Source organism: Vigna angularis, chromosome 1 (assembly GCF_016808095.1).
Source record: "Vigna angularis cultivar LongXiaoDou No.4 chromosome 1, ASM1680809v1, whole genome shotgun sequence".
NCBI classification, from domain to species: domain Eukaryota; kingdom Viridiplantae; phylum Streptophyta; class Magnoliopsida; order Fabales; family Fabaceae; genus Vigna; species Vigna angularis.
The window spans coordinates 52,263,462-52,335,550 of NC_068970.1; the positions used below are offsets into that span (position 1 = coordinate 52,263,462).

At 33.8% G+C, this 72,089-nt stretch overlaps 4 protein-coding genes across 5 annotated transcripts; 2 read left to right on the forward strand and 2 right to left on the reverse strand.

Moving 5' to 3' along the window:
- Positions 1 to 19,206: 19,206 nt before the first annotated feature.
- LOC128195239 (uncharacterized) lies at positions 19,207 to 22,736 on the forward strand. The gene is made up of 3 exons (XM_052872475.1): positions 19,207 to 21,922; positions 22,076 to 22,534; positions 22,672 to 22,736. Exons 1-3 carry the CDS (start codon positions 19,207 to 19,209, stop codon positions 22,734 to 22,736), a joined length of 3,240 nt encoding a protein of 1,079 aa, XP_052728435.1.
- Positions 22,737 to 34,210: 11,474 nt separating this feature from the next.
- Positions 34,211 to 38,899, reverse strand: LOC108330942 (external alternative NAD(P)H-ubiquinone oxidoreductase B2, mitochondrial). The gene is made up of 10 exons (XM_017565546.2): positions 38,679 to 38,899; positions 37,750 to 38,005; positions 36,863 to 37,063; positions 36,413 to 36,663; positions 35,986 to 36,208; positions 35,742 to 35,846; positions 35,071 to 35,343; positions 34,859 to 34,980; positions 34,597 to 34,716; positions 34,211 to 34,480 (listed from the first exon to the last, which is right to left on the reverse strand). The coding sequence occupies exons 1-10, from the start codon at positions 38,768 to 38,770 to the stop codon at positions 34,393 to 34,395; spliced, it is 1,731 nt and encodes a 576-aa protein (XP_017421035.1). The 5' UTR covers positions 38,771 to 38,899; the 3' UTR covers positions 34,211 to 34,392.
- Positions 38,900 to 50,596: 11,697 nt separating this feature from the next.
- Positions 50,597 to 54,378, forward strand: LOC108332815 (probable RNA 3'-terminal phosphate cyclase-like protein). 2 transcript variants are annotated; one of them, XM_017568118.2, is made up of 9 exons: positions 50,597 to 50,766; positions 50,843 to 50,950; positions 51,385 to 51,462; positions 52,049 to 52,266; positions 52,378 to 52,530; positions 52,641 to 52,819; positions 52,892 to 53,067; positions 53,190 to 53,406; positions 53,801 to 54,378. In XM_017568118.2, exons 4-9 carry the CDS (start codon positions 52,062 to 52,064, stop codon positions 54,008 to 54,010), a joined length of 1,140 nt encoding a protein of 379 aa, XP_017423607.1. In that variant the 5' UTR covers positions 50,597 to 50,766; positions 50,843 to 50,950; positions 51,385 to 51,462; positions 52,049 to 52,061; the 3' UTR covers positions 54,011 to 54,378. The 2 variants fall into 2 exon arrangements, with proteins under 2 accessions (XP_017423607.1, XP_052727541.1); XM_052871581.1 differs by lacking the exon at positions 51,385 to 51,462 and having other exon boundaries at positions 50,606 to 50,766.
- A 12,258-nt stretch (positions 54,379 to 66,636) lies between these two features.
- On the reverse strand, positions 66,637 to 68,023 carry LOC108338850 (uncharacterized). The gene has a single exon (XM_017575900.2). The coding sequence runs from the start codon at positions 67,808 to 67,810 to the stop codon at positions 66,926 to 66,928; it is 885 nt and encodes a 294-aa protein (XP_017431389.1). The 5' UTR covers positions 67,811 to 68,023; the 3' UTR covers positions 66,637 to 66,925.
- Positions 68,024 to 72,089: the final 4,066 nt, after the last annotated feature.

Here is a 72,089-nt window from a genome sequence, read left to right on the forward strand (position 1 = left end):
GATTAACCTTTTTCACTAAAATATTGTTTCAGATTATAAACAAATTATACAAATAATAAGAAACAAAAAACACCTTCCTTCACACACGATGGAAGAACCCTGCTCAATCAACTTGAAGAGAACCGCTTCGACTTTAGATGCACTAAACACGAGCTTCTCCTATTCATAAGACTTTATTTAAGCACTCTACGATTTGAGAACTTCTTCAAAACAAATTTGTATTCTCAAAATGGCTTACTTTCCTTTTCACACACAGAGAGTTTCCCTTAGGCACACAACTTTAATGCTCTCAAGTGAAAAGTTTTTTTCTAAGAGTTGTGGAGAACTCTATTTATAAGCCAAGGTTCGTGTAGGGTCAAATATTGAAAAGACATCTCCCAACTTCTAGTGATAATCGATTATCAAAAGTGATAATCGATTTTCAAGCTGTTATGAATGTGATAATCGATTATCCTTAGTGATAATCGATTATTGCTGAACCTTGGACAATATTAAACTTGATGTGATAATCGATTATCCCCTGTGATTATCGATTATTTGCACGAGCAACCATTTTCTATTTTAGCATGTGATAATCAATTATGTCTTGAGATAATTGATTATTGCCGCAACATAGCTATTAGATATATTATATATTTATCTTTATCTTTAATTAGTTTGTTATTATTTTTTATTTGTGTTTTGGGCTTAATCCATATTTCTTCTATTATAAATAAATGAACCTATGTGTGTATTCAACACAAGAGAGATTAATCTCACATATAGTTTTCACTATATTTAACTTGGTATGAGAGCGGGTCGATCCCACTTTGGTTTCTATCTCGCTGGTGCCATTGTCTGCCACTGTCTGCCGCCGTCCACCATCGGCTGCCGTCTCCGGCCACAGTCGTCGGCCACTGTCACTGGCCATCATCGTCGGTCGCCATCGCCAACTGTCAATCGACGATCGTCCATATCCTTGGAACTTAGAAGTGGAATGAGTACCTTTTCTGCATACAAATTGCATCGATCTCTATATGGCCTCAAGCAATCACCACGTGCTTGGTTTGGAAAGTTTGACTCCATTATTCAAAAATTTGGCTAAAACACAGTGAAGCAGACCATTTGGTTTTTTATTGTCATTCTTCTCTTGGGAAATGTGTTTACTTAATAGTATATGTTGATGATATTGTCATTACAAGAAATGATATTGTTGGAATATCTGAACTAAAAGAGTACTTGTGTAGACATTTTCAAACCAAGGATCTTGGAAGTCTCAAATACTTCTTAGGCATTGAAGTAGTGAAATCAAAAGATGGAGTTGTAATCTCCCAAAGGAAGTATGTTGTTGATATATTACAAGAAATAGACATGATTGATTGCAAACAGGTAGACAGTCCCATGGACCCAAACCATAAATTAAGGACAAAAGAATGTGAATTATTCTCCCATCTAGAGAGGTATAGGAGGCTGGTTGGAAAACGGATTTATCTCACTATTACAAGGCCAGACCTATCCTTTGTAGTTGAAGTTGTTAGTCAGTTCATGCAGGCTCCATGTGTTGACCATTGGAACGCTCTCATTCACATTCTAAGGTATATAAAAAAGGCTCCCGAGCAATGATTTTTATATGAAGATAAAGGAAACATTCAGGTCTTTGGGTATTGTGATGCAAATTGGGTAGATTCGTCTATTGATAGACGGTCCACTATACGATATTGTTTTTCTGGGAGGAAACATTATTTCATGGAAAAGTAAGAAACATAATGTAGTAGTTCGATAACAGCCGAAGCCGAGTATAAGGCGATGGCGTCACTCACATGTGAACTTATATGGGTGAAACAATTCCTTCAATAGCTTAACTTTTGTGACATCCATACGATGAAGATGTATTGCGATAATCAAACTGCTCTCCACATTGAATCAAATCTTGTGTTTCACGAGAGGACTAAACATATAGAAATTGATTGTCATTTTGTATGTGAAAAGTTGTTGACTAAAGAAATATGTACTAAGTTGGTTGGGTCAAACGATCAACTCGCAGACGTTTTGACCAAGTCATTAAGGGGTCCTCAGATTGACCATATGTGTGTATTCAACACAAAAGGGATTAATCTCACATATAGTTTTCACTATATTTAACTATAACTATACTAAAAAGGAGTTTTCAATTATTTTTATGATGTACAAGTGAAAGAAAAAGCCTAATACAAGGTTTTCTATAAAAATGCTTTAACTATGTAAGTAAATAATTCTTCAAGACTTCAAGTGCATCATCATCAAAATCTCTTCAAAGCATCAATGTTTCTCATTGGTAACAATCTCCCTCTTTTTGATGATGATCAAAAACTTGTTGAAGGCTTGTGATATGTCATGTTCTTAAAGATCTTGTTCTTAATTGACAACTAAGGGGAAAATAGTAATTAATCCAAAATAGAGATAAATAAAAAGATATCTAACAAACTTATATATCTTCCCCTCAAATAGGTACCTGTTATCACAAGATTATCACATAAGATGTCAATCAAAAATTTCTTCCCCTTTTTTATCATAATAAAAAAATCATCTAATTTTTATGCAACCCCTAAATTAGTTAAATTAAAAAGAATTTAGGTCCCTTAAAATTATTACTCCCCCTATACCCCTTAAAATAAAAAAAACACATTCTTAAATTTTTTTTTTTACGTTTTAACTTAATAATCAACTATCACTTTTGATAATTGATTATTTGCGAGCCAAATTGTCAAAATTAAAATTTTGAGACCATGATAATCGATTATGGTCCCTGGTAATTGATTATGGTCCCTGGTAATCGATTATTGCACGTTAATTTTCAAAACCGCAAATTTGGGCCAAATTTCCATTTTAAGACATATCTAACATTCATATATTATTTCAAAACTCTTAAAAATTACCAAGATACCATAGAGCTTTCTTTTCCTTTTGAAAATTTAACCTGCAAAACAAAAAAATAGAGTTTTGGTCCCTAAAATTTTATTTGGGTCCTTTAAGGTTATATGCAAGTTACTTTATAAAAGGAATCCAAAAACATATTTTCCATTAGGAACATCAAAATGTTTGATTCTACATTTGTTAGAAGTGTGCCCCTTTTTCATACAGTAAAAACATGTGACACCATTTGAATTTCTATAAACGAAAATTCCTTTTTCAACCCATACCATACGAGTTCTTTTAATTTGGTTCGTACTTTTAAGAACATTTTTATTTTTATAAACTCTTTTAACAGGTATAGACATTTCAACATTATTATTTCTTGTTGTCACTTCAAGCAGATTTTCAAGAATATCAATATCAAGCATGTGACTTTTACATGAAAGACATTCAACAGTTCAACATTTCTAAATTGCAGAAGTTTCAGAACTAGAACAACTTACTTGGCTTGTAGTGTCATTAATATTAGCTGTCAAACACAAGTTTGCTTCTTCAACATAATCACTTGAACTAGAGGTGCTTGATGCATTATCCTCCCAAGCAATGTAAGCTCTTTTCTTCTTTTCTTCACCATTTTTTATGTTTGGACAATCCGCATTAACGTGCCCTTTTTCTCCGCAACCATAACACTTGTAATTTGAAAAAGATCTTCGTTTCTTCTTTCGATCCTTTTTAATTTGTTCCTTGCCTCTAGATTTCATGAACTTGTTGAATTTTCTAAACATGTGAATCATATTTTCATCATCTGAGTCTCCATTTTTAGATTCCTAATCCTTTTCTAAACTCTTACTTTATTAAAGTTCAGATTTGACGACCAATGTTTTCTTCTTTCCTTGGTCTTCCTGAGCACTTAGTTTATTAACCTCAAGCTCATGCTCTCTCAACTTTCCAAAAATCACAGTCATAGACAGAGACGTCAAGTCCTGAGACTCAGTTATCGCATTAACCTTTGGTTGCCACGTCCTATTCAATGATTTCATAATTTTAACATTTAATTCGTTAGTGTCAAATTTTTTACCTAAACCAAAAAGATGGTTGACGATATGTGTGAAGCGTTTTTGCACATCAATGATGGTTTCACCCTGTTGCATCTTGAACATATCATACTCCTGTATCAGGGTGTTCTTCCTAGCACACTTCACATTGTCAGTTCCTTCATGGGTTACTTGAAGAACTTTCCACATCTCCTACGCTGTCTTAAACACTGAGATTCTATAGAATTCATTAAGTACAACAACAGAAGATATAATATTGCGAGCTTTAAAATCAAATTGAGCTCTTTTATTTTCTTTAGCAGTCTAATTTAAATATGGTTTTTCTTTGTTCAATACCATGAAGTTCTCATTGGAATGTAAGGACCATTTTCAACCGTTTCCCAGATGTCTCTATCAAAAGACCCCATAAAAATTTCTATTCTAACTTTTCAGAAGGCATAATTATCACCCGTAAAAAGTAGTGGTTTGTTGATGGAAGCACCCTTAGGATAAACTTGGTTATGATCGACCATTTTCAAAAATTTTGAAAAAATATCAAAGCAAACTATGATACCAATTGTTGAGATTGATATCGTGTAGCAGAACGTTTTAAAGAGTGTGTTAAGGTCAATAACCAAGAGGGGAGGAGTGAATTGGTTTTTTTAAAAATAATGATTTTCTTTAAGAACTTTTATCAAACAGTTTATGTGCTAAAGTTATAGAGTCAAAGAAAATCAACAATCACTATAAACAATGATTAACCTTTTTCACTAAAATATTGTTTCAGATTACAAACAGATTATACAAATAATAAGAAACCGAAAACACCTTCCTTCGACACACAATGGAAGAACCCTGCTCAATCAACTTGAAGGGAACCGCTTTGACTTTAGATGCACTAAACACAAGTTTCTCCTATTCACAAGACTTGATTTGAGCACTCTAAGATTTATGAACTTCCTCAGAACAAATATGTATTCTCAAAATGGCTTAGTTCCGTTTTCACAGAGAGAGTTTCCCTTAGGCACACAACTCTAATACTCTCAAGTGAAAAGTTTTTTTTCTAAGAGTTGTGGACAATTCTATTTATAAGCCAAAGTTCGTGTAGGATCAAAAACTGAAAAGACATCTCCCAACTGTTAGTGATAATCGATTATTGAAAGTGATAATCGATTATTTCAGGTCGTTATGGGTTTTGAAAAAAAATGTGATAATCGATTATCCTTAGTGGTAATCAATTATTGCCGAACCCTGGACAATATTAAACTTACAGTGATAATCGATTATCCCCTGTGATAATCGATTATTTGCGCGAGTAACCCTTTTCTATTTTAGCATGTGATAATCGATTATGCCTTGAGATGATCGATTATTGCAGCAACATAGTTATACTAGAAAGCAATTTTCAAGTCTTCTTCTGATGTACAAGTCAAAGCAAAAGCCTAGTACAAGGTTTTCTGTAAAAAGGCTTTAACTATGTATGTAAATAATTCTTCAAGACTTCAAGTGCATCATCATCAAAATCTCTACAAAGCATCAATGTTTCTCATTGGTAACACCCAACACAAACATGATATAAACCCTATCGTGTATACACAAACCCTTAGCCAACAATAAAAACATATAATCATAATCAAGTGCACATGTATCAAAACAAGGATTTCCATGCAAGAAAATCGATAATATATAGCATACAACAAACAATAAGAACAAGGTAAGTTTCCCCATACATTAACCAATACTAGGATTTTATCTACAATCCCAAAACACCACAAATCTTCCTTTGCATTAAGGTTTTCTACAACTCCTTTTCTTCTCTCCAAGAAAACATCTCTTCATCTCTCTTTTTCATGTTAGCTTTTAGGGTTCTAAGGTTTCTAAAAAAATCTCTCTTTCTTTCTTCTATTCTCTATTTTTATTTTTTCCTAAAACCTCTATTTTTCTCAGGTTTTACAATCCCCACATGTAAAATTATCATTCGGCGAATGTACCAATAGACCCATATCCAGATCCATTCAGGTAAGGGCCTATGGTTAAATAAATATTCTTATAAACACAACCATAATCGAGATTTTTATTTTACTTTTCGCGTTAATCATCGTTTTGACCACTATCTGACTTTGAACATTTACTTTAACTTTGGAGAATATTTTGCAAGCACAACACCAATTTATTTTGTAGATGACGAGTACGAGGAGGATGAATGAAAGTTAAAGGACGAAAATCGAATAGAAATAGTGTGTGAAGTGGAAGACTCGTACGTATTTAAGTACAATTTGTATACATACAAGTATACAAATTTCTTTGAAGCCAAACAAGTGAGATGAGATGAATCTCTATTAAGCGACATTGATTTGGTGTAACACATGCAGTTGTGATGAATATGAGAAAAAGGAAAATGAAATTCGTTTTGGATATATATATATTCTCATCCACCTTAATCTCCAACGCATACCGAAGAAGAAAAATAGTAAAACTTAGAAACATGGCCAGCTGAACTTGAAAAAGGTTGACGTCATGTATCGAAATATAAAAGATTAGGGTACTGAAAGTTGAATATTCTTCCATTAAAGAAAGAAAAAGGGTAGTGAAGAACTGTGGCATATGCAATGTGAGTTCATGTGGGTGTGGTGGGGACTTCCCTCTCAATTGGATCCCCCATTGAATTAGGTAGGGTTAGGTTAAGAAAGCACATGCGCCCAACCTTCTTCCGAATTCTAGGTTCTTTCCCCATGGAAACATCCATATCATAATTCATATATGTATTTATTTAGGGTAAATTTTTAGTGCTGTCAGCGATCTCGAAGCTAAAATCATTAGCACTTACTCATCACTTAACCAAATGCTATCTCTGCTCATTTTGCAAGTTGAACCTCCACCATTATGGTGGTCAATATACTGCTATATCAAATCATTCTTCTGACTTGTTCTAAGGATTATTTAATTCATTGAAGCACTATAGGCAACAACGCAAGTGGTGACAAAAAAGCCTGTGTTCTCTTCATTGAGGGATTGGAATTGGCATCATGTTTTGTTGTTATCATGTGTAGGTTTGGGAGAGAGAAATAGGTAACAATGGAATAACATCTTCACCAACACAACGGGATAAGGTTGAAAACTAATTGAGTTGTTATGGCAAGTCTAATTCCAAATCACTAATGTTTGTTTGCAATCTTGGTGGTTGGAGAGTCTCCAATGCTTTTTGAGTTTGGTGTAAAAGATAAGGTATGAAAGGGTTTATTGGATCAATTTCTTGACCTTAGCCATAAACACCAATAAGCTTGAAAACAGTAGCACGTACAAATTATTGAAAAGTAAAGGATATGGTTCACTTTCAATTGAATGGACCCCTACCCATTTGTTCCCCAAAGCTTAAGAACCCCATGTTCTTATACTTCTGCCCAACTATCCCTCTTTCTTTCAATCCATATCATATCCAATCTCTCTCTGTTGCCTAAAATGTGATTTAGTTTCAGGGATAACACGTGGACATTCCTCCATCTCCACCTTTGTAATTGCTGTTCATTCACACGTCTACTTTCTCTGCTCTTTTTTCAATTTCAAAAGCCCAGTTGCATAATAACAAATATGTTGTGTGCAATTATGTGACAGTGCTTATGGGAAGAATGTCTTAATCATTACTAGAAATTTATTTAAGGTATAAAACAATAACTACCAAAGTTCTGGTTTGGTGAATCTTGTGTCACTGGTTGCTTGAGGTTTATCTGACAATCTGAAGTCATCTTAAGGAAAAGAGTGAAATATTTGGAAGGTTTTGTATGAAAAATGCTGTGTGTGCGTGTCTCTGGTTTTTAGCCTATGTAGCCAGCCATGTAGCCTCTAAGATTTTATGTTTGATTTGACGTGAAATTTCAAAATACATGCGTTGGAAACTCAATCCAAACACACGTGTTTTCCAAAACTGTTCATTTCACATTTAAATTTGGCAGATACCAAATAATTACTACTTTTGTCTTTCTTCTTTTTTTTAAAGAAAAATAGTGTGAATTCATTCCCTAATGGGTTTTTTAGGGGCTGAAGTATTTTTCGTTGAAAGTGACACTGTAAAACTCTTATTTTGAATATTTTTTTAGTATAATTACATATTTTACTTAAATTTGAAATTCTTACATAAAGTCATACAAGTTAATTTATACACATGATAATTTGATTTAATATATTTAAAAAACAAGAAAGTTGTGAAGGCATATAGTTTTCAAAGTTTAATGTTGTGTTCGCTGCGGATGGCACTGTTTGCGCCAATTTGCGAGTGATGAATCAAAAAAATTTTGTGTTCGCTTCAGTTGATTAGCTCGGATGGAAATGAAGTGATTTGCGGGATTCATCCACTGTTCATTCACCCGCACATCTGAAGAGATTTGGAGGAATGATGATGAAATAGTCTGAATTGTCCCTGTTCTAATAATTTTATTACAATTGAATACACCCACAATTGATCTGGAGAAGCCGTAATCGGTTACAAGAATGGTGTAACCGGTTACAGCTGCATGACTAGGGGCATTTTGGTAATCTTTAATTTCTACCAATTAAACTAATTTTTAAAATCTATCACATCAATCAAATCCTACACTAATTCTCACAAACTTTACTTCCAAATTCACTCTCAATTATCCACAAATCCACTCAAAAATACAACTAAAAAATTACCTTCAAATCCACTCAAATCCATTCAAATCATCTCCCCCAAATCATCTCTCCCAAATACACCCAAAAGAACAAAGCCTAAGTCATTTTAAATCAGAAGCTTTTGAGTTGTTCAGACTTTTGGATAATCTTTCTATTAATAAGGTTGTAGATTGAACAACAATTTATATACCTATGAATATATTAAGATATAAAAATGTATGAAATTCTGGAAAGATGATTTAGGTTACAAGATGGAAGCCTTTTATCTTATCCTATAATAGTTTCGAGAGTATCGGGAATTTGTTACAATTTAAGTATTAATTAGTCAAAAATCTACTTTAAGAGGTTTTCACCCACATTCCAAATCAAAAGTTTTATTCTCTGTGTTTAATTGAGGTTGGTCAATATTTGATATAGTCTCAAATTGATCGATACCTGGACATTCTTTAAGGTTGCGACAGTATACAACCCTTAGCCTAAAACTCAGTATAAAGATATTCGTCCACATTCCAAACCAAAAACTTCATCTCCTATATTTAGATGTTATACAAGATTATCACGATACAACTTTATATTATCTTATGTATTTCTAAAAGCAATTATATATATATATATATATATATATATATATATATATATATATATATATATATATATAAGAAAGTAGTTCGCATTATACGATTTAATTTTTGTTTATTCTATAGTATTTAGGCAGTAAAATGACTTATTAATATTTATTAATTTCTGATTTTAATATTCAAATTATAATTTATGTTTAATTTTTTTATATACAAAATTAAATTGCATAACATCTCTTACGTTTAGTGCTGTCAAAATGGATCAATCGGCTCGACCCAACCTAACCCACCACAGATTGATCATTTAGTGGTCTACTCAACCTGACTCACTCATTAACAAGTCTAAAAAATTTGAACTTGACCCGACTCACTCATAAAGGTTGGCTCACTAATTGACATAATTACAAGTTTTTTTTCTTCAATAAAAAAGACATTTTCTAATTGAAATCTAAATAAATTTCAATACAAATGATGTTAATAATATAACTTCAAAATAACAAATTGGGAGGGTTGATGAGCTGATCTGACTCACTGCAGGTTCAACTCGGGTGAGTTGGATTGGTTCAACTCGAGTGAGTCAGATTCTTAGTGGATCAGTCTTAAAATTGACTCGTATCAAATTATTTTTTTTTAAACCCCATTCAGTTTGAAACTATGATGAATTAATTGACTCACAGGTTCGAACTCGTTTTAACAACACTACTTGCGTTAATTATTTAGATACTAAAATACCTCATATTAAGAAAAGAAAATTATATTAATAAATATTGTAAAAGAAGTTTTTCTCAACGGTTAAAAGTTTCATTTAATGACATATAAACAATATTCTTAGAAATATAATTAAAAAATGGTTTAATGGTGTCATACATGGAAGAAAACCACGTTATTATCTAACTATTATCATAAGGTACATTACAATACAACATTATATGCCAGGATGACTTTCCTATTGTAAGATATTGAAAAGAGGATCTAAATTTGTAAACTTCCTCTTGCTACATCGTTAGATTAGACCACAACGATTAAAAAATCATTACTTAAAAGAAGAATAAATCATAGTCTTTTATTGTTGGTTATATATTGAATTTTATTTGTTTTTAAGACAAAATATACACTAAAAAGTTGTTTATTTGTTTTAAGCAATGAGTTAGAAGATGTAGATATTTATAGACAATAGTTGTTAAAACGTGGATAATTTTACTAGTTTAAAAATTACTTTTTATATTAATTATATAAGACATATTACGTGAACTTATGTAAATTCAACTTATATAAAAAGTTTGAGATATTTTATATTATTTATTGAACAACTTATATACAATTTTTGTGATTTATAAAAGAAGAAAAAAAAACTTATAGGAACATTGGTCGTCATGAACAGAAAAATGGTGGTATTGACGTCCTTTATGCGAGTTTTGTCGTCTATTAAATTTTATCTTTAATGTTTGTCAAAATACTGACGTCAAATTAAGATACGTCAATTTAATGTCGAAAGAAAAAAAGGACGTTGATTGATTTCGAAAAACATGTATTCCAGACGTCTTTAAACGCTTCTGAGAAGGCCTGTAGAATATGCAATGGAGGGTGTTTAGTCTTTCCTCCATTTGGAGGTCCAACTTCCTGAACACCTCATAACTTAAGGATTTTGTATTTTTTGTTTAGAGCCAAAGTAGTCTTTATGCCAATAATTCCTTAAACGCCACCTACACGACCTTCAATGGAGAACGAAAACATGAAATGAATTCATAAACACAAACAAAATTGTAACATTCACTTGCGGAAACACATACATTTATGGTAAATAACACAAAATTGACTTTTATTCTTCCTTGCATTCGTGAACGAAGCAGTTGGTTTACTCGGGATGATGGAGTTTCAACTCGCATAAAGGACGTCAATACTAAACGAAAATACAATATAAATCGATCAAAACTAACAAAATATCCGAACAAAGGCAAGAGAAACACTTTCACAAGAGGTAAGTGAAAAAAAACTAAGATTTCTTCTTCCTTGCACGTCTTTGAAAATGCAGATTCAAGCATAAATGAAAGCGTGAAGAAACAATGTGTGTGGGTTATGTTAATAAATTTTACAATTGTCTATCGAACATTTTAATGAATTCACCAAATTTGAAAGATATATAATGTCCAAAAAGTAAAACTCCAACGTTAATTGACGTCGAAATTTTACCATCAAGATGTCTAATTGCTTCCTTGACAGCCCAAGATAATTTCTGTGCAGGTTGAAATGATTCATGCAACTATATAATGTCCAAGGATTTACTTTCCAACCTTAATTGATGTCAAAATCTAACAATTCTGACGTTAATTAATGAATCTAACAATTCCAACCTTAATTGATGTCATCCTTGAAGATGGTGTCAAATCTATCTTGTGGACCATTATTGGATCCATCATGAAGCATGGATTGAAGAGTAGTGTAGAAATTTAGATCGTTGTATTCGGCTATGTAGTGTAGGTTTATTTAAGATTTGTATTAAGGGTTAAGTAGCATAGGATTTTTCTTAAGTTAGACATCCAAAACAAGTGGAAAGTATGTGTCATGTGTCATGCTTCCATTGGAGAGGATTTACTTTTTAAAAGGGGTCACATGACACCCTAGGAGTGGAGAGGATTTCTTTTTGGTAGTGGTCACATGTCCCTCTACCATTGGAGAGGATTTTCTTTTAGTAGTGCCACATGACACTCTTGGAAAAGAGAGGATTGTGTTTTGTAAGTGGCCACATGTCCTCCCATCATTAGAGAGGATTTGTGGACACTTTTCCACTCCTTAGAAGACCTCATTTTTTGCCAATGAGAACAAAGGTGGGAGATCATGCTTTTAGGGTTAGAAGGAGACACCTTTGGCCTACAAATAGAGGTGTCTCCACCATTGTATTTCATATTGGATTATTGTAATGTTATGCTGTCAAATTATGACCATACACTTCCTAGATCAAGACTAGAGCAACCCTAGAGGCCTCTTTAGTCACCTTCCTCCTTGAGTTAGTCTCATCTCTTGGAGCCATCAAAGACCACTTCACCATCACTATATACACCAAAACCGTGAGCATATCACCTTGTCCAGCCTTAGCTACGTAACCTTAGACCTTCTCTCACTCTATTGTTGCATTCATCATCAAAGGAAACACTCTCTCCAAGCATATCTCCTAGTTTGATCAAACCTATATAAGGAGGTTGCTATCATTTTGTTTAGGTAACAATTTTTTTAAATTGTCTAAATTAAAAAATGGTGTAGTATATATATATCCTTCAATTTTTATTATTAGTTATTGTAGAGAGGGAAAATGTTGTTTAAAGTTAAGTTTATGATTTTTTTTTAATTTAAACAAACTTTTAAGTTATTGTCTAAGCTAAAAAGTTGTGTATTTATATATATTTATCGACTAATATTTTCTTAAGATAAATTTTTTAATTTTATTATTAATTATTGTTGATAAAAAAATTGTGTGCATATTGATTATTGAATACTCATTCACTTTGAACGAGAGTTCTTTTAAAACTAATTCTCTTTTTCTTAAGTGTTATATATCCTACATGCATTACTTCATAATTCTAAAACCACAAATAATGAACCATGACATATAATAAAATACTCCAACACCAAAAAAATGAAAATATATATATATATATATATATATATATATATATACATATATATATATATATATATACATATATATATATATACATATATATATACATATATATATATATATATATATATATATATATACATACATATATATATATATACATACATATATATATATACATACATATATATATATACATATATATAATAAATTTAACATAATAAAAAGTCAATTACAACTTAAATTCATTAAAATCCTAAACTTATTCGAAATATTTGACAAAGAAAATTGACTGTAAATCAATCTAAAAATGTAGATATAATAAATATTAAGCAATTAAACATAGTGGCTAAATATCATTTAGTCACATATTATGAAAACAATATATTTTGTAAATAATTTAATGTTCGAAAATTCTTCAAACCAACTACAGTTTTGTTTTTCTCCGCTGAGACCAATTATAGTGATATAGAAGATTGAGTTCATGACAAAAGACGGAAATTGAAAAGCTACAAGTATTGATTAAATTTGAAAATTTTGATGTTCAACGCTTTATATTATTAAGATTAGTATTGCATTTGAGTGCACACCGTGGCCATGAGCTAAACTTGTTGATGCCCCAAGAAAAACAAAAAATGTTGGCATTGTTTTCTGGATGAGTCTAATTAATTGTCTTATTGGTTATTTCATAGCACATGGGATGTTCAATATCATTGTTGTGCATCCAGTGTTTCTGACATAAAATATCTATAAATCAATGGAAATACCCATCCTCATCAATCACTTTTAAGACTCAAATAATGCCATCAAATTAAACATGCTTAGAAATTATAATTTTATAATATTAGAAACACTTTATTAGGAAGTTAATTATTGAAGATTGTGATACATTATTTTATGTTGTAGTTGTTTGCTATTATTTTACAAATCTAGTGACTCTATATCATGATGGAGAAATTTTGGGCTGATCCGTTGCATCCCTTATCGGCATGGATTCATGCCATTGGGCTGCTGCACTATTCTCCATTGACACCTTTTTCTCCCAAATCAAACCACACATAATATATTACCCCCTAATGTATATTTGGCTTTTTTCTTTCCTTTTTCAATCACTAAACCCAACAAATAGGTTAGCACAACCAGTTTTTAAAAATTATCCAACTTTTGCGATTTTGGTTACTAAAATTATGATCTGTGATGAGCATGATATTTGTGAATGACAAGACCCCATTTATGAAGGTGAATTATTTTGAAAATTGGGGTTAAATTAGGAGTGGATTTATGTATGAAGATAGCACAACATATTTCATGGTTTACGGGAGATGTATCCTTTGTCGGCAACGCCATAATTTCTTTTGTTGGCACCTTTAAGGATCACAGAACTATATTGTTCTCTATCTTATCATCGATGCACCAACCACACAATCTACCATTACCACCCACTTTACTACGTAGGAACCAACTTTTTATTTATGTTTTACCATGCACTGTTCATGTGTAGCTTCACCATTTTTACATCATCCATTCGACATCACGTCAAAGCTTTTCAGTTCCCAGAATTTTCACGGATATTATTATTTGTGACATTATGTAAATCATTTTTAATAAAATTGACGAGAATTTGATTAAAAAACACTGATATCATCACTCGATAAATAATTTTCACGGATATTATTATTTGTTACATTATGTATGTGAAAATTTTGTACAGCTAACTTCTTCCTAATAATATAGGACAGGATCACGAATCAGAGTCCTGAAGAATCTCGTCAGATTTTATGAATTTTCTGATTATTTTTGAAATCAATAGCTTGAGTTTTTTTCTGGATATGTTTTATTTGTTTTCACGTTAATTTGAGGACTGTAAACGAATATTTAAAAAATAGTTTTAAAGTACAAATTTTTACAATCAACACATTGTAATGCTGTCGTCGACTAAATTTATGGATTTATTATTATTAGATTATATAATGTTTTTATATAACTATATTATTCATTGACAAATTTTTACGAATATATATTTGTTTTATAAATAGGACCATGACATGAAAACGAATGGGATGGAATAGGGTAGTGTGATTATGATGAATATTTTTCTTTTTATATTAAACACCTTTGAATTGACTTTCATGCCATAACTTTGAACAACTTCTACTATAAAAATGTTGAATTGGGGAAAAACTATTTTTAGTAATGTAATTTTGTTTTATTGATTTTTAAATATTAAAAAATATATTTAATATTTTGATAACAAAAGGTCAATATACAAAATAATTATAAGGATTATTAGTTGGAAGGAGGATTTGGAATTATTGAAAGATTTTTAGATGGAGATAAAAATGGAGGAATAATATGGTCAAAAAAGGGTCTTCGAAGATCAAATTTAAATTGTACGAGATTTGGTTAAAATTTTATAATTCTTGTAAAGCAGTATTAATTAGTAATTTTTAATGGATGCAAAGAAAAGATTATGTTTGATGAAGTCCAATCTAAACTTGAACCTAAGTAATTTTTTTGCGTTCCAAAAATAGATGAAAAAAATACATCACAATAGCCAAATAAAAAAAATTACAAGAAAAAATACTGCATAAAATAAGACTTCGATAATCTTTTCTCATTTTCTTAAATTAAAATCTACTGCTAACAGAATTTGATTGAAAATTTTGGGAAAAAACTTGAAATAATCTTAGAAGAACCAAGTACTTGAAATAAAATTCTAAAGAGACAAAATTATATATAAAAGTTTACTTTGAAATATTTAGAGAAAAAGAAAAGTTTTGAAAAACCATGACCCTTAAAAAAAGATCAACCAATGATTCCAACCACACTTTATTTTGTCTTAAGAAGTAGTTTAAGTATGTGATATATTGTTCCTTAATCAAAGCTATGCAATAAGTAAGTTGAAATTAAAAGTTCTTTCTTATCCCACCTGCTTGTGGACATATTTGTGTTCCCAGTAAAACAATAACAAGTATTTCCCTTTATCATGACAAAAGCATGACCACACCAACAAATATACAAAATAGAAAGCACACAAAATTGTAATAGTACATCTTTTATATATATATATATATTATTAAATAAATTTAAAATTTGGAACTGAATTTTTGTTCATTTTAAATCCACAGATGGAAATTCAATTACGGTATAAAATATATCATGTTAATTATTAGGAGACGTAATTTATGAAAAAAAAAACATTATTTTTATGGTATAATTTTTTTTAGTGATCTTCTTATTTATTAGTGGAGAAAAATTCATTAAAATCTGTTATGATGAGATAAAATTTGATAAATTAATTTATAGAGAGGGTGTATATTGTATGACATTGAAGATTAAATTAAATGAATTAAATTGAGTCCAGATTTTCTGTTGAGTTTTTTGGTATTATTATTTGATGAACATGGAAAATACAATTATATTAGTATATTATTTTTTTAATATATTTTAAAACATTAAAATGAGTGTTAATTAGTATACTTTGAAGATACTGTGTGAGACCCCTAATAATTAGCAGTAGTAATTTCTGTCACATCACCATTAGTGCACTCCATTTCCACACTCAGTCATTTAAAACCCACTCACCAATCCCATACACCACTCTGATCTGCACTGGAAAACGCCCCACGTCGCACGCTCAGGGCTTTAAAAGTGCACCAAACACTGCATGCACGCACACCACGTGTCACGAGAGAAGTTTCCAAATCAGAAATGGTTGGGCAGGTGTCATCAGATGAGACGCTCGTCCGCGGGGCGTGGAAACTAACAAAACTTTAGTTTTTCGAAATTTTCTCTCACTTGCATGCACTCATCCTCTACCTCTGAACCTAAACTCCCATTTCTCTCCAACTTCTCTCTAAAACCTCCCAACTTCTCTCTACTGTAACTCACCAAGCTTTTCTCCGATCATGTTTCAGCACCGTAGGAACGTCCGCTGAACCGAGAGCTACTCAGTGGACCGAACAGTTTCAAGAACGGAAATTGGCAAGTTCTCCTTCAGTAGCTCGTCCTTAGGTTTTCTAGAAACCGAGTTGTTGGCTGCATGCGTGTGTATGGTCTAAAGGATTCATTTTCTGTGGATCAGATTGGTTGTGAGAAGAGTCAAGAGACGTTGAGGGTAGGAGACCGTTAGCTGGACGAACCAAAAGACTCATATTAGGACGTTTCCTTCATTGATCCGGGTAAGGGAAGCTTATTAAATTTAATTCGTATGCTTTTGTTTGTGTTGTATGGATGTTCTGAGAGTTGCGTGAAGCATGATCTGTGATATTTGATTTTGATGTATGATTATAAGTATGAGTTGATATATGGAGAATATGAAATGTACTATGATATGAGTATTTGAAAATGTGAAATATGTATATGCTGAGAAATGAATGAATGCAAGTGAAACTCTGAATATAAACTCCCATATGATAACTTACGTTCGACATTAAACGGTTCTTGACCGTTTGGTGTTCTAGTAAAACTTCTTTGAATTGGAATACTTTCATTTGGAAAGAATTCTGGTTGAGGATGAGCTGTGTCGGTCTTTTACTTAGAACTCATAACGAGTAGTGTCGATCTTATACCTATCATTCGTACTGAGTAGTGCTCAGTCTTACACCAAGCGCTCATACTCTTTTCTTGTAAAATCTCTAGATGAATATAGTGTTGGTCTAACTTTAATAATGTTCTCTACCGTGCTCAGTCGTTTACTAGCATTGGTGTTCTGTCTGTGAACTATAGCAATTGGTCCCTCCGACAAGTTGGCCAACCTTGATATTCCGCGAACCGGACCTCAGGTCGACCATCCGTGTCGACCGACCATGTTGATAACCCTTATGAATACAGGCCGACCATCTGTGTCGACCGACCATGTTGATAACCCTTGTGAATACAGGCCGACCATCTGTGTCGACCTACTGTGTCGATCACCCTTATGACTACAGATCACCCATCTGTGTCGACCTACTGTGTCGATCACCCTTATGACTACAGATCATCCATCTGTGTCGACCTACTGTGTCGATCACCCTTATGACTACAGATCATCCATCTGTGTCGACCTACTGTGTCGATCACCCTTGTGACTACAGATCATCCATCTGTGTCGACCTACTGTGTCGATCACCCTTATGACTACAGATCATCCATCTGTGTCGACCTACTGTGTCGATCACCCTTGTGACTACAGATCATCCCTCTGTGTCGACCTACTGTGTCGATCATCCTTGTGACTACAGATCATCCATCTGTGTCGACCGACAGTGTCGAGTAACCTTGATTAATACATGTCGTCCATCTATTTGGTAATTGGTTCTATTCTGTTTTGGAATGGAGTAAGTTCTTCGGTTTTGTTCTCCACGGTTGTCCTCATTATGAAGGGGGCTGAACGTTCGTCTCTTTTAAGAAAGTGGAACATGGAATGAAAATGTAATTAAGAGGATGAATTAAGATGTGTGAACACTATATTACATGATTATATGATTATGGAATTTGGACGAGCGTTCCAGGGTGGAACGTCTCATAATGTTGGATATTAAATTGGTAAAGTATGACTGTGGCTATTGCTAATGCTGGCTTGGTCCATCCTGATATTCCGTGATACTCATCTTCATGTAGAGGAGAGTAGTTCATGTGTGGGAATGGCAGGAGGTCCTTAGTCCATAAGTTAACATGGGCGACGTAAGAACGGACTAACCTCGAGTGGCAGCTATTGAGGGTCTCCCAGTTACTACACCACTTGGGTGCAAGGACGCCTGTAGCTACACAGATTCATACAGTCCGGACGGTCAGTCTAGTATTAGGAATTGAATGGAGTTAAGGGATTGATTTAATTATATGTTGTAAAATATTTGATATGTTTGATGTATTGTGAAATTAATGATTTTACTTGAATTAAATTCAATAAGCTTACCCTGTGTTCTCTTCCTTGCGTTGTCGATCGTCTCTGTACGTCCGTCCTGTCCTTGCAATGATCATCCGTGTGGATGTGAGCAGACGGTGGAGTGTCACTTGAAGAAATGCTAGAAGAAGAAAATTTGGAGGACGCGACTCTGGTGGACGTTGAAGTTAAAGCCGAGCCCTAGATCGCTCGCTCGTGTATTTTAGTTTCGCTAAGTTTATTTTGTGGACGTTCGGTTATAGTTTTGTAAGGTCGTTCGTCCCTGAACTCTTGTATGTTTTTAACGTTAGTTATTTTCGGTATATTTTGGCCGTTCGACATTTAACGCTCGTTCGGTTTTCCTGTAAGACTGCACTGTTTATTTGCTTAATGTAATAAATTCTGATTATGGTAATTACTATATTTTGGGATGTTACATTAGTGGTATCAGAGCAGTTTTGTTCTCTTAAAGGACGCTGTAGGTTATGAGTGCACTGTGTTTTGCTGTGTGCTTAATAAGTGTTTAAATGAGTTATTTTATCTCGACTCTTTACACGTAACTGACGTTCGTTTTTCTCTGTGTCCAGAGAACGAATGGCACCTAGACTCCCTCCTCCGCCTCAACCTACTGAACCGGATGCGTCTAACAACGCTAGGTTGTTGGAAACGTTGATCGACCGACTGCAGCAACAGAATACGACCTTGATGGAGCAGAATGCAACTCTGATGCAGCAGAATCAGAATGCCATGCAGAGTTTGGAGGCTTCACGTGCCAACTCGGAAACGACTCAGCGTCAGTTGATGGAAATCCTGGCGGCAACCAGAGGAACGTCGGGAGCTTCCTCTTCCAACGCTGCCCAGCCTGCTGCTGAGTGGAGTTTGGAGAGTTTTCTCCAGCATCATCCGGCTAAGTTTAATGGTAAGGGCCTCCCTGACGAGGCAGACCAGTGGCTCAGGGACATGGAAAAGATTTTCAACGCCAAGAGATGTCCGGATGAAAACAGGTTGGCGTACGCGGAATATTTATTGACTGGAGAGGCGAACCACTGGTGGGCGAGCGCGAGGGCTATCTTGGCGGATGCGCACCAACCGATCACTTGGGAAGTCTTCAGAAGCAAGTTTTACGAAGAATACTTCCCCGACAGCGTCCGTTTTGCCAAGGAGGTTGAACTTCTGCAACTCGTCCAAGGTGGAATGTCCGTTTCTGAGTATACGAACAAGTTCAAACACTTGGTTCGTTTCAATACGATGGCCACCAGTGGAGAGTGGCAGTGCAGGAAGTTTGAGAACGGACTGCGGAGCGACTTGAAGGTTTTAATCTCCAGCCTTTGTATACGAACGTTTCCTGCCATGGTCGAGAAAGCCAAAGTGTTGGAGAAGAATATGACGGAAGCTGAAAGACAGAAGAAACAGCAACAAGTGAGTAGGGGACCTATAGTGTCCCGGGGAGGTACCGTTCCGAGAAGGACACCTTACACTCGTCCTAGTCAGCCATCTAGCACGAGCAGTTCTCAAGCTTTAGTTCCTGCTGGACAAGCTGGGCAGTACGGGAACGTTACTTGTTTCCAGTGTGGAGGACCACACTACCGTTCGTCATGTCCTCAGTTGGTGGGAGGAAAATACTGTAACCGGTGTGGACGAAATGGGCACTTGGCGAACGAGTGCAACGTGAGTGGGCGAGCGGTGATGAGACCACCGAACGCTGGAAGGAATCGGCAAAGGAGAGGTGGACGAGCCCAAGCTGTTGGGCGTGTGTATGCGATAACTGGAGCGGAGGCGGCTGGCTCAGGTACACTCGTCATCAGTACATGCTTAGTATATGGTAAATCTTGTTGCGTGCTGTTTGATTCGGGAGCAACACATTCCTTCATCTCGAAGGCGTGCGTTGGCAAACTGGGATTAGAGGTGAGTGAGATGCAGTTCGATCTGGTGGTGTCTACCCCAGCGACTAGAGAGGTTAGGACGTCCACTATGTGCGTCCAATGTCCTATAGAAGTAGAAGAGCGCAAGTATAAAGTAAACCTCATCTGCCTACCTCTTCAAGGGTTGGAGGTGATTTTAGGAATGGATTGGTTGGCTACCAATCACATTCTCTTAGATTGTGGGAAGAAGGAGTTGATATTTCCGAATGAAGAGGATGAAGAATTAACGGTAACGCTCGGTCAGTTAAAGGAGGATATAATGGAAAGTGCGAGCTGTTTCCTAATCATGACGCATGAAGACCAAGAGCTTGGAGGTTTGAGGCAAGAACGAACGTTCGTTGTTGACAGCAACGAGCGAATGGTTTTGGATGAGTTTCCGGACGTCTTCCCTGAAGAAATACCTGGACTACCTCCGACTCGTGAAGTTGAATTCACCATTGATTTGGTGACGACAGCTGCACCCATCTCTGTTCAACCGTACCGTATGGCGCCTGCAGAGTTGGTTGAACTTAAGAAGCAGATAGAAGAACTGATGGACAAGCAATTCATCAGGCCGAGCGTATCACCTTGGGGAGCGCCTGTGCTCTTAGTGAAAAAGAAGGATGGGAGCTCTCGGTTATGTATAGACTACCGGCAATTGAACAAGCTGACCATCAAAAATAAGTACCCGTTGCCAAGGATAGACGATTTGTTGGATCAACTACATGGGGCAACGGTATTTTCAAAGATTGACTTGCGTTCGGGATATCACCAGATTAGGGTGAGGGAGGACGACATCCAGAAGACAGCGTTCAGGTCTCGTTATGGACACTACGAGTATGTAGTGATGCCATTTGGAGTGACGAACGCTCCTGCAGTGTTCATGGATTATATGAATCGTATCTTCAGGCCGTACCTGGACAGGTTCGTAGTCGTTTTCATAGATGATATTCTCATCTACTCCAAGACGCAAGACGAACACGAAGAACACTTGAGGGCAGTACTATTAGTGTTGAGGGAGAAGGAATTATATGCAAAGTTGTCCAAGTGTGAATTTTGGATGAAGGAGGTACAGTTTTTTGGGCATGTAGTGTCGGTTGGAGGTATTTCAGTGGATCCTGCTAAGGTACGAGCGGTTTTGGACTGGGAGAGTCCTCGTTCAGTCACTGAGGTTCGTAGTTTTGTGGGGCTCGCGGGCTACTATAGGCGTTTTATCGAGGGGTTTGCTAGAATAGTAGCTCCGCTTACTCAGTTGACCAGGAAGGATCGACCGTTCGCCTGGACTGATCTGTGTGAGGAGCGTTTCCAGGAGCTAAAAGTGAAATTGACGAGCGCTCCAGTGTTGATCATACCTGACACGTCCAAGCCCTTTGAAGTATACTGCGACGCGTCTCATCAAGGGTTGGGCTGTGTACTTATGCAAGAGAAACGAGCGGTAGCATACGCATCTCGCCAGTTGAAAATCCATGAGAAGAACTACCCAACGCACGACCTGGAGCTGGCAGCGGTCGTCTTTGCACTAAAGATTTGGAGACATTATTTGTATGGGTCTACATTCCAAGTCTTCAGTGATCACAAGAGCCTCAAGTACTTATTTGACCAGAAGGAGCTGAATATGAGGCAGAGGCGTTGGTTGGAGTTTTTGAAAGACTATGAGTTTGAGCTACTCTATCATCTCGGAAAGGCGAACGTGGTGGCGGACGCTTTAAGTAGGAAGGTGGTGCATGTGTCGTCCATGATGATGCGCGAGCGGAGCTTAGTGGAGAGCTTCAGAGATCTAAGGTTACAGTTTGAGTTAGAACCGAGCAGCATCAAGTGCTGTAACCTTAGAATATCTAGCGATGTGTTTGACCGGATTAAGATGAAGCAACGTGAGGACGAAGAGCTAGTGAAGATCTTAAGCGCGCTCGGTACGGATCAAGCTAAATGGTTCAATACGGGAACGGACGGCATGTTGCGTTACATGGGTAGAACGTGCGTTCCGAATGATGGCGAGCTGAAGAGAATTATTCTGGAGGATGGTCATCACAGCCGTCTTAGCATGCACCCTGGCATGACTAAGATGTATCAAGACCTCCGGAAATCATTCTGGTGGCCTGGAATGAAGAGTGATGTCGCTCGTTTTGTGGCATCATGTCTAACCTGTCAACGAGCGAAGGCGGAATACCAAAGACCTGGCGGATTACTTCAACAGTTGGAAATTCCCGAATGGAAGTGGGATAGCATATCCATGGACTTCGTGACTCATCTACCACGCACGGTTAGGAATCATGATTCAATCTGGGTGATCGTGGATAGGCTAACGAAGAGCGCCCACTTCCTAGCAGTTAACTTAAAGATGTCGATGACCAACTTAGCCAAGTTGTATATCAAGGAGATCGTTCGTCTGCATGGGGTGCCTTCAAGCATAATTTCTGATCGAGACACGAGATTCACATCTCGGTTTTGGCAGTCCTTACAAGGAGAATTGGGAAGCAGACTGCAGATGAGTTCAACATATCATCCTCAAACGGACGGCCAGTCTGAACGAACCATCCAGACGCTGGAAGATTTACTGAGGACGTGCGTCCTAGATCATTTGGGCGTTTGGGATGAAGTCCTGCCGCTAGTAGAGTTCACGTACAACAATAGCTATCAGTCGAGCATAGGTATGGCGCCGTTTGAAGCTCTCTATGGGAGGAAGTGTCGAACGCCACTTTGTTGGTTCCAAGATGGAGAGAACGTGCTAACTGGACCTGAGCTCATCCAGCAAACGACCAAGAAGGTTAAATTGATTCAAGATAGATTGAAGACATCCCTGAGCAGGCAGAAATCATATGCGGATAGAAGACCCTTGGAGTTCGCTGCAGGTGACCATGTATTCCTTCGACTCAATCCGATCACTGGTGTAGGCCAAGCCATCTGTCCCAAGAAGCTATCTCCCAAGTTCATAGGACCGTACCAGATTTTGAAGAAGATTGGACCAGTAGCTTATGAACTTACTTTGCCTCCTCAGCTATCAAATCTTCATCCAGTCTTCCACGTTTCCCAACTTCGGAAGTACATAGCGAATCCATCTCACGTACTGGAGTTGGAAGACGTTCAGCTTCGTCATGACCGAACGTTGGAGTTACAACCCGTCCGCGTGGAAGACAGCCGCACCAAGCTATACAAGGGAAAGGACGTTCGTCTAGTTAAGATGGTGTGGGACGCGAAGACTGGCGATTCAACGTGGGAAGTAGAGGATGCTATGAGAGACTTGTATCCACACTTGTTTACAGGTGAGTTTTAAATTTTCGAGGACGAAAATTTTTGTAGTTAGGGAGAATGTGAGACCCCTAATAATTAGCAGTAGTAATTTCTGTCACATCACCATTAGTGCACTCCATTTCCACACTCAGTCATTTAAAACCCACTCACCAATCCCATACACCACTCTGATCTGCACTGGAAAACGCCCCACGTCGCACGCTCAGGGCTTTAAAAGCGCACCAAACACTGCATGCACGCACACCACGTGTCACGAGAGAAGTTTCCAAATCAGAAATGGTTGGGCAGGTGTCATCAGATGAGACGTTCGTCCGCGGGGCGTGGAAACTAACAAAACTTTAGTTTTTCGAAATTTTCTCTCACTTGCATGCACTCATCCTCTACCTCTGAACCTAAACTCCCATTTCTCTCCAACTTCTCTCTAAAACCTCCCAACTTCTCTCTACTGTAACTCACCAAGCTTTTCTCCGATCACGTTTCAGCACCGTAGGAACGTCCGCTGAACCGAGAGCTACTCAGTGGACCGAACAGTTTCAAGAACGGAAATTGGCAAGTTCTCCTTCAGTAGCTCGTCCTTAGGTTTTCTAGAAACCGAGTTGTTGGCTGCATGCGTGTGTATGGTCTAAAGGATTCATTTTCTGTGGATCAGATTGGTTGTGAGAAGAGTCAAGAGACGTTGAGGGTAGGAGACCGTTAGCTGGACGAACCAAAAGACTCATATTAGGACGTTTCCTTCATTGATTCGGGTAAGGGAAGCTTATTAAATTTAATTCGTATGCTTTTGTTTGTGTTGTATGGATGTTCTGAGAGTTGCGTGAAGCATGATCTGTGATATTTGATTTTGATGTATGATTATAAGTATGAGTTGATATATGGAGAATATGAAATGTACTACACCACTCGGGTGCAAGGACGCCTGTAGCTACACAGATTCATACAGTCCGGACGATCAGTCTAGTATTAGGAATTGAATGGAGTTAAGGGATTGATTTAATTATATGTTGTAAAATATTTGATATGTTTGATGTATTGTGAAATTAATGATTTTACTTGAATTAAATTCAATAAGCTTACCTTGTGTTCTCTTCCTTGCGTTGTCGATCGTCTCTGTACGTCCGTCCTGTCCTTGCAATGATCATCCGTGTGGATGTGAGCAGACGGTGGAGTGTCACTTGAAGAAATGCTAGAAGAAGAAAATTTGGAGGACGCGACTCTGGTGGACGTTGAAGTTAAAGCCGAGCCCTAGATCGCTCGCTCGTGTATTTTAGTTTCGCTAAGTTTATTTTGTGGACGTTCGGTTATAGTTTTGTAAGGTCGTTCGTCCCTGAACTCTTGTATGTTTTTAACGTTAGTTATTTTCGGTATATTTTGGCCGTTCGACATTTAACGCTCGTTCGGTTTTCCTGTAAGACTGCATTGTTTATTTGCTTAATGTAATAAATTCTGATTATGGTAATTACTATATTTTGGGATGTTACATACTGGAAAGTGACAACAATAAAATATTATAGCAGAAAATCCAAATTAAATTTTTACATAATTCTTTTACAGTTGGATTAAGTTTATCAATAATTATTTTATGTGATTAATTTTTCTAAAGAATAATGCACAAGAGCATCAATTTTGAATTAAATAGTAATCATAACAGAATTAATAATCTTTACATTCTGAGTAACATGATCAACATACCCTTCAATTTTAAGTCAAAGTTTACTTTTGATGTCCAAATTACATAATCAATGTTATCTAATTTATTAATAGATAAATCTACATTGACATAGTTAATATATATGGATGGGTCAGACATACTGGTGATAAAAGAGAGGTCAAAGGGGAAGAAGCCATGAACAAGTAAGGGAGAGAGAAAATTTAAAACCTGCACTAATACAAAAATATCGTATAACGTCGTTGTTTTTTGGCCTTTCACGTCGAATTCGAGGTTGACATCATATCGGGAGATGTTAAATTGACGTCGAATTTAAAAAATTTGACGTTAATCAAATTGACATCGAATTTTGTTAATATTCGACGTTAAGCAATTTTTTTGTTTTTTTTAATTAATTATAATCCTTTTTTACAACTCTACGAGACTTGAAAAGCATAAAAAATACAAATTTCAGTATTTGGTATTTTATAAAGCATGAACTATGAACGTGTAGTATAGTATCAACAATTAACAACAATAACAAACAATAAACAAGTTCAATCAAACAACAACAACAATAAACAAGTTCAATCAAAAAACAACAACAACAAACAAGTTCAACAAAAAACAATAAACAAACAAGTTCAACAAATAAGTTCTTCAAAACGAAAATGAAAACAAAAACTAACCTTCAAAAGGTGGGTTCGTCGGAATAGAGTGTTTCCACCAGTGAAAGAGAAAGCATGATGCGCCTATAAAGGGCAAGAACACAAAAATAATCCGTCAAAACAAACGAAAATTATACATAAAGTAGTTAATTAACATGCATTTGTATCAAATGAAAGAAAGATTACATGTTATGGTCGTCAAACTTCGTTCGAGAAAAGTTTGAGAAGAGAAGAGGGTCTCCCGCGCTAAGATAAAGTGAATGAATTTTCAATCTCACGCTCAAATTAAAAATGGGAAACTTTTGGCTGACAAATAATATGTCGAAGCTCCTACAAGATTGACGTATTATATGTGGTTTAAAAGAAAAAAGAAGAAAAGAATTAAAAAGGGGTTCCTTTTTGGCTTCTGGCTGACAAATAATACGTCGAAACCCTTACAGAATTCGAAGTATTATTTGTTGTTTAAAAGAAAAAAGAAAAAAAAAATAAAAAGGGTGACTATTTGGCTTCTAACTGACAAATATTACGTCGAACCCCTACAGGATTCGACGTACTATTGGTGGTTTAAAAGAAAGAAGAAAGAGAATGACGCGCTGGTTTAAATAATTACCATCATAGAACGTCGAATTGAATGAGGCTTCGACGTTCTACAATTGCATTTATTTACAAAAATGTCACCGGTCATTTTTAACGTTGACTATTCAGTGGTTGGACGTTGAACGCGTGACGTTATACGCTGTTTTTGCACTAGTGCCGAAAGAGGTCTAATGAACTGATCGATGCGTGAGAGCGCATCTAGACTCTATGGTAGTGATCTCGACAACATTGTGGTCGTCTGGCCGAGACAAGTAGAACTGTGTGGTCGTCGATCGAAAGTAATGCTCTGACAATGATGACAATGACAATGGTAGTTCTAGCGACGAGGACGGTTGTAGTGGATAGGGGCAACAAAAAGTTTTCCAAAGAACCTTAAGCTCTAGATACCATGAATTAAAAAAGTGCAAGTTATTTCAATAAGATGTCTAGTTTTGCACTCAATCATCCAATTTTGTTGAGGTGTAAAAGCACATGAAGTTTGATGGAGAATACCATGAGAAGCCATAAATTGTTTAATAGAATGGGAAAAATATTCACGGTCATTATCACTTCGCAAAGTTTGAATAGAAACACCGAATCCGATTTTAATTTCATTATAAAAGGTTAATCAGAACGATTTTTCATTGAAAATAGCCAAGTGCATCTGGTCATCCCAGATTTTGTAGAACTATATAATCTAGTAGTCCACATTTATAATATAATAGAACAGTTAGAAGAAGACTTGTAGATAAATTCTTAAGGTTACAGTCATCCCAAATTTGGTTGTAATTTAAAACTTTAACACAATAGAGTATTTCAAAATAAACAGAAGCCTATGGATCCTAACTAGCCTAAGCAGCGGTGTCATCTCCCTCCAAGGCCTGCTCCACAACCACCGAAACAGTGATGGAAACAACTCTTAAAGCTAAGATTGAGTGGAAAATGATAAAGAGGAAAGCACAAGACACATGCAACCAGCAAAGATTTCATGTGCTAGGTTTTAGAACGGAGAAGAAAATGCATGTAAGGACTTACCAGCCTAGGACCCGAAATGAATCGGTTCGTTGTGAAGCCCTCTACGTTGCGGACGTTTGGGCGCCACCTGATCGGAAATCCACTGGCTCAATGAAGAGAAATGGTAGAGAAAAGGCAGAGGTGTGGTAGAGAGAAGGCAGAGAAAATCTGAAAACTGAGTTTTTAGAGAGAGATAGAATGCTTAAGCTAATGGACGAAGATGTTTGAAAAATCCATTTAAAGTCTGGTTTCATTAACTTAATGCACATTTTTGCTCTTTTAACTCTATTTTTCAGGTCCTCACATCTGGAATAATCATCAATAAAAGTAATGAAATATTGAAAACCTAAATTAGACTTAATACGACTAAGTCCCCAAATGTCAGAATGGACTAAGGCAAAAGGAGACGAAGCACGTTATGTTTTCCTAATTGACATGACTCACATACTAAATTAGACAACTTAGATAAGCTAGGAACAAGTTGTTGCAATTTGACAAGACTCTAATGACCTAACTAAGCATGAAGAAGAGATGGAGACTCCATAACCATGCCAACATGTGTAGAAGAACAAAGATGATAAAGACCATGAGACTTAGATTTAGAGTCAATCACCTGTCTCAAACTCCGTTCCTATAAACAAAGAGAATTTTTGTTAAAAGAAAAAACATAATTAAGAGAACAAGTTAATTAATGGATAATAAGCTAAAAGGAGACACAGGTACATAAAGAACATTATCAATAATAATAATAATAAATGTTAGCATTCCTCAAGGCACATTTTATTAAAATCAGCCACGTTGCTTGTTTGTTGGTTTCTTTATTTTTTTTCTTATGTATAAAACAAAGACCCTTTATATTCCAAAGATAATGAGAATTGATGTTTTCTCAATAGTATTTCCTTTCATGGTATTAGAGTCAGGTTCTTTGGAAGCTTTGCTATTATAAATTCTAACTATTTTGCTTAAGAAAGATGTAACAATTTGGTGCGCTCTTAGATCGTGAATTCCACCTTTCCCTTAATAAGAGAAAGCATTTTTCATGGAAAATGATATAAATGTTTGATCTGATTTAAAGGAATGTTTCTCCTAAGGGGATTTAATTCGTGTTTCAAAACTTCAACAAGAAATTTAAAATTTCAAGCAATGACCTCTAAGTGTAACTGAATTTTTTTTATTAAGCTCAAAAGACTCTATAACGAGCTTGAATGTTACGGTCAATTCTTACCTACACTTGTCCTATTCGATGCAATTGCCAAGCCATGGGTAATGAAAAAAATTAACATCAAGATATAATTATTCAATTTCTAAATGGTTTAAATGACTATGTAGTGTTGTCAAATCCCAAATATTGTTGTCAATTATATGTTGTTCCTTGATATTATTCCATACCCTTCATCAAATTAAACATGTTATTGAACATAAAACTTTGGCCAAACTTTCTAGTATTGTAGTTTTCACTCGTACCTTCATTTTGACAAATGTGTTATTTCTCCCAAAATTCAATTTTAACCTTATTTATATATCTAAATTATCAAAATTATAATTGTCTTGCAAGTTTTTCGATTGAAAAATGCAAAATATAAGTCCATGAGGATGATTGGTTTGGCTAAACAAGTAGAAGGTTTATACTTGTTGACAACTGAAGTTCAAAAGATGGTAGAGGCTCGATTCAACAATGTTACAACAGAAAACATTTCATAGTCAAGTTTGTGGCAATTTCGGTTGAAGCACCTTTGACGTTAAAGACTCAAAACTATGTCTAAGAAAATCCTAACGTTTTTACAAATAAGGATGTTGTTGTGACATTTTCCACTTGGCAAAACAAAAGAAATTACCATATTTGATTAACAAATTTGTAACCTATTTCATTTGTAAACTATTTAATTTTGACATATTAAAGGTCCTTATCAAATAAATTGTGTTTATGGTCACAAGTACTTTCTTACTGTTATAGATGACTATAACATATTTTTGTGGGTTATTTTGATGAAATCCAAATATGAAGTAAGTACACACTTGAAAAACCTTGTTCACATTTAGGAAAAACAATTTGAAAAAAGAGTAAACAAAGTTCGATCTGATAATAATGATCCAGAATTTACCTTAACATTTTTTTATGGAAAAGAAAAAATTATATATACATCAAACCTCTTATGTTAAGTGTCTTGAACAAAATAAAATAGTAGAAAGGAAAGACCAACACATTTTAAATGTGGTTAGATCTTTATTGTATCAAGCTCATCTTCTTAAGTGTTGAGAAATTTAGCAGAATTTTCTTAATCAGATTTATGAGAGAAAGTATAAATGCGGAATAATAACACTCAAAATACAACTCTTTAAATTATTATGCAAATATATTATTGATAAAAATAAAATTAAAATATCATTTTTCTCTATCTTTATTTATTGCTTCTCTACGTTGAAATTTATTCTCAATTTCTTTTTCTTCTCTACATCATTTTGTTATTTATTTCTTTCTCTTATATATTAACTTATTTTTAATTAAATTTGTTGATTTTCTTAATCTTCTCCCCTTCATTGATTTTTATTGGATAAAATCTTTTCAACAAATTTTAACACTAAGCAATATTAGGGATATGTAGTGACACATGTTGAATACATTATAAATAGAATTCCAAGAAAAATTTTACAAAACCATTCCCTTTGTTTTTTGGAAGTAAACCAGATTTGGAAAATTTGAGTTTTTAGGTGTTTGTGTTTTGTTAGCCCTTTATAGGTTCAGAGAAAAAAATTTGACCCAATGTTCCGTAAGTCTGCTTTCTTATGATATAAACCAACTACCAAGGGTTATGTTGTTATGGATGTTAACTCTAAAGGTTTGTTTGTGTCTCAAAATGTTATTTTTCATTAGATGGTTCTTGCTTATCAGTCCCAAAATTCACCAAACTGGACCTACACTGAAACACAAACAAAACTAAATATATCACCTTAATTTTCACCACACACATATAATCATAATTCTCTACTTGTTGTGTTAGATCCATCACCACTTCATTCACCTTCAGATACAACCACCTTTTGTTCACCTAATAAAAATGTTGTCCAAATAAAGTGCGAACTCAGAAAATCATCTAGGATCACGCATCCACCATCTTACTTGGCTGACTACATTTGTGCAACAAATCAATCTTCCTCAAGTATGCCTCATTTCTTATCTAGATTCTCTTCTCTTTGTTATTTATCTCCTTCACATCATTCTTTTAATTTTTCTTTATTATTTGAGACTAAACCCAAAACCTTTGAAGAGGCTTCAAAATTCCCTCGTTGGATTGATGTTATGCAAGCTGAAATATAAGCTCTTGAGAATAAGAAAGCATGGTTCCTAGTTAACTTACCTGTTTGAATAATACCCATTGAAAATAAATGAGTATTCAAAATCAAGAGACGTGATGATGGCACTGTTGAGCATTACAAAGCATGCTTAATATAGCAAAAGGATATACACAAATTGAAGGAGTGAATTATTTAGATACTTTTTCTTCTATTGCTAAGATTACAACTATGAAAACTCTTCTTGTTATTTCATCTATAAAAGGGTGGTTTTTTCATCAATTAGATCTTCTTACATGGAGAGTTAGAATATACGTTTATATGTTGGTTCCTCAAGATGTTCTAAATCTCATTCTAAGCAAGTGTGCAAGCTCACCAAAAGTTTATATGAGTTGAAATAAGCAAGAAGACAATGGTATGAAAGGCTTACAACCTTGTTATTATCTTGTGGATTTTATCAAGCATACTTAGATAGTTCACTCTTTGTTAAGAAGACTTCTCACACTTTTACAACATGTTAGTACATGTTGATGATATTATACTAGTTCGGGTTTACTTATAGAATTTAACCATGTTAAGAAAATTCTAAATGATCCCTTCAAGATCAAAGACTTGGGTCAACTGAAATATTTTTTAGGTGTCCAAGTTCTCATTCTCAATTGGGAATATTTGTTTATCAATATAAATATTTTCTTGGCTCCTTAAAGGATTATGGTATATATTCTTGGTTCAAAATCAGCCTAAACTTCTTCAGACCTTTTACTGAAACTTCATCAAGATGAAGGCAAGCAATATGATGGTGTGCCTTTGTATCGTTGACTAATCAGACATTTATTCTATTTAACCATTACAAGACCTTTGTTACACAACAACTCAGTCAATTCTTGTCAAGACCAACATATACTCACTTTTATGTTGCCGAAAGATTCCTTAGATATTTAAAAACTTCCCTAGGTCATCCTACAAAAAAAATTGATATTACCGATAGACAAAATCCGTCGATAATACATAAAATTTGTCGGTAAAATAAAATTACCGAAAATCAAGAATCCATTTGTAAAACTATTGTCGGTAAATTTTTACCGACGAAAATTTGTTTCGTCCGTAATTATCGATAGAAGAATTTGTCGATAGTTACCAACGAAAGAATCTGTCGATAATTATCGATGGAAAAATCCATCGATAAATGTCACAATCTGTTTCATCTTCTTCTCCACTCTTCCTCTCTTTCTTCTTCTTTTTTTCATTTTTACTGCACCAAAAGAATTAACACATTCCAGACAACGACGTTGATAAAAATTTTGGGCAAAAATTATTAAGATTCATGTTAAACAATGGCGTTGCACGGTGGTGAAAAACGTTGTACGATGGTGGAAAATGTTACATGGTGGTGGAAAAAATGGCATTACAATGGACAATAGCGGCGTTACATGGTGGTGGCAGTGGTTGGAGCGTGAAACAGGAATAAAATAGGCATTATTCCTCTCCTATGTGTGTTAGAGAAAAAAAAGATGAAGTGAAATACCTCAATAACGTTGGTGGAGACGAAGATGGCGACCTGGCTGAATGGAAATGGAGGCTTGTAACTATAGTGGCTAAGTTAAGATGGAGAGGTGGGGGAATGGAGAGGCTGCATACCGGTCGAGAATGAGAGGTGGGGGAATGAAGACCTGTGAGAGAATGAGAAAAATATATAATGTCTCTTGCGAACAGAGTGAAAATATGGACGGAAAAGTTTTCGCTCTTTTTATCAATAGATTTTACCTACGAATTTTTCGTTAGTAAATGAAATACGTATTACCAACAGACTTTTTCCATCGAAAAAATTCGTCGATATGTGAAAAGAATGGGCGAGAAATTTATGTTCTTTTTATCGACAGATTTTTCTGTCGATAAGAGAAATATACATTACCAACGAATGTTAGTGAAGAACTTTTTTGTCGATAAGAAAAATATGCATTTCTTCGCTAATGAATCTGTCAGTAACATCCATTAGTAGAAAAAATTCAAAATTTAATGATAATTCAAAATTATCAACAGATTTATCTCTGTCGATAAAATTCCAATAGTAATTAAAAAAATTGTAATAATCTTGATAGATCATTTTGTTATTGGGATGTAGATTGGGCATGCTATATTGATAATGTAAATCCATTTCGGGCCAATGCTTCTTTCTTGGTTCATTTCTTATTTCCTATCTTATTTCCTGGTGGAGTAAAAAACAAAGTACAATCCTTAAATCTTCATCTACACAGAATATCGTGCTTTATCCATAGGTAATTGTGAATAACAATGGATTGTTTATTTATTTCAACACTTGCATGAGGAATGTTGTATGCCACTAATACTATATTGTGACAATCAAAAGCGTTATTCATATCAATTCGATCTTTTATAAACGTACCAAACACCTTGACATAACTATCATTTAGTTTAAGAGAAGTCACAAGTTGGATTGATGCGACCAATTTCTTCACAAAACTAGATAACAAATTTCTTTACTAACCAAAACCTTTTTACGAGCTACTGACTAAGTTGGGATTGTTTGACATTTTCTATCCTCCAACTTGCAAGGCGGTTTACATGATTCTCTACCATGAGTCGACATATGAAGAGTTTGTTACACGGTGACACATAAGAAGTTTGATACACAATGACACAAAGAGTTTGTCACACATAAAGTTTGTTACACGGTGACGTATGATGAGTTTGTTACATAGTTATTAAAATCAGCCATGTTACTTGTTTGTCGGTTTTTTTTTTTTTCTTGTGTATAAAAGAAAGACCCTTTGTATTTCAAAGATAATGAAAATTGATGTTTTCTCAATAATATTTCCTTCTCATCAATTAAGCCACATTGTGAAATGGCTAATAAGATTTAGTTATCAGAATTTTAAAAGGAATTTTATCATATCAGTTTAAAAATTGGTCCACTGTCTTTCAATTATAAACACCATATAGTACTTTTATCCTAATGTTTATTTTCACCAGTAATTGATTACCAAATGAATTATATGTATAAGATTTTTTACATTCTAACCAAATTCTTTTTATTTCGTTAAAGTGTCGAGCAGCTCTTTGATCCTGTTAATCACAATATGTTGATAAACATATACAATTTTGTATAAGAATGTAGATGAAATATATACACACACACGCAACTTAATGGACAATTTACACACTTAATTACGAGTCACTAAGCTATTGTTGAGAAAAACCCAGATTAAAAAATCAGTCATCAAGAGATTAACGAGTTACTAAGGTATTCTTTTCTATAGCATGCTTAAATACGATTATGTTAACAAATCCCATCTGGATATTCGCCTTGGGTGTCCGTTTGTGTTATTCAAATAATTAGAAGTTGGAAAAAGAATTCGTATACAAATTTCAACTGAAAATTGACAAGGCAACACTTGTGCAGAATATTTAAACTCTTTCATATTTGACTTGAATCTCTCCCAAAAATAAAGCGCCTTGTCCAGTCTGATACTACTAACGCTCTTGTGCGCCAGCTTACTTGCTTGCTGTCAAAACATTGGATGAAGCTTTATTAACTTTATACTCATAATGCATTATGAGTCTTTTTAGTTTTAATTTTTAAAAATATACTATAATATTTAGCAAAAGGAAAACTCACTACCTTGCATAGACGGAATACCACAGCCATTGACTGCTGTGTCCAATTGAAACCCAATCGCCCGGAAGCTGTGCAGCGGTTTGCTCTCCTCCTAGAGGAGCGAATTGACCTAAATGCTTGTACCTTAGGAACAATCAACCACGTAGTAATGAGGAAAACATGGACCAACCAATGAAAAACCTTGAATCATATTCATCCTTTCATTATCATGTCAAGGTACAGAGCTCATAAAACTAAAGCTATTAAATTAATATGATCATGTTACCTAAAGGGTTTGAAGCGATGGCGCCCTTCTCCCCTGAATCTGATGGGACCCTCTGGATTTTTCTCACACTCTTCCATCCGATTAAAGCACTGGGCCAGGTAGGTGCCTTGCTGAGATGCGACCTGATTTGCGGTTTAAGAAACCTGACGTCATATCATTAAAGAAACATAAGCAGAAAATAGAATACAACTTTCAGATAACATGATGTGCACCTGCGCTGTAGCAGGAAGAAATTTCATCTGAGAATCCACTTTAGAGAGTGCGGTTTTGAGTTCTTCGATATTCAGTTCAATAGATTCTTTTTCAACATCTCCCTTGGACTCTTTCAACAAATCAGCAAGGTCGTGCATCTGGTTACTCTTTAGATATAGCCCCACCTGAGGGTATCTCTCACAGATGTCATCCAATACCTCCTGAAATTCCTTGACAGTAAGAGTTCCTGAATTGTCCTTGTCAGCCTTCTTAAATATTGCCGCAATATCTTCCTAAAATGCCAAAACCCAATATATTGATCAAAAACAGGAAAAAAAAATAATCTGAATTCCAATAGTGTCATACGGTCCCAGATTGTCGATATGTTTAGCTTAATGCAACATTCAGCTAGCTTGGTAAGGCAAGAAGTAGAACTATTAACCAAGATGTGTGATAAGTGTAACAACATAATAAATATTTTACTATTTCATCAAAATTAAATAAATTTATTAATCTAATGGAAGACAATGAAGAAACTAAAAACAAATTCAGTTGTAATGTTACAGACTTTACAGTATGGATACGAACAATTCTCTGTAAGAATAATAGCATATAGCCGTGTTGCACACAGCTGAAAACATGCAGTAGTAACAATGTTCAATATTAATTAAATGAAGGATGGAGAATATACCATGACTTTTCGCTGGTTTATTGTAGCACAGTCACCAAGTGCATACACGTTGCTAGTTGATTCAACTCTCAACCACTCATCAGTAGCTATGGCCCGTCTATTAGTCTGTTCAGGATAATCAATTTCAAGTAAATAATAAATGAATGAAAATTTTATTTGGTGAAAAATAAATAAAACTAACCGAGAAACATGATTTGGAATATTAATCAGAACAACTAATATGGAAAATTTCCCAATGACACACCTGACCAATTTGTGACATAAAATCTTTTATAAATGGACGAGTGCCGATACCAGTTGACCAGACAGCCATTCCATATGGGATTGTGGTAATTTCTCCTCCATTTTTCATTTCCTTAGTAGAAATTTCTTTATCAGAAACCTTCACAACCATGGACCCTGTTTTGACATCAATACCATCTCTTCTAAACTTGTCTTCAGCGAAAGTAGTGATTCTTTTGTCAAACCTGAAAAAGAGCTCAATAATGAAAATGTATATGCTCATAGTAAGCTCTTATTTTAAACAACAGAACCGCAAAACCACCCACCTGCATAGTAGAATCGATGATTGAATCTAATACTGCGCTACTCATAAACACAAATAAGGGACTAGAAAGCATCATTAAACAAGTTATGAGCAAGGAGAGGTGTAATGAGAGTTTGACGCTTACATGCTCAAAATATGATCTCCAGCCTCCAGAAGCGTAATTTTAACTAAATCTTTTATCCCAGGGTATAAGTTGACCAAATCCTCAGTGACAAAGTCATGTAGTGAGGCTGCAAACTCAACTCCAGTTGGACCACCTCCAACAATAGCAAAGTGAAGAATTCTCTTCTTTTCTTCCTCACTTAAACTTGGCAAACTTGCTCTCTCGAAGCAGTCAATAACGGTTCTTCTAATCTTCTGCGCATCTTCAACTTCCTGCACAGTATACACACATGTCCATAAGATAACAAAAAGCCACAAACATGTCATCTGCAAAATTTATATCCATCACACCTAAAACATCATTGGATTTTCCCACGTCTCCTCAGAACTTCTTTTTTCCCTTTTAGAGAAAAAAATTACACCAAAATACATGATAATATGATGCACAATAATGAAGTGATAAAAAAGTTACCTTCAAGAAATGGCAATTCTCAGTCACTCCCGGAGTATTAAATGTGTTGACATTTGCTCCTACGGCTATGATTAGGTAGTCATAGTCCACCACAAATTCTTCTTTCTCGTTGTTACTTATATTAGACCGACAGTATACCTTCCTGTTTGCTGAGTCAATCTTAAGACATTCTGCTTCACTGAATTGAATGTCCACCATTTTCTGCGTGGATGATAGATAACAAGGAGTTAAGCCAAATTCTATTCTGGCAATCTAATTACCAGAATATGTATCTCCTAGTGGTAAGTAGCATTTCGTAATCAATCTAATATATGTTTTCATTCACTACGCGGTGCAATCTCATAAATGTGATCCAGATAAACCCATTCTTAAATAAAACAGAAATTCATTGTTTCAACTTAGACCTGATCCATGACATGAGAACAAACCTCTGTTTCACGGAAAATATAACACAGTGGATGCAAGCGCGTTACCATATAGTTCCCATAGTGCTTATTGTACATACAACATGAGATCGACAAATCCAACAATTTATGATTAACTGTTAACAGTAATCAACCATTGCAAATAACGTCACAGGTAAATGGCATGAAATTGTTACAAGTACATAAGTCAATAAATCAAAAACATTTTTTTAATCTAATAAATATTATTCATGTAATTAAAAGTAATAATTACTTTAACATAAGCTTTCTATTTTTAATTGATAGAAAAATCATTAAAGGAAAAAGAGGAGTTATCTTATCAAGTCCAACTGACAGGACAACTACAACTTATTCCCAAGTATCCTTAAAAATTAATCAGCAGTTACATGACAAAAGTAACAACCCCTAAAATGAATATTATGAAATAGGAAGCAAGTGTGTTATTTTTCATTTGATTATCACCTTCCGAAAAATATTGCGGACAGGTTCGACAATGCTGCGGGCTTCCACGGTGCCGCAGGTAACACTGGGCAGCAAAGGAGTGAATGCAAAGTAATTGCGAGGAGAGACCACATGAACCTCATATCTGGGATTGTTCAGATTCTTCAAGAAACTCGTGCCAGCCCACCCTGTTCCCAGCACCACTACCTTTTTTTTCTCCGGCACCGCCGCTTCAGATGCCCCTACAGCCTCTCCGTAAGCCAGAACCCCTCCACCACTGCATCAACCAAACCATTATCCTCTTCACACATCACACAAATATGCAGTGCTATTTGTATATATTTTATTAAAATCCATTCTATCGCAACTGTCTCTAAATTATAATCTTTCTAGTAACATTATTAATTTTAATATATGATAATTATTTTAATACTGTATTTAACCGAATGTGTCAAAATTCAGAAATTATTAGTGAATTCAGACCACGGCCCTAAATTCCCGCATGCTAAATCAAGATTTTCAATTTACAAGAAAAAGTTTGCATGTTCAATAGAATGAGAAGATTATTACATCATAATATAAACAATGCAATAGTTTCTTATCACAGTTAATCACAACTTTCATCTTGGCACATCAGAACACATTATACATGTTTCTAAACCGGGTGTATATAATTAAATTGTAGAATATAAGTGTGTCAACTCTACCATTGTGCATAAGCCTTCACAGGTTTATGAACTCATGTAATACCTATATATTAAAAGTAAGTTGCAAGTTGACTACAGAATAAAGTTGGAAACAGAGGATCGGATAAAAATTTTGAAGATATTTTTGCCTTCAAATGTTGTTTTATATTGCAATACAGATCTGATTTGCAAGATAAGTGAAAAGGAAATTGTGTTGGTGGAAAAGAAGAAAGTGAAGTATGGGAAGTTTGAAGTTGATGGTACCTTAGGGTGGTGCAGAGAATCAGAAGCTTGAAGTTGGAACCATGGTCATGGAAAGCTCTGGAAACTCGCTCGAAGAAAGTGAAACTCCGCATTTTTTGTTGGAAATGAATTGTTAATTGAAATGAATTGGGTCAAAGAGAATAAGAGAAGAGAAAGAGAGAGACAGTTATAACACCGGAACAGCGTGAATTATAGGCTGATACTTTCCCTGGTCACTCCGCCTTCTACTTTTCTTTTTTTTTTCTTTTTTAATTTAAATGAAACTAAACAAAGAAGATTAAAAAAATAAAGTAGGTGAAGTTCTAAGGTAGCAGCCATCAGATTCATGTATAAATGGAGGAATATCTTAATACCACTATTATGTCTTTATATCAATTATCCTATTTTCTTTATATTATACTGTATTCACTTTTTAAAATTATATAATAAAAAATAAAAAAAGTAATATTATTAAATTTTAGAAAAATATATTTATAAAAGATAGTAAACTTTTTTTATAATTTTACTAGACTAGAGTAAACACAATCACTATCATATCTTTATGCACTCATTTTTAAATATTTATAAATTATTTAAATTTGAAAAACAATAACTAAAATGATAAAATTAGAAAAATAAAACATATATAATTATAAATATAACTATAGATAAAATAAATTTTAGTTATTGAAATAAAAATATTATAAATAATATTATGCAGATAATTTTTTTATTATGATAGTTATTTAAATTTAAAAATTGGTTGATAAAAGAGTAATTAATTATGGTATAATAAATAATTATTTAAATTCAAAAATTTAATAATTAAAATGATAAAACTGAAAAGTATTTTTTATTACGAATTATTATTTAATTTTAAAAAATATTAATTAAGAGTGTAAAATTAGAAAAACAAACAAACAAATATATATATATATATATATATATATATATATATATATATATTATGGCTTTGTAAAAGTAATATTAAGAAATTTATGTAACGGTTAAAATAAAAAAGTATAAATATATAAATAATCTTTACCTTCAACTCATAAATAATATAGAATTTTTAGCTCACAAAAACAATGATTAAAACTCGAACTTATATATTCATAAACAACTTCAAATTTTATTTTATCTACTATACAACTTTATCTACATTATTCACACATTATATATAAATTGCATCCAGTAATAGTAATTTACTCCAACCTATTTTACCAAGACAGTATATGTATAAGTTACTAACTTCTCTACATGATAAAAACAATAAATAAAATATTTATAATTTATGAATTAATTTTAAGGAAAGGGGAAAGATGATTGTTTTTAAAAATGAACCGAATAGATCACCGATCTTTAGTTTATGATTTGATTATTACAAGATGTTAGACTAAAAAAGAGGCAGCCAAGAGAGGGAGCAGGTGTCACATGACACACGTGTGCGGTTTATGCTTCCTACCCTCTTTTATTTTATTTTAAACAAAAAATATTTGAAAATTGTATTTTAATTTTGATGATCAATTCATCAAGGTTTAGATAATTTGACAGACTGGTCCAACTCTGTACAATAATTCCTTTATTCTATTTCCTTACATAATGTGATCCTGATTCCTAGTATGACTCAGATTTATAACATTACTTAATGAGATTGTATTCTATTTATTTTAAGTGGCACTTCTTTTAGTACATATTTTAAAGATTGTTTTTTATTATAAAAATATTACAATATCTATATTTTTATATATTTTTTTATACTTTAGTTATTTACAATGTAAAAAACTAATTTATTTGCTTTTTGCACTCCTATAATTTTTCCCCACACTCTTATAATTACATATTGTTTCGGTGGGATTTGTGAGACCGAGACACTAACCTTCAACTTGTGTATTCTGCTTGTACGTTCCAGTTTAGATCGATGAGTTGTCCCTTTGGACAAGAGGGGGAGGTACCTGCAAAAGGCACTTCGACATTCAAGTTAGGAGCGGTTTAATGGATTGGACTATATTTTATTATCATAGTTCATTGTCCCTTTACTTGGGCATTAACTCTATATTTATAGGGTTTATAGCAATTAAGCTCATTAATTCATATTTGATATAGCAATAAATCCAATAATACTTGCTAACATACCTGCTATCCATTAATATCATATTCTTGTGCAATATGACCTGTCAATCAGTCATAAATAGCGTATATTCACATTTAATATGGTCATTAAACGTATTAATTGGCCATTAATGATATTTATCTTTCCTGATTGGTGTATTTGACAGTTGGTCAGTCACTAGGTATAGTACATTAAGCCCCACAAGTCCGAGTTAACCGTGCGGCTTTAGCCGAGGTTAACTATAGGACTTATGAGTTTGAGGTAGGTTGTTGTATCTTTTTGGGCCAAACGGTTTCACGTATTGAATCTTTGTCATTTATACTATACAGTTGACTGGCTGCATACTTGACGCTTAGTCCTTGTTATCAGAGCTTCCTGGTTGATGAGAGTGTAAACCGCTCGGTCTTTAACTTCAATCTTGACGAGAGAGATTTACCTCTCGGCCAAGAGGGATTTACCTCTTGGTCTTTAACTTCAACGAGACGAGTTTACCTCTCGGCCGAGTGGGATTTACCACTCGGTCTTTGTCTTCAATCTTAACGAGAGGGATTTACCTCTCGGCCAAGAGGGATTTACCTCTTGGTCTTTAACTTCAACGAGAGGAGTTTACCTCTTGGCCGAGTGGGATTTACCGCTCAGTCTTTGTCTTCAATCTTGACGAGAGGGATTTACCTCTCGGCCAAAGGGATTTACCTCTTGGTCTTTAACTTCAACGAGAGGAGTTTACCTCTCGGCCGAGTGGGATTTACCGCTCGGTCTTTGTCTTCAATCTTGACAAGAGGGATTTACCTCTCGGCCAAGAGGGATTTACCTCTTGGTCTTTAACTTCAACGAGACGAGTTTACCTCTCGGCCGAGTGGGATTTACCACTCGGTCTTTGTCTTCAATCTTAACGAGAGGGATTTACCTCTCGGCCAAGAGGGATTTACCTCTTGGTCTTTAACTTCAACGAGAGGAGTTTACCTCTTGGCCGAGTGGGATTTACCGCTCGGTCTTTGTCTTCAATCTTGACGAGAGGGATTTACCTCTCGGCCAAAGGGATTTACCTCTTGGTCTTTAACTTCAACGAGAGGAGTTTACCTCTCGGCCGAGTAGGATTTACCGCTCGGTCTTTGTCTTCAATCTTGACAAGAGGGATTTACCTCTTGGCCAAGAGGGATTTACCTCTTGGTCTTTAACTTCAAACTCTTCTTGAGAGAATACGAGCTTTAACAAAGTTAGCAACCAGTGACTGAGCATGAATTACTAGGCTTAATTTATTCCATAATGAAAACATAAGACAAGAACAAGAGTCTAAATCAAATGTGTAACACCCTACTATTTTAAAGGGTATTACTGATATTAGAGACTAAATTAATTTGATATCTCTTATAAACAATCAAACTTTATTTCATTTAATCCAAAGTACAATGCCAAACTTACAAACTTTAAACAATATAGTCTTCACCATTGAAATTTCAACTTATAAGTTTTACACAACATAATCTTCCCAATACAAATTTATTCTTTTTACAAAAATCCCTGAAAGTTTTTCCCCGCATATCTCTCATCTCTAAGCTTGTTCAACCGCATCTGCAACATTATCTAATCACATATAACATGAGTTATATGATCATAGTACAAACAAATAAGGGTAAGCCAACCTTATCATAAAATCATTAAACTTGTAATAAAAATATTTTAATCACGTATTTCTGCAATTGATAAAATATCATTATTCCGATGTCATTAATTCGTCATTATCAAAGTCATCTTTCCCATTTCCATAAATCTTACAAGTGTACCATGCTTACTCATGAAGCCTTATGGTCAGACCGCTCTCTGCCTGCTTCCTTAAGCCTCATTTATATACTATGTCTTACTTTCTGAAGCCTTATGGTCAGACCCCTCTCTGCCTGCTTCTATATAACTTACGAATCATATGTTTATGTCAAAGCCTTATGGTCAGACTACTTTCTGCCTGCTTTCATAAACCTCAGGTGTTACTTTGCTCATACCAAACTCTCATGGTATAACTCGAACATACTACTCCCGGTAGTAAACATCATTTCATAAGTAATGATTTCTCATATCCACTCCAACATTTCATAAAACCAACAATTCATACCCTCTTATCCACCTAACTCAATCATGTTCATTCTTTAATCAAGAATTCATAATAACCCGTTTTGGTATCAATAAATTAAACATATTACCATATATTATGCTTCATATTATAAACTCATTTTGCCCATAACGAGTATGACTCAACATATTTTCACCAAACAAAGATCATGGATCAACCAAAATATATCAACATATCGTAGGAACTACATATTAAAGTCTGGGCTCAATGTAATAATAAATAAAATATATATGAAATTTTTACCATGATAATATTATGCATCTACAATCAACTTGTTTTATTTTATTTTCATCCTAGTAGAAATTTTTCTTTACTCCAATTGGTCACCGGAGAGGACCCAGATGTCTGAACGCATCATACTCACCTTCGACGCCAGCACATATGACTAGTCACAACTGACTGGACCAGGCCAGGGCTGCTCTATGATCAGGGATGTGCCAACTCAGGTTTTTAAGGTTCCTCTATCCTACCAACAAAGGGAGGCCCTCAATAATTAATCAATTTATTTATTTAATTTATCTACCTTGTTGTCTTATGCTCTAAATCTAAAATGCCTAATTTTAATATTTTTACTTCCTCTCACAACAACCTCAAACAGTATCTGTATATCTATTTAATACTCATATATAAGCAATTACAGAACCCTTACTCCAGACCTTCCAACAAGATCAATTTCAGCCAACAAACTCATTCAATAAATTCATCGCATCTCAACATGTACAATTTAACAGTTTCAGTTATAACACCCAATATAATAAAAGTCATAAAACAGTTTCGCAAGAGAACACCAGTTCAACATTCGTATATTTATAAATTCATACAAAAATAATTAGTTGCCCTTACCATCAAAATAATATTAATATAAAAATTCAGGGGAAACAAGAAGTTGAATCTGGCAGAGCCGGTTAGACAACTTCTCATCCTTCCACAAAGATCAATAAAAAAATAGATAAGATAATAAAATTTCTGGGGAAACAAGAAGTTGAATCTGGCAGAGCCGGTTAGACAACTTCTAATCCATCCAAAAATACAATATAATTAAATAACACGAACATTAACATGTCTGGGGAAACAAGAAGTTGAATCTGGCAGAGCCGGTTAGACAACTTCTAATCCATCCAAAAATACAATATAATTAAATAACACGAACATTAACATGTCTGGGGAAACAAGAAGTTGAATCTGGCAGAGCCGGTTAGACAACTTCTAATCCTTCCAAAAATGCAATAAAATAAATAAGTAAAGCAATAAATAGTTTGGGGAAACAAGAAGTTGAATCTGGCAGAGCCGGTTAGACAACTTCTAATCCTTCCAAAATACAATAAAAATAAATAAGGAAAGCAATAAAATGTTTGGGGAAACAAGAAATTGAATCTGGCAGAGCCGGTTAGACAATTTCTAATCCTTCCAAAATACAAAAATAAACAACTAATAACATACAAATGGCATAACATAATCAACATCACATTTTACAACTATCACACTTGGATATCAACACAAAAGCATACTCTCATTTAAATTCAAGATCATACAGAAACAAAATACTCCATATTCAAGATTTAAGATCAGACAAAAGTAAAATATAGCATATTCAAGACTCAAGATAATACAAAGGGAAATACTCAAAGTTAGCTCCCCTTACCTCTATTCCAGACTTAGTTTCCTCTTCTCAAACCGTTCTCCAGAAACTTCCAGAATTTCCCCTCTTCAACTAGAATTTACTCCAACTCTCTTCTCTCACAATTTCTCTAGAATTTTGGTGTAAATTTTCAGCCTTCCCCCTTGGCTATTTATAGTAAAAAAATTTACTATTCATTTTTACTATTCATTTGTACTATTCATTTTTTTATTCATTTTACTATTACAAAAATAATTTTTTATTTGCAAATTGGTGAATTCTGATCTCAAAGCTACGTGTAACACTTATCCTTTCCAAAAATAATTTTTTTTTACTATTCACTTTTTACTATTCACAATTTACGATTCACTATTTTTTTTTTATTAATAATTTTTTTTTTATCTAGTATCTAACTTACAAATATTTTCAAGGATCTTACAAAATGAAATTGAATTTAAACATGACATTGATAAAGTTTTGGATGCTTTGCCTCAGTTGATAAATCCACGGACCGATCGTTCACGATGACGACTTGGACTGCGGCTATAGCTCCGCCTTCACTCGTCCTTCCTATATGTCCGCTCGGGACTTCTTCGCAAATATCCTTCCCTGGGGAGGCTTCTTGTTTCCTTTATAAACCTACGGAGGTGTCCCGCCCGAACGAGACTCTCTATTTCATTTTTAGTGTGATGCAGTCTTCTGTAGTGTGTCCATGATTCTGATGGTACCGGTAACTCTTCCTTTCATCTGCGTTCTTTGGAGATGGTTTCCTTCAAGGTGTGAGAAGTTTCGCGTTTAGGGCTTCTTCAAGAACTTTTCCCTTAGGTGCATTGAGGGCAGTATAATGGTGAAACTTGAACGTTCGGGGAAGCTCCCCACTTTTATCATTGTTGCCGAACGGTCGCTTGTCGTCCCTTCTACTCCCGCCTACATCAGCCTCTTGTTGCCGCTTCCTTTGTGACAATTGCATCTCCTCCATACGGATGAACTCAGTTGCTCTCTCTTGGAGCTCTTCCATCGTTTTTGGTGGTCGTGAATACAATTTTTCAGCAAAGTATCCTAGCCTTAAGCATGTAGGCAAATTGTTAATGATAAAAGAGTGATTGACCTCTTTAACTCGTCGTGCGGTTTCAGTATACTTTTCATAAAGGCCTTCAAAGTTTCCCCTTTCTCTTATTTAGTATTTACCAATTCTGTCGGTGTTATCTCCTGTTTTCGATTGGAGGCGTATTGCCTTCTAAAGAGGGTTTCCATAGTGGCAAAGCAATCCACTATGTTCAGAGGAAGAGTGTTGTACCATTCCAATGCCTCTTCCTTGAGTGATAATGAGAAGGCTCTGCACATGACCGGATCGCTGTTTGTATAGAATGTCATTGCATTACCGAACGTCCTTAGGTGATCTTCCAGATCAGCTGAACCATCATACTTATCCAATGCGGCTGAGTTTTTTCTGGCATTGGAGTTTGCATGATGGTCGCCGTAAAGGGAAGTAATGATAAATTGGTAGGTCGAACGGTCTGCAGGGGTGTTGGTTCCCTTCTACCTCGACCGTTCGGGTTGACGTGATTATGGCTTGCTTCGTTGTCATTATCTCGATTTGACGCGGACCGCTCGGGAGGAACCCGTTCGACCCTTAGCGCCGCCATCTCCTCTGCATGCCTCCGCTGCATCTCTTGTTGTGCATGTGCCTGCGCTTGTATGGTCTACACCTATGCCTCAATATAGGCTTATAACTCTTTTATTAAATCTCTGGTGCTCTGCTCTTCCATATTTCTTGTGCTCACCATTGGGTATCTTCAGCTTGCTCTTGGCCCCACGATAGGCGCCAAAATATTTCGGTGGGGTTTGTGAGACCGAGACACTAACCTTCGACTTGTGTGTTCCGCTTGTACGTTCCAATTTAGAACGATGAGTTTTCCCTTTGGACAGGAGGGAGATGTACCTACAAAAGACACTCTGACGCTCAAGTTAGGAGCGGTTTAATGAATTGGACTATATTTTATTATCATAGGCCATTGTCCCTTTACTTGGGCATTAACTCTATATTTATAGGGTTTATAGCAATTAAGCTGATTAATTCATATTTGATATGGCAATAAATCCAATAATACTTGCTAACATACCTGCTAACTGTCCATTAATATCATATTCTTGTGCAATATGACCTGCCAATCAGTCATAAATAGCGTATATTTGCATTTAATATGGTCATTAAACGTATTAATTGACTATTAATGATATTTACCTTTCCTGATTGGTGTATCTGACAGTTGATCGATCACTAGGTATAGTACACATATTCTGAACAAATTTTCAAAACAATATTTTCTAAAAATATTTGAATCTTTTCCTAATATTTAAAAGCACGAATAATATGCAGATCGATATTGTTTTATATTCAAATTTACTTGTTTTTTATTCAATAACAGTCCTGAAACTTCTGATACACTGTTATGAACTAATGGCAAAATCTCTAAATCGACTTCATCTATGTTATGGTGCTAAAGATATGAGGTCATTCAGCTATGACCTTGTTTTTAGAGGCTGCAAATCTGTCTTTCCCTCACGTATTGAGCGGCACACGGTTTGTTTCCATAACAGGAGACACCTAATTTCCATGTTAAGGAAGAGTTCATAAATCCAGTTCTAAAAAAATTTAATTAATTATTCATTAACAATATCGAAACCATTAAAGAAAATCAAGTGCAAAGAATTTGTGTACCTAAAAGAATAAAATATTTCGTCATTTGATTTGTTTAAGCAAAAAGTTAGTATCTTCTAGCTATTTGTAGATGTGCTAGTTCAACAACTCCACAATCATATATGTCATATGTGTGTAAGTTTCTGAACAACAATAATTAAGACACGGGGATGGATGTAACACTCATATTAACAAAGATAGTGCATCCAACTAGATGTAACAAATATATTCGGGCAGCATACTCTCATTGTTGTGGCTCACACACTCATCATAAATGTTTCTTAGCTAGCTCAGTCTCACTTTTAAAACACGTGCTTCTGTGCTCTCAGCACCAACCCTCCCACGATCCACGCCTACAAGCTATAACTTCTCGATATTACAAAATTGTTCTATAACCGAGAGGTGCTACAACAACGACATATCATCTAGTGTCACCGAAATCTCACCCACAGAGAGATTAAAAGTGTAAGTGTTATCTCTTAGTGAATGCCAACAATTAACCCTTGTTGGCGTAGTCATACCAAATATCGGCGAAAGGCATCAAATCAAAATTCAACACAAATTGTTGAATTCTCTTGTCTTATGGTCCAAATCTATTTAACTTTTTACATTGAGAGATTAACTTATCTTTCCTCAATCCTACACAATAACATTTATTATAAATTTTATTGAAAATAAACAATAGCCATTAAAATTCAAGTTTTGCATTAACTTGACTCTTCCATAAGACATAAGCAACATGTTCACCATAATGGGTCAATATGAAAGTATCTATTAGATCTCCTGTAAATTTTTTACAAAAGTGACAAGAATCAAAGGTGCATCTACTTATTGGGGAAAGAGTTCTTCACATGGTGAAGGGAGGAAAAGATCTAAAGCTTCAGTGAAGAAGCTGATATTGGTGTTCATGTAGAGGAACATCCAGTTGAGCAGCATCATGTTAAAGAGGAAAAGTATGAGGACGTTCCTCAAGTAAAAGAGGAAGTTGGTGGATTTGTAGGAGGCCTACATGATACTTCCCTACTGATGCATTATGTTGAACATGTTGCTTATGCCTTATGGTAGAGTCAATTTAGTGCAAAAATTGAATTTTAATAACTATTGTTTAGTTTCAATAAATTTTATATTAAATATTATTGTTCCGTGGTGAGAAGGTAGTATAATTCTGATAGACAGTCTAAGATGACCTTATATCGATTAACAATTGCATAGTCAATGTCTAATACAGTCATCTACTTGTTTACATTAGATTGGAAGGAATAAAAGAAAGTGTTACGAAAGAAGAAGAAAAGAAATAATAAAAACGACTTCAATATAGGAACATGTAATTGTTTTTTTAGATGAAGATTCATTTGTTAAGTGCAAGGCATCTACGTGTTCAAAATATGTCGGCTCATGCTTTGTAGACCTTTCTGTTCGTTGAAGTTTACTCTTTTGTGCATCCTTTGTTTCACTGTATGAAATGGAGGTACCATAAATGTCATTACAGGATAAACAATGTCAAGTAACTTTTGCTTGATGGTGATTTTACCTCCTATGTCAACCTCATTGAATTGTTCCTAAAACATATGAAGTTCATGTTCAATGGATAACTCTGGTTAGGATTCATTTAATTCAATATTTGAAAAACTTAATCTCCTCCACATTATACGAATTTCAGCCAAAAAGATTACCCGATGGTCATATCGTGCTAATTCATAAGCACAAGGCTCATATGAATTGGTCAATACACCTACTCTAATAAATGTAGTTATCATGATCCAACATCATCATAAACTGTTGCAATTCAATTCTCGACCCTCTCAATGATCGTTTGCACACATACCTTGCATTATAGATTTGTTTAATCGTTATGACATTACGATCATTATTTTCTTTTAAACTTGATAAAATATTTACAGATGTAACTTGAGTCTTAGTCATATCAGTAAGTAATGATTGTTCACTGAGATTTAACCTCCCAGCAAAAGAGTGACTAATTAAACTTTTAGCCAAATCCTAGTTGTGATATTCTCACATATGACTTTTAAGAATTATTTATCACCATTAGAAGATGATTTGCCCTTTAACTGAAAAGGACAATCACATTTTCGAGTGTTGTATACAGTAGGCTACACATCAGGTTTTTATTTCCTATACTTTCCACATCTTTCACATCCAAGCAAGACAAATTGTCTTCCTTCCTCGTTCACTAGTAACTTTGTCGGATCTTATAGTTATCACAACAAAACCAAGATTATGTGCAATCCTTCTAGTCCATTGAATTAAGTCGTCACGAGAGCGAAATATTTCATTTGTTGTAAAATTATTTGTTAAATCTCCTTCCGCCACTTCATTTATGAAAGATGAAAAATCTGATATAAAAACAAAAATTTACTTGAGAATCCATACCATAAAGATATTCTTCCATTTTAAACAATATTCACCTATATCATAATATGCACCCCTTACTATCAAACATCATTGATAATAATATAATAATTAAATAATATTAATATGAAAAATCACCTAAAAAGTTATTCATAAATCTAAAATAATAAAACTTTTAATTACTAACAATTCATTACATTAATAATAAATTGAAATTAAAAAGAAACGTAAAATACTAAAAATTTAAAAATAACAAACGAAGTCCTTAAACGAATTTCAAAATTCGTTGAAAGCCTTTGAAATATCCATTAATAGATTTCAAAATTCATTTATGTCTTCAACGAATTTCAAAATTCGTTAGTTTTCTCAACGGATTTCAAAATCCGTTAAAGCCTGCCATTTAAACATCATGCACCTATTAACGCGATTATTTTTCTCTACTTCTCCATGAGACGATCACAAACTTTAGGACCATAACCTCCCTCTACAACCAAAGACGAAATGAGGCCTCCTACACACTCACTTTTCACCACAAACACAACAAATTTTGAATCACAAACACAACCACACTGGAAGAAAAAAAGTAGTGAATAAAAGCAAGTGAACAAGAAGAGTTAGTAATGAATAATGATCAGAAGAGCACAAGGTGCAAGTATACAAAGAAGTCAATAAATATGAAAGTAATTAGGTTAGTATACAATAAATGAACTTTTTACCAACTTTATTTATTTATTTTTTTAAATTAACCGGGAATATTTAGGGAAAGTAGAGGTGTTGAGAGAAATTAGTGGAGGTGCAGATAGAAACGTCCACTTTGTAATTAATCACTCCACGTAGGAGTGGGCCAAAAATGTTATTGGTCCAATCTTATCCTCTTCTACACTAATTTAGTCTATTAAAAATCCATTTAATTAAATATAATTTTTATTTTTGACCTATATTTAATATTTTTTTCTAATCAGGTTTTTATTTTAGTTGTATAAATTTTAAAAGTTGAAAAATCCAAATTATATTCATATCAAAATAATCTGTACCCTAAACCTAATTTCAAGCACCACAACCCCAAACCTTCTTCACTATTCTCTGTTTTAAGATTTTGAGATAAACCCTAAACCTTCTTCACTATTTCTTCTTTTTGATTCACTCGAAATTTTAGTGGTCAACCAAAGATAAATCTAATTGGTAATCTTAAATCTTTAATATATGTTTATGTATGTGTTTCTCTTTCCATTCATTCTTTTGTTGGAATTTGTTTCAGAAAACGCACGTTGTTGCCACTATTGCGCTGCTGGGTGTGGTGGGGTTCGCCGGAGATTAAGATCGAGACTAGTGCACTGCGTGTTAGGAAGGTTGTTGTTGTTACAAGGTATGTTTCGTTCTTTCACCGTTAGAAACTCCTGTATCTGGGGCTGACATGAACTTGCTTCATATTACCAGCATCATTAAGATGCTTAATCGAGATGGATGAATAGAACTTGCTTGATATTACAAATTTAGCGTGTCACAAACCAACTGATATTAGTAATGGATGAATGAAAGTTGCATCCTGATGCTACTTGAGTGAGATGATTATACAATAACTAAATGGAGCTCTAAAGTATTCAGAACATAGTATAAGATACTGAATGCCTCCTGCTTCTAAATGGGGACATGGATGCTGATATTTTAGAAGCACTTTTCTCGTAGTTCAATCTATAAATAATAACTTTTTTCTTTTCTTTTTGAAGCTTTGTCTAATTGTACCTTCTACAATTAAACCGATGATTAACAGATATGGATTAAAAATATGGTGTATTTTAGGTGATGATAAACTCTTTACCCTGATATCTTTGTGGCAAAGTGAAAGCAAGCACCAGACCACCTCACACTGTGTTAAAGGTTTGTAACTAAGTTAGCTTGCTGTCCAACTCTGTCTTCAAATAATTGCTGTGAAGTTAAACTACATGTTTGTTGCTTTAAATCAAGTATTTCCCTCATGTCCAATCAATTAAGCTTTTATCTACTACCATAAACATTTTTAAAGACTTTATCTGATTTCATATTTAATATTCTGGCACACAATAGTCTCTAGGACTTAAAGCACGAATAATATGCCGATCGATCTTGTTTTATATTCAAATTTACTTGTTTTTTATTCAATAAGAATTAGTGCTGAATAACAGTCCTAAAACTTCTGATACATTGTTATGAACTAATGGCAAAATCTTAAAATCAAGTTCATTTCTGTTATGGTGCACATGAAAACTAAGGGGGTGGAGAAAAAAAAATTGTCTTCTTTATTTTATGTTTTTTCAATACCAACAGGGTGCCAATAGTTATTAGGGCCTGGGCTTTAGTTATAAAATCAAAGCCCAAATCTCTCCGATAAACCCAAGGGCAAGTCCCTCTATGTAGGATTTATCATCTACTTTCTCCGTTCTGCATTCCTTCTGGGGTATCAAAATCTGCAGCTTCAACTACGCAGGTGTTTGCATAGAATGGGGAAAACGGCATACAAGAGGTTGCTGGGAAGCCAGAGCTTCCGGCAACGCCTTCTTCTTGCTACTCTCTCTTCAACTCCCGTTCTCATTGAAGACATTCGTGCTGACGAGACATGGCCAGGTCTCCGCAACCACGAGATTTCGCTTCTCCGTCTCTTCGAAACTGTCTGCGATGATTGCCACGTAGAAATCAACGAAACTGGTATTTTTTTTAATTTCGTTTTATTTTTATTTTTCAATCAGGTTTAGTTGCAGTAACACAACCACCACCACAACCAGATGATTGCTTATTCATTTTATTTGGGTTGAACAGGTACCAAATTAAAGTACAAACCTGGAACTATTATCGGTGGCAGGCAACACAGTGCGCACGATTGTGGCGTCTCGCGCTCCATTGGCTATTTTTTGGAGCCACTCATTGTGTTGTGTTTGTTTGCCAAACATCCCCTCACCATTAGGCTCAAAGGTATAGTAGTTATAATAATTAGATTCTATTTTGAAACCTATCTCTGAAGGACCATTTACAAGATATTTTGATGGTTTAAATTATAACTTTTTTTGAATATTGTTTATCAGGAATTACAAATGATTCTAAGGATCCATCGGTTGATATCTTCAAGTCTACTGCTTTACCCATATTGAAGCGCTTTGGAGTTCCCTCTGAAGGCATGGAGCTTAAAATAGAGAGTCGTGGATTACCTCCCAATGGTGGTGGCGAAGTTATTTTATCACTTCCTGTTGTTCAGAGTCTATCTGTAAGTTTCTGATTCTTTTGATGATTTCGATTATTTAAACTTTGTTGTTATCTTATATTTTCTTCCTGGCAGGCTGTTAGTTGGATTGATGAAGGTTTTGTGAAGAAAATTAGAGGAACTACCTTTTCAACCAGAGTGTCTGTTCAGTTTGAAAATAGCATGATTAAAGCTACCCGTGGAATAATCAATCCACTGGTTTCTGATGTGCACATTTTCTCTGATCACAGATCAGGTCCTCAGGCTGGAAAGTATGATTCCTTCCACTCAGTGGAATTTGTTAAATATTGAATTTCAATTTTGGAAATATATTGGTAGTAATTGGGTAAGTCATAGTATTGTAACTCCTTTGGTTGGGCATTCTCTCGTTCAGTTCGCCTGGCTATGGGATTTCTCTTGTTGCGGAAACTACTTCTGGTTGCTTCATCTCTGCAGACACCGCCGTTTCTCATGCGAGGGATGATGATACTTCTAGTCTTGCAGATGACGCAAAAGGAGACCTGATGCCTCCAGAGGATATTGGTGTGGCGACTGCCAATTCTTTACTTGGTGAGATAGGTCAAAGTGGGGTGGTAGATTCAACACACCAGGTTAGTATGTAGGCAGTTTCTTTCTTCCCTTTTAACGTTTTTATATCAAGTGATAGGTACTGGTATTAAACGCGTAGAAATATGGACAGAAACTTCTTACTGATATGGAAGTTTTGATTCTAGTCGACTGATGGTAATAGATAGAATGTAGAAGTAGACTCCTACAATAGAGAGAAAAATATATGGAACCTAAAAAAAGTAAAGAAAATGCATCAGGAATGCACTCTCCCAGGAAGTGTGCTGACTCAAATGTTATGGTGCTAGAATACGTAGCTACTAGTTCAATTTTATTGTCTTGCACGTGGGTTTGTAGGGCTCGTGTATATGATAAAGTTTAATTCCTTTTTGGAATTTTGGATTCCCCTAATATTTTTTTTATTGTTTTGGTTTATAGGGCTTGCTTTTTCTTCTTTGTGCACTATGCCCTCAAGATGTTTCAAAGGTTCGCGTTGGAAAACTTTCCCAGCACGGGGTTGAAACTCTGAGAAATATAAGGGATTTTCTAAATTTGAAGTTCATTATCAAACCAGAGCCGAACTCACAGTCAGTTTTTCTCAAGTGTGTTGGTTATGGCATGAAGAACCTTTCTCGAAAGGTATCATAAAGTCGTTCAACAGTGTTATAAATCCAAAATACCAAGTCTGAAAGAATTATAATTTTGAAGCCTGGAAAAGATCTTATATAAGATTCAAATTAATTTTAAAACCTTCATCATGTTAAGTGTTCTATAAAATTTGAGTCTTAAATTAATATCTCCTTGTCAATACAATGATTGGATAGGAGATGCTGTAAGATGTTTCGATTGTAGCAAAAGAATGTCCTTTTTTGTTGTGTAATCGATCTTCTATGAAATTGGTTTAGAGCTAGTACATTTAGTTAGAATTGATTCGTGACCAGTTGGATTTCATGCTTTGTATTGACTACATTTCAAGCTAAATGAGAGCATTCAATCAAATTTCTTTAGCTGTTTTATTTATAGCATGATTCCTTATTTATTTGAACTCTACTATGGATTACAGCATGGCATTAGAGATCACCAGACTTAAAAACACGTGAATGCAGTGCAAAAGAAAATATCTTTTATGTAGTAATTTTTATTTATCTATTAAAATATTGACATGTTATTTTGTAAATTTCTTGAATAATTTTTAAATATTTTATTTACTTGAAATCTTTATTCTTTTAAGAGAAGACTCGTTATTTAATATTTTAAGTATTTTAGCTATAATTCTTGTCCCATTGCTATTACTTGTGAAAGTCACCTGAGATTATCTCCATTATCTATTTTATTAAGCTAACATTTTATACTAAAATTAATTACAGTAATAAATTATGTGAAAGGGTTTGGATCTCATTCCCTTAGAAGGTAGTTAATATGTTTGGAGTAAGTATTTAATTGGATTTCAAAATCTCATTAACACAACTTTTACCAATTCAATAAAGCTCATCTCTTTTAATGCATTTCAATTTCCTTCATCACATTAGGCTGGAACAAGTGTCTCTACATATTTACTCAGTCTGGTTCATATCCTTGCCTTTGGTGAACATAATTACAAAATTTTAACTTTTTAATTAGATAAAGTATTTTAATCATTCGTAAATATAAAAAAATATTTTAGTGTCTAATAATTCAAAAACATTACCTAGTGATTTTTTAATCGATGTTAGTTGAAATTATTTTTCAGTCAAAATTTATTAATATTTTTATATTTAATGCAATCAAAATTTTTATTATTTACATTAATTAAGATTATTTTTAATTCACATTTACCATAAATATTTTGTTGTCATATGTTAAGTTATCTTTTAATAATATTGATTAATATTTTTTTTGGCTAACGTATCAACCAATGTAGGCTGAAAATCTTTCTTGAGTGACTAATAAAAAATAATTTTAATAACGGTGGATTGAAAGTTTTTCTTATCAACATTTTAATGACTTTGGATAAAAAATAATACATAACACAAGTGACATTGACAAAACAATCTCTGTAACTAATGTAGATTATATCAGTTGCATTGGCTACTACTTAACCAATGTAGATTGAAAATAAATTTAATATAAATTGATAAAGAAAAAACAATTCCAACAATATTAATAGAAAAATAACTCATATTTACATTGACAGAAAAATTCTAACTTATATCGACTAAAAAATAGTTTTATTATAAAAAATATTTAGATTGGCATTAATTAAAATACAATCTTGTCAACGTTCCACATGATCTCTATCAAAATCAATTCAATGATGTGTTAGTTACTAGAGGTCAAAATGACAATTTTCTAAACGAAACCAAATCTTAAAAATAATAAAATAAAAAATATAGATCAAAAGAAATAAAAGAACTAATTAGAAATTTAACTTTTTTAAATACAATTTCAATTTTTATGATTTTAAATAATTATATTATTCTGACAAATTTTTTAATTTTTTTAATTTTCATTTCAAACAATATATTTTACAATATAACTAGAATTACTCGAGCATGATAATGATATGTCGTTTTTTCAGGCACCTTCAATCGTTTTGTCTTGCATTTTTAATTTTTGAAAATAGTTTTCAATAAATAAGATTATGTTTCTCTTCATAAAAAACAAGTGCGTGAAAACCTATATTCTTCGCAAGCTTCAACGAACTTTGAAACTCGTTGAAAGACTAGGAATGAATTTCAATATCCGTTTCGATTTTCAACAAATTTTGAAATTCATTAAAACTTTTAAAAATTCTTTTAACAGATTTCGAAATTTGTTGAAGCCTTAAAAAAAAAACTTTCAACAAATTTTAAAATTCGTTGAAAAAAAAATCTTTCAACAAATTTCGAAATTTATTAAAGCCTTTGAAAAATTCTTTAACGAATTTCGAAATATGATGAAGTCTTCAAAAAATACTTCAACGAATTTGAAATCCGTTGAAGCACAAAAGATAGTGGTGTAGGATTTTTTGAATTGTAGAGAGAGAAAAACTTTAAAAAGAGTTACTTTAAATTAAGGTTTAATCATTTGTCAAGTCTTTTTTTTTGCTGGAAATATCAAATAAGTTCCTTAGTTTTTTTTTTTGTCTCAATTGGATCCTTATTTTTGTAAAATTGTTCTAATTAGACCCCTACTATTAAATTGGGCTAACAGTGTTAGAATCTTGTTAAGATGACATGTTAATTTTATGTTTTTTAAATGACGTGGCAAGTTATTAAATAGTTATACCTTAGTTTGACGTGAATTTTTGTTGTTTTTTTTAAATTAAAAAATTTAGAAAAGTTAATTGAACTTAATTGTTTCTAAAAGTTAGGGATTTCCACCTTGCACCAGCCATCATCCTCCTCCATTAACCCTTTTGTGCCACTATTTCCACCTTGCACCAGCCACCATTAACACTGCTCAGCCACAAAACCAAAACTGCAAAAACCCAGAAACTAGGAAGCCATTATCAAACTCGCATTTTCCCACCAGAATCGCTAAACTCAGTTCGTATCGCCATGGAGATCACAACAACAACCTAAATCGAAACCACGAATCCACCATCCACCTCCACTTGAACCACTGAAACGCAATAATCCAAGACACAAAGCTCAAACCCAACCTCTAAAAGCTCGATTCACGCATCATAACTCAATCTTCGAACAACGTCGTCGTGAAATCGCGCCTTCTTCATGGCAATCTGCACCCAAATCGTGATTCGGGACAACCATCTTCTCAATGCGACAGAACCCCAAATCGCGCAGCCATGGAACCCTTAGACGCGAGTTCTCCATCGCGCATCTTCGCAGCACATCACCATCGTCAATCTTCCTACATATGCAATCCAAAATCATGCAACCATCTTCTCCAGGGAACCCTTGTGTCTTCTCCTTCTACAAACAAAAGCCACACAAAATACAAAATCCCCTTCATCTCGTGCATCAGACCTGCAAAAAGGCCCAAGCAATAGAACCAGAAAATCCCCAATCTCCATCGCGAGCTGCAGCGCTGTGAGCATTTGCATTAATCAACTACGACCCAAATTGCGCTACCACCATGAAACCATATTCAAACCACCAAGTGAAACCCATAAACCCAAATCGCATCTCTACCAAGACGTAGAAACCACTTGCAGCAACACCTTCATTTTCCCAACTTCCAACAACACAAGGTTCCACACCTCACCAAAAAGACCAAAGCCCTAATTTCTTCGAAACCTCACGCTCAAATTCAAACTATTACAAGCCTTAATTTTCACTTTCTCTAATTGATTCACAGTTCGAACAAACTAACATTTTTTTCGCCAATGAACCCAAATTCAAAGAAAAACTCATTTTTTCTCAATTTCTTTTCGTATTTCCTAATTCGAAGAAAGGGGCTGAATTTAAATAAATTTTCCCCAATTTTTTTAATTAAAAATTATTAATTTCCACGTCACAATCACCTTATTAACATATTGGGTTAAATATGTTTTTAGTCCCTAAACTATTGGCCGTTTTTGGTTTTCGTCCCTCTTTCAAAATAAGGTACAATTTGGTCCTCATTCTTTTCGAAACGTTCGTTTTAGTCCTCGAAAACTAACACCGTTAAAAATTTGGTCCTCATTTAGTCAACAAAATGAGGACTAAAACCAAAGTTTCGAGGACTAAAACGAACGTTTCGAAAAAAATGAGGACCAAATTGTACCTTATTTTAAAAGAGGGACGAAAACCAGAAACGACCAATAGTTTAGGGACTAAAAACATATTTAACCCTTAACATATTACCTAGACCACGTAATTTAAAAAACACTATCAACACACCACGATACGTTAGTCTAACGGCGTTGCTCCAATTTAACGACAAACCTTTAATTGTACCAATTTTACAAAAATTAAAACCCAATTGAGATGAAAAAAAAGTAAAAGGAACTACATGATATTCTCATCAAAAAAATATGCCAAATGATTAAACCTTAAATTTTTTTTTACGGAAGACAGTTTTGAAATTTTAAAAATATTTGGAAATGAAAAAAGAAATTGTTGGAGGTGTAGGGAGAAATGCTCCGACGTTAGTTGTTTACTTTTGTTTTTCAAATTTGTATTAAACAATTATACAATTATTATTATATTTAAATAAATTATTTGTTTATATAATTACATTTAAGTATTATAATTGTGTATAATTATAAATATAATATTTAAATAAAGAGTTAAATAATATGAAAAAATTAAATAATTAATTATAGGTGTTTCTTATAACAAATTAATTAAAAATTAATAATATTATTTTAATATTGATTTTTCATGTTAAAGTAATAGGTTATAAAAAATACCACTAAATTATATTAATAATAACAATAATAATAATAATAAAATTAAAAATAATAATAAAAGATTAAAAAGTAATATTTAGATATCAATTTGTTAGTAAAACAATATTAATATTATTATATGATTAAAGTTTATAATTAAACTTTTTGAGTTATATATTATATTAAAATGATATATATATATATATATATATATATGATTGATAATATTAATAGTAAACAATAATATTTGGATCCATAAGTGAATTATCATCAAGACCAAACAGTCATGTAAATGAATTGGTGGATCATGGATCATAACAATTAACCTTAATGTTGATCAACTTAGATAAAGTGTGATTATCCACTATTGACCGTAATTAAGTCGGTGTTAATAAAAAGCTCACTCCAAAACTTATAAATATATATTTGAGGTAAGAAAGTATGTGATATGCATTTACTATGTTATTGTTGTCTGAACTACCAACGTTTAACTAACTTTGACATCAGAATGCCTTCTAGAGGTACCCTCCGAACGATTCGGACAAGCGGTAACACTAGACTTGGACTTCAGGACTGCTTTTGAACCGTAGACGACTCACTTGACTTTGGATCGTTGACCTTGACCCTACATTCCGAAATATTTTGGCGTCCACCATGGGGTTGAGTATTCAAAACCAACAAATCTTATGGTGACTATAAGGAACATGACGAGCAATGTCGCATTAAAAGAAACAAAGAATCAACCCAACTAGTTGAGGATGATTGAGAACATGCAAAGTCAAATGAAAGAAATGAAACAAAAATATGAATAGGAACTAATGGCCCTTGGGGCTAAGAATGTAGTCATATGCCAAGAGCAAAGTGCTCAGAAGTCGGTGCCTCATGCACCAACCCAACCACAACATCAGTTTGCTCCGATCAGACCTAGAGAACACCCATGTAGGACAATCCACGAGGATAGTAGGAAACACCCGTATGTGTAGACGATCAACACAATTAGTTTGTTGCCTTTCACACCGGCCATCATAGAGACTCTCATGCCCCTAGTTCCTCCAACCTTCGAGAAGTATGATGAATCAATTAATCCACACGAGCATTTGAGGATGTTCGTGAATTAAATGACTTTTTACATCGCAAGTGACCTAGTGTGGTGTATAGCTTTCTCCCCTCCCTCGAAGGAAAAGCTTTGGCATTGTTCAACTTGTTGTTACTCAACTTTGTAAATAACTTTGTGGTCGTTCATTCGTTGTTCGAAACTTATTTTGCCACGAGTCGGTCGCATCATCTAACAACTCATGCCTTGGTGAATCTCAGGCAAGAAAAAGAAGAGTTCCTTCATGCCATCATGGATCATTTCAAGAAGACCGCACGACAAATCACAAATCTCAACCATGAGATAGCTTTACACCATATGCTAACATCCTTGAGGATTGGGCCGTTCGCCGACAACCTATGCATGAGACCAACCAATACCATGAATGAGTTAAGAGAAGGGGTTATAGAGTGCATGTGGGTGAAGGACAAGCAATACTTTTGTATACAGATGAAGTATGAGGCTTCGTCAAGTGAGAATAAGGAAGGAAAAAAAAATCAAACAGTGGCAAGGAAAAGGGAGAGAGTCTCAACCAAAGGACCTATCCAGAGCACCACAGTTCCACTAATATACTCTCGTCAACGCGACTAGAGCCAACATATTAGAAGAGGCTCTAAGCGCTTACTTGATTCCCTTCAAAGAAGGAGGGCTACACCCTAAGGTGATGATTGCAATAAGAATTGCCTATACCATAAAAATATGGGGCATCCCATAAAGGACTATGTCACCCTTCGTGACAAAATTGAGGAGTTGATCCGTGTAAATCACCTCAACAAATACATCAAAATCGAGCGAGAGGATAGGTGTGCTCCTCGCAAGAGAAGTCCCTTGAGGACGAGAGAGTGCTCTCGTCACTCCTTGAGAATTGAGCGATGACAAGACTCCAAGCATAGGAGTAGAAGCAGTAGTAGAGACTACCCCTTTCGCGACTACATCAATACCATCTAGGGAAGGTTCACGGAAGGCAGATCCTCATAGTCAGCGTGCAAGTACCATATCCAGGCATTGAAGATTGTCCATTTGGTGGACAAGAAGCCAAAGTTTATGCCTCCCATCACTTTTACTAATGAAGACTTCAAAGCACCTGATCCCGATTAGAATGACTCCATTAGTCATAACAACTGAGATAACTCGCGATGGGATGAATAAAGTGTTGATCGACCAAGGGAGCTCGGTCAGCATCCTGTATTGGAAGACCTTCTTCAAGATGAACCTCTTAAAAGATCTCATTATGTCATACAATGAGAAAATAGTTGGCTTTGTAAGAGAGAGAGTAAATAATCATGGCTACGTGGACTTGAGGATAAGGTCAGGGATCGATTGAGACAATAAGGAGATGTGGATGAGGTATATCCTGGTGGAGGCTAACACCTCCTATAATGTACTGATCGGGCGGCCATGTCTGGATGCTTTTGGTGCAACAGTTTCCACACCTCACATAGTGATGATGTTTCCATAAATAATCTACATGATGCACGCAAATCAGACAATCATGTGGGAATGTTATGTGACTGGGCTGAAGGTGATACTGTACATTCCCTCGCACAATGCCAAAATATTACTAGTGGCCATGACTAACTTAGATCCTAGGACCAATACAAAGGACTGGATGAAGTTGCAAGGTGAAATCAAAAAATTGGGCTTAGGAAAATAGGAAGGTCAATCAATAAACATCGGCAACGACTTGATTGAAGACCATGAACAAGCTTTGGATAGAGTTTTGAAAGCTTTGGCTTAGGAAAATAGGAAGGTCAATCAATAAACATCCTAAACATCTCATATTCCTGGATAAGCGTGTTCTTCCTTGCGTGCTTTACATCATCAGTACCCTCATGTGTGACTCTGAGGATCTCTCACATTTCTTGTGCTGTCTTACAAACAGAAATTCTATAGAACTCATCAAGCACCACAGCAAAAAAATTATATTTTGAGCCTTAATATCAAATTGGGCTCTCTTATTTTCCTCAGCAGTCCAGTTAAAATATGATTTATCTACTTCCACACCATCAATAGTACTTTTAGGAATATAAGGACCATTTTTTACAGCTTCCCAAATACCACTGTCAATAGACTCTAAAAATATTTTCATTCTTATTTTCCAAAAAGCATAATTTTTCCTCGTAAACAAAGGAGGTCTGTCAATAGGAGCACTGTCAGCAAAAACTTGGTTATGACTGCCCATTTTCGAAAAATTTGAAAAAATATCAAAGCAAGCTTTGATACCAATTGTTGGAACAACCGGTATCGATTTTGCTTCCTCATCTGATTCGCTTGAGCTTGAAGAACTAGAAGCATTTTCTTCCCATGCTATATAAGCCTTCTTCTTCTTGGGAAATTTTCTTTCTTTCTTTTCTTCACTTCTTTTGTTCTTGGGACAGTCGGTCTTTACATGTCCTCTTTCTCCGCATCCATAGCACTTGATGCTTGATGGAGATCCTTGATTTTCCTTTCTTTCTATTCGGAATTTATCCTTTTCTTTTGCTCTCATGAACTTAGTAAACTTCTTTATCATGAGGCTCATGTTTTCCTCATTATCAGAGCCATCATCATCATTTCTTCTTGAACTTTTCATTTGAGAGTATTATAGCTGTGTGCCTAAGGGAAGCTTTCTGTGAGTGAAAATGATCTATGTCATTTGAGAATACAATTTGTCTGAGGAAGTTCTCAAGTGATAGTGTTGCTCTTGTCAAGTCTTGTGAATAGGAAAAGCTCGTGCTTAGTGTGTCTAAGGTCGGAGCGGTTCTCTTCAAGTTGGTTGAGTAGTTTTCTTCTGATTCGTTTGTCAAAGGAAGGTTCTTCCATTCGTTTTTCGAAGGAAGGTGTTTTCTGTTCTTAATCTTTATTCCATATTATTGTAATATGTGAAACAATATTTTAGTGAAAAGGTTAATCATTATTCATAGTGATTAATGACTAAACGTAGAATCTTTTGATTCGAACCAGGATAAAAATCATTTGTGTGATTTTTCTCTTTCCTACACTCTCTAAACCTTTAGCACATCAACTGTTTGTTAAAAGTTTTACAAGAAAATTAAAGGAACCATTTTATTAACCAAACACGCTTTTCCGCTCTTAACAATCGAATTCGTTTTAACTTCGCTGCGCAAAATCGGTACCGACTGTTCCAATACTTAGTTCTTGAGTGATTCAAGAATCCTTGGCTGTAACAAAGGACTTTCCATCCTTTGTATGTTGCCTCCTTTGGAAGAGTGACTATTTGCTTATGTTTATCTTTGTCTCTTTGTTTTTCTTTCTTCTTGATTTATAGAATCTCAATTTCTGTCCAATTTTATCTCTTATTCATAACTTTTGTTCTGTACATCTAAATTGAGTGTTTCTTGAGCCTAATTTGTAATTCAGAACGTGATCTTTTACACTATTTTGGAAACGCCCCAATCGAAGTTTTGTAGCTCAAGGTGTTGATGTTTTGAAATTTTTGTTCTTAATTTTTTTACTAAATTTCGAAATTTCTTTTAAGGTTCCTAAAGATCCTCAATCAGCCTTTTTGTAAATGTGGTTCACATCATCTTGGGGCCAAGCTTTTCAATTGAGGTTGGGGGATGATTTCTCAAATCCTTTCGCTAGTGATGATGACAAATCGGTTGTGATATTTTGATTATCGTCTTTTGAATACAGGAGATGAATATTCTTCTTTTGAAACATATTCTTTGGCGCGACATTAGTCTTCTCTTTTCATATTGTTGTTCAAACTCTTTTTAGCTTCTGCTTTCATTTTCCTCTCGAATATTCTTCTTTTGAAACATATTCTTGGGCCCAAGTTTTTGGTGGGCTGGATAAAATCTTTCGTTGGACGACTTCTATTATCTACTTGTTGACCTGCTCAATCATGTTACAACCGACCTTTGTGACTTGGGAAGGAGAGGTTCCTAAGGAGCAAAGTTGCATTGGCCTATCAAAGGAAGGTCGAGTATCGTTTGGGGACTCGACTCTGGGTCCAAATCTAAGGTGTCATTATCGGGCACAACTTCAACAACTTGAACAATGGTCGATCTTGCCTCAGCTCCATATTGTACGTTTCTTTGTCTAAGGAAGTGTAGCATCCGTTCCAGGTTGACATACTTTGGTGGTGTTGGTCGCCATGGGCGTGGTGAGAACACCCTTGGGCTCCTGTTGCTTTATGCTCGGTCGACTTGTTCCATTCTTCTTGAGTTCAGTGCTAAGAGGGACGCAAATCTTGTCAAATTGGCAGGTTGTCCCTTGTTCGGGTGTTACATTAGTCCTCTTCTTGAACATCATGGTAAGGTTGGAGGGGTGACCCTTTATTTTCGAGGTCGATCATTCATTGTTGAAGTCCATGCAAGTCAACCTACTACTGGTGCGTCAGGCCTCGAGCATGGCGTTGTGCCATCTACTGTTCATCTTGTTGATGAATGAGCGTCAGCGTTTGATGTTGTATGTTCGCCATTGGGTAGTTGTGTGTGGTGACCATGGGAATGTGAGGATGGGGAAGTGTTTTACTAGGCCCCATGGTGGGCACCAATGTTTTTCTTAGATCTTGAGCATAGACCTTTGGAGAGGTGGTGAGATCCTAACGGTGGTCTAAATGTTCCTTTTGTTTGGAAAGGGCCTCCTTGCTATTGAGAGAAGGAATATCCATCTGTGAAGACTTTTCGATGCTCAAAACAATAAGAGAGTTAAGATGTATAAGGGAGAGTGAGAGTGATTATAAAGTGAGTATTCCTTGAAGAATACTAGTTGTATTTATAGAATCAACATGAGTCATGAGCCTATATTCCTATTAGAATAATACTTAATTGTGGAGTATAATAACAACATAATAAATAGTAAGATAATGGTAAATAATAAATAACGTACCAAATTACTGAGATTTAATTATAATATATAAATATGTCTCAAATAGGTGTAGGTTTGAACTTCTCCATAATTAAGAGGCTTAAAAGATCTTATTGGGTCACATTACTTAATATGTCTATTGGACTTGGTAGGAATACATCAAATGTTTATCTTTAAAAAAAACATGCATAATGTGTTATTATAATACTTTTACACAAGATGTCTTAAGGGTGTTGCAAGTCTTAACTAGAGATAAAGACTAATTTATAATATATAAATGAGTGTAAACTTTATCTTACAACTCAATTTTGTATTTAAGATTGAGTTAGAGTTAAACTTCATTTCTTAACATGGTATGAAAGTATGGATTAAAGTATAATAATGAAGTTTATTGTTTGTTAGGTCTATTGTTACACTCGTTACATGTCTTAGTGTGAGGAGGTGTGTTTAAAGTTCTACATCAACAAGAAATAAAAACAATTTATAATTTATAAATAAATACAAACCTCATCTTAGAAATCAATTTTGTACTTTAAGTTAAACTTAAATTCAACTTCTTAACGTATCCTTACACATTAATAAAAGAATTGAAGAGTTCTTCTTCACTTAGCTTTAAAAAAAATGTCTTTATTTCCACTTGTATCTTGAAAGAAAATATTTAATAAAAGCTTAATTCACCGTACAAAAATATCCATAAGAAAATATACTACATCATTTTATGAGAAAATATCACATCATCATTAAGTTTTGTAGATTACTCAAACTACCAATGGTCATGGAGACGAGGACAAAGTATACCTAAATGAAAAAAAGTTAAATATTATTCATATACATATTCACACCCATTTATTGCAGAAATTTTATGTCAAAACGGAAACATAATTAAAAAATGTTCATGAGGACATATTTTTTTTTGTCATCTTTATCTACTATATACTCTACACCTTAAATATATAAATTATATTTTGAATTTAAAAAAACAAATATAAATTTATTTTTATACATAAAAAATTTTCTTAAAAAAATTGTTGAAAATAAACTTTAAAATAAAGATAAAATAATAATAATTGAAGACATGGTCGAATACGAATTTTAATTGCGATGATATTGGAATGTAATTTAAAAAAATAAAAGAAAATATTAAGAAATTAAGAAAAATGAGAATCTTATTCTTTATTTTATTAATTTATACTTTGAAAATGATTAAAAATATAATCCTAACGAAGAAAATATATTTTGTAATAGGAAAAACTTTAGAGTTTATGATTAAAATCTAAATGTTTTTAGCTAGCTTTTGTTTTACGTCTTATAATCAACAATTAATCCTTTTGAATATTAAACCAGCTACTAAAATTAAATTTATGCACAGCTTTTTTTTATCATCAACAATGATTCTTTAAATCATACAAATAAATCTTAAAACTACTTTCTATCTAACATGTTTTAACATAAAACTTATTTCATCATATAACTGATTACACTGAACTTACCTAATTTTGACATTTAGTTTAAACACGAGAACCTATTAATAACAATATATATATATATATATATATATATATATATATATATATATATATATATATATATATATAAATTATGGTTTCCTTCTTCCTTATTTTAAGCAAGATAAGAAAAAAAAATCAGTTTTTAATTTCCTTTCACAAATCTATCTTTGCTTCAATTATTTTTTTTTCTCTCATTTTCTTTTTGTATTCAGCTGAAACAGAAGTATTAGACAATTAGCTTTGAGTTTTACTCTCTCTCTTTTTTTTTATCTTCTAAGAAATAGACATATTTGCAAAATCATGAGGGTTTGGGTTCATGATATGGATAGTTGAGAAAGCCTCACTCATGTTACAGTTCAGGTGAACTTAGATGAGATGGAGCTTCATAGAGATAAGTTAAATTCACAAAAGAGAAAATGACCACTTTTAATGCATTGGTTTTCGTACCACATAATTACACTTAATTTGCTATTGACATATGCTCATAAACTTTTATAAAAATCCACTTCATGAACATGCAAAACACTTCAATTAGAGGGAGGAGTTTCATGCTTGAACAGTTGAATACCTTCAAATTTGGCTGCAACACATTAATATTATTGTTTGGGTGTGGAAGGATCCAGGAAGAGGAAGAACCCTACACAAGAATACATCATTAAAGAAGTCTTTGAAGTTTGGGTTTAGTAAATTATTCTACAGGATCATGAAATTTAATAAAAATGTAACAACGTCAACAGAAGCTTCAAAACCCTACTTTAAAAAAAGAAAACACAGATTTCTATTCTCCGGTTTCCCTTTTCACCGACCCCAAAAAACACAATAATCCACTATGTCAATCTCGAATTAGTGTCACACTAGTTGCAACTTATCTCACCGGAAAACACTTCCTCGTCGCCGGAAAGTTCTCTGTACCTTGACGGTGAAATATCAATCTCAATCAAATTCTCTTCATCGAAATGAAACTCCATCCCCCTCTTCCTCTTGAATCCATCAAGTGCTATCTCAATCAACCCTTCTCTGTCTTCTTCCTCCTCCTCTTCTTCTCCTTCTTGGCCCCACCTGAACTCAACGTCCTCCGGTGAGTCCCAATCTCCGATCGCCGGAAAATCACTATCCGATTCGCTATCCGAATCCGATTCTGGGTAAAACCGCGACAACGAAGGGTACCTTACGATACCCACGCTCTCGTTTGCATCATCACCTGCATCTTCACCTTCACCATACTCCTCATATATCACCTCCAACGGCGCTTTAACGTTCCACTCCTTAAAACACGAACTTGGCTCAAAACCCACGTCGGAATCGACCTCGGTTTCCGAATGAACCCGTTGGTGCACTTGTTCTGTCGTCTCTGTTTCGTTGGGTTCGATGGGACTCGAACTCTGTTTCTCTCCCCTGCATTTGCTTCCTCTGTTTTCTTCATAAATGATGGATTCTTCGTCGTGCTTCCTTTGATTTTCCCTCGTATCGTGTCTTGACTTCTGAATTGCACCGAGGCGGAGAATGGAGAGAAGGAGAATCGAAGTGAGAATGAGAACCGGCGATAACACTACCTTCAAGAAAAGGTTCGGCAAATAGAGGAAAACCAAGGTACAAAACGTCACGACGCAATGAAACAGGGGATCCGAAGAGAAGACGGAGAGAAAGGACACTGTTTCTTGACATAGAAGATTCAAGAAGTTATGAAGGCACAAGGAAGAAACGAACTTGAACTCGAAGAGAAAGTTAGTTTGATCCATTGTTTTTTTCTCTTCTGGTTAGCTATGGTGGAGAGGGGAATGAAAATAGAAAAATGAAGGGCATGATGGAAGAGAAAGCATGAAGCTTTAGGCAGGCAGTGTTTGGATGATAAGAAAAAGGAGAAGAAATTGATGGGATTTAAAGGGCCACCACCATGCATAAGGGCTTAAGAAAGAGTGTTCTTGTGGGGTTTATGGCGTGAGAAGAAGGCATGGAATAATAAAGCTAATGGGGTGTGTGGACCTAGAAGGACAGGGTACAGTGACCTAAACGATCTTCTCTGCACCAAAAACATTAAAAAATTGCTTTTGCCTTAACTAAAGAATTATCTTTTAATTCATATAAAAACTATTAAAAGAAATTATTAAAGGTTATTATTTTGTTAAAAGAATTTAGGAAGAAGGTGATTGGAACAGTGGGTAATTTGATAGAGTGATCCATATCCATGCAATGGAAGACGTTAATTTAAGGTGTTGAGAACTTTTTAGTTGTATTTCAGTTTTCGGATTGAGAAACTTCACCTGGCATGAGATGCAGGTTGGACTATTCTTTTAGGGTAAGTCGGTCAGTAAGTGCTCACACATGTATCAATTACTTCCTCAACTTTGGCTTTTTTCTTTTTTTCTTCCTTCTCTCCACCCATGAGCATGAGCATATAGCTTACGTGGAAAGATGCTAAAACCTAATCACCATTACTTTTCCTTTCTTTTTATTCATTTTCTCAATAAAAACAATACTTCATTTTCTTAACAACACGCTAATGACTCATTTAATTCAAAACTTTGGATTATAACATCAAGTAAGTTGCAATTATTTTATAATAGAAAAAACTGAGAATAAAAATTAAAATTAGTTTTTTACAAGTTAAAACTACTATTTATAATATGATTTATATAAATTTTTATTTTCTTTTAACTTAACTTATGAAGAATTTTTTTATTTTATTTTACGAGTACCTGTAAAGAAATCTACCTAACATCCTTTTTGGTGTTTAAGTGTGTCGGAACATTAAGTAGTATTTTTTTCTCTTTTATCTGTTTTTAAAATAACGTAATAATATATATAACACGAACATTTTAAATTTTTACGAATATACACTCGTAATAATAGTTTTACTAGCCAATTACAAATTATTATTAATATAACTTTTAAATTAGTTATTGTGAAAGTGATGATATAAAGTGTCAATATTGAAATTTTTTACTATTGATGTAAAGTGTCATTTAATTTTTTCATTTGTACTCAAGTGAGACTTTTAATTTATATTTGAATTTTTAACCGTCTTTTTTTATTAGTGTGAGTTGAATTTTATCTCAATTTTTTTATCGCAATATGACGTACTTGTCTCATTCATTTGTTCTAAAACACTTTCATTGACTATTAACCTTAAGTGTAGTCGGGTCTTACCACATATATAAATGTCTCTGACGGAGACACATAGATAAATAATTCATTTTGATAACTATTATATATTTTTTAGTAAAATAAATTGAGAAGATTAACTACCTTTTAAGACACGAGTTGTCTGTATAAAAAATTTAATATCACTTTCATAGTAAAACTTTAAAACTTAAAAGATTTATATATTTTTATTTTTTTATGTATTTTTCAATTTTTTCATTATTCATATTTAATGTGAGACTTTGAAAATACATTTAAATTGCTAACAAATATGTTCTTTTATTTTAATACCAACAAATTCGTGATTGTCAAAATTATGTATTATTTAGTTATATACTCACTAATTTATTTGTTTATTTAAGCGCACAATATATAATGAAGCTAACTCAATACGAAACCTATATTAGTACATGATTATTTAGTAAAAAAAATAGTTTGTTGAATATTTTTACGTTAAATAAATTAGTTAATTAAAAATAGACGATATATTATGGGTACTATAATTTTCTGACCTTTTTCTAGAGAAACACATGTCGTTTTTCTCCTTTTCATCCACTATCATAATAAAGAGATCTATGATTTGTAATATTATGTTTCACTCATTTAGATTTTTATTTTATTTTGTTCGTTACTTCAATTCGTTATGTATCCAACTAATTCGACGGGGTGGTACCAAAGTACGCTAGACGTTATAAACAATTAAATTAAAAGGGTTCCATAAATCTATATAAATTTAGTAAAAGTAATTTACTATAAAACAGTTTACTGTCGTATCAATTATTTGTTTATGAACATAATTCAACAATAATATCGATGCACAAATATCCTTTTATTTTTACATTTAATTGTAAACTGCAATATATATGACACACATGTTGACTCCTATAATTATTATTTCAGAAATTATATCCAGAAATTGTTACCATTGATTACTAGTGTAATTTTTCATTTTCTAATTATATAGAAATTATATTCATTAAAATTAGGATAGTTTACCGAATAGTTTTGAAGTATAAGAAATATCCAACAAATATTAAACTAATACATATATATTTCGTAATTCTCATATATATATATATATATATATATATATATATATATATATATATATATATATATATATATATATATATATTTATTTGTTGATATTGGAAATGTAAGCCAAATTGAAGAACCCTAATAGCTGCACAAATCAACACCTCAACAAATGTTCTCTTTCACCTTCCTCCACAAACAATTGCATTTGTTTTTCTTCTATTGATAAGTGTCCTTTTCCTCTTTTTGATTCCTCTTTTCTTTCATTGTTCCCTCAAATTTGCATTCTACTGCCTTTTTTATTTATTTCATAACCTCTCTCACAATGTTTCTTATAAGCATTGGTTTGGCATTTTTTTTACATGTGATTGATATATATATATATATATTGACATTTTGCTTCTACATTTTGTATTTTATGTCTATATTTCGTATTTTAAAACGAAGGGAATCGGATTATGCAAATGGTGAAATTCTACATCTGCATTTTACAAATGGAATAATTCGTTTATAATTTATTTGTATTAAATTATCTACAAAATTAAGGTTGTTAGTAACAAATATTTTGTTGTTCATAGTTATAAATTTTTTTATTGATAAAATTTACAAACAATTTTTCTTAACAAATTTTAATTTATTGATATATAATTTAACATTATAAGAAAATCATTAAAAGACAATCAATTTAAAGTCAAAAATAATTAATCATTACATTAACTAAGTTAAAAATTATTTTATAAATAAAAAAATATTCGTATCTAACATAGTCTTTATTATTAATAAAAATTTATAATTAATTTACTAATTAGAGTGTAAATTGATCTTAACATTAACTGTGAATATTTTATTTGCTTATTATTATTTGATTCGAATTATTTTTTTGTGTTTAAATTAGTTATTATATAATAATTTTCTTGTAATATAAAAAAAGTTAATTATGTAAATAAAATTATCATTATTGACGAATTTTGATTGTTCAATTATAACTTTTTCTAATACTTTCTTCAATAAGCTAATTTAAACTAAAATTGACCAAACTCAAAACTCCAAATCAATCCAACATATTAAACCATATTTCATGCTATTCTAATTCAACAGAAGTCCAACTTCAATCCACAACATTCGTACAATTTCGACACATCTAAATTAATTTAATTTATTAGATGTAAGTTAATGACTCCTCTTATATGAAGGCAATATATCATATAAGAAAAATGTCTTCGAATATCAAAAGCTTTAATGTAGGTCATAATTTTTTGCCAACTTGAGCCTTATATATTCCCCTTCTTCAATTGATTACACCTTTCCAATGTAAAAAGAAAAAAAAAAGAATAAATTACACACGGAATATAAAAACTTTCCTTAATTATGACTTTGATTGGGATATCTTAATCTATTTACAACTGTCTCCTTAAAAATATAATTTGTTGGTAGAAAATTATTGATTAATCAATAACTCAAAAAACGCTGGAGTTTAATTATTAAAGATCAAATCTTGTTTGAAGTAAAAAATAAAAATAAAAATAAATATATATATATATATATATATATATATATATATATATATATATATATATATATATATATATATATATATTCCAATTATCACCGAATGATTTCTTTGTCTATATTTCTATTCTTTGAAACAAAAACATATAATTTCATATGCTTTCACGCGTTGAATTAAATGAACAAATGGTGATATTCTTAATTTTACAATGGAGAGAATTAAAACTAAAAAAATATAAATATTAGCAACACATTTTTATCACCATTTAGAATTTTAAAGTTAAATCAAATTAATCAATATTCCATGAAAAATCACTAGCAATAAAACAAAGC

Coding starts and splice junctions, on each gene's coding strand:
- LOC128195239 (XM_052872475.1), top strand. CDS start 19,207: ATGGCACCTAGACTCCCTCCTCCGCCTCAACCTACTGAACCGGATGCG. Junction 21,923..22,075: donor GTCTCATCAAGGGTTGGGCT/GTGTACTTATGC, acceptor CTACATTCCAAG/TCTTCAGTGATCACAAGAGC. Junction 22,535..22,671: donor GAGAATTATTCTGGAGGATG/GTCATCACAGCC, acceptor CAACGAGCGAAG/GCGGAATACCAAAGACCTGG.
- LOC108330942 (XM_017565546.2), bottom strand. CDS start 38,770: ATGCGGAGTTTCACTTTCTTCGAGCGAGTTTCCAGAGCTTTCCATGAC. Junction 35,847..35,985: donor TTATGTCACAAATTGGTCAG/GTGTGTCATTGG, acceptor TATCCTGAACAG/ACTAATAGACGGGCCATAGC. Junction 34,717..34,858: donor CATCGCTTCAAACCCTTTAG/GTAACATGATCA, acceptor ATTGTTCCTAAG/GTACAAGCATTTAGGTCAAT.
- LOC108332815 (XM_017568118.2), top strand. CDS start 52,062: ATGGGGAAAACGGCATACAAGAGGTTGCTGGGAAGCCAGAGCTTCCGG. Junction 52,531..52,640: donor CCTCACCATTAGGCTCAAAG/GTATAGTAGTTA, acceptor ATTGTTTATCAG/GAATTACAAATGATTCTAAG. Junction 53,407..53,800: donor TGGTAGATTCAACACACCAG/GTTAGTATGTAG, acceptor TTTGGTTTATAG/GGCTTGCTTTTTCTTCTTTG.
- LOC108338850 (XM_017575900.2), bottom strand. CDS start 67,810: ATGGATCAAACTAACTTTCTCTTCGAGTTCAAGTTCGTTTCTTCCTTG.